Consider the following 72,089-nt stretch of genomic DNA (forward strand, 5'->3'; position numbering starts at 1 on the left):
CGCAAATGACAAGGTCTGATGAGAGGTCTACTTTTGGGAAGTATAATTTGGCATTTAAGTTTTTCACTTTTGAGATGAGGCTTGGTTTGAAATTTTTCGGATAAAGGAATTTAGTTTAGAATTTATTTTGATAACAAGAATCAGTTAACACTCAAAAATGTTCCCAATATCAGACTGGGGAAGAAAAACTTCTTTTGTTTTGTTGAAATTAGGTGCCTACCTGGAGAACAAGGAAAGACAACACGAGTTTCAAGAATAGAAAGCAGTTCAGGTTCAAGCAATCACGCACCCACCTAGAGAACAAGGGAAGACAGTTCAAAAGAAAAGCAGCTTCAAGAAGAGGACAATTCAGGTTCAGCAATTAGGAACCCACCTGGAGAACAAGGTAAGACAGTTCAAAGGAAAAGCAGTTCAGGTTCAGCAATCAGGCGCCCACCTAGAGAACAAGGGAAAACGACACAAGTTCAAAGGAAAGCGGGTCAAGCTCAGCAATCAGGTGCCCACCTGGAGAATAAGGGAGAAAAGCTCAAGTTTCAAAGGAAAACAGTACGAGTTCAGCAATCAGGCGCCCACCTGGAAAACAAGGAAAAATGGTTCAAGTTTCAAGGGAAAACAGTTTCAAGTAGCAAAAGAAGATGATTTGAGTGTTTGCAGTTAGGCGCCCACCTGGAAAACAAGGGAAAACAATTCAAGTTTCAGAGGAAATGAATACAATTCAAATGTTAGTAATTAGGTGCCCACCTGGAGAACAAGGGAAAGCAACAATGTTCAAAGGAAGACGACTCAAGTTCAGCAATCAGGCGCCCACCTAGAGAACAAGGGAGAACAGCTCAAGTTTCAAAGGAAAACAATGCAAGTTCAGCAATCATGCACCTACATGGAAAACAAGGGAAAATGGTTCAAGTTTCAAGGGAAAACAGTTTCAGGTAGCAAGAGAAGATGGTTCGAGTGTCTGCAGTCAGGCGTCCACCTGGAAAACAAGGGAAAACAATTCAAGTTTCAGAGGAAAGGAAGACAGTTCAAGTTCAGCAATCAGGCGCCCACCTGGAGAACAAGGGAAAATAGTTCAAGTTTTAAGGAAAAAACAGTGCAAGTATTTTCAATCAGGCGCCTACTTGGAGAACAAGGGAAAACAGGTCAAGTTTCGAGGAAAAAGCAGTGCAAGTGTTGGAAATCAGGCACCCACCTGTAGAACAAGGGAAAGAAGTTCAAGTTTAAGGAAAAACAGTGCAAATATTGGCAATCAGGCGCCCACCTGGAGAACAAGGGAAACGGTTCAAGTTTCGAAGGAAGACAGTTCAAGTTTTGGCAATCAGGCACCCACCTGGAAAACAAGGGAACTCACTTCAGAATGCAGTTCATGTTAGCAACAAAGGAAGCTCACCTAGAGAGTACAAGTCAACAAAGTGGCAGAAAATGCAAAATCAAGCTTGAAGATGTGTAGATAGGATTCTTGTAATTCATAAATCATAGTTTAGTCTAACATTTTTTATCTTGTCTTGTAGTTCAGCAAGCAGTAGCAGCAGCAACAGTGAAATCACAGCTCCCAACTACTGAAACTTCCCAAACTACACTGACTTGATTCCTTTATAGCCAAGGATATGTAGGCAACCTCGGAAGCAAGGTGCGGTCAAATCTGTCAAAAAATTCTTCCCAAGGAGTATTCAAACGGGCAAAAATCGCCTGTATCCGCTCACTAAAGAGTTTTCGTGCAAAGAGGGGCAGCTGTGAGCACGTTATTTTTGCCCTATAGGAATTACTCCCATAAAATCTAAGAAAATAAAATTTTCCCATTATTTGTAATTTTACAGATTTTTTGTTAATTATTTGCATTTTGTGCACATTTAATTTCTATTAAAATCATGAAAATACAAAAATACCATGCATTGCATTTATGTCGTATTTTTTATATTTTAGGATTAATTAGTTGTTCCATTAAAAGTAAAAATTACAAAAAATGACCCATTTTACATTTTTCTTTTACCTTTTTAATTGCTAGATCATTGATTTTCTTTTTGACTTAGGATTTTGGAATTTTATAAATTTTAGAAAATTGGTTGGTATTGGAATTTAGTTTAATTTAGGGTTTTAAGTAGGTTTTTAATTAAAAAAAAAAAAGAAAAAAGGAAAAGAGAAGACAAAAAAATAGGAAAAGAGAGAAAGGGGGTGTATGTTAATTGGGCCAAAGCCCAAATTTTTCAAAGAAGACCCGTCCAGTTCTTCCCTTACCCAGCCCTCACCCAAGACAAAACCCACGCCCGACCCGCCTTTCAACCCTCCCCACAACCCTTCATATATAAACCCCTTTATAAAGTTTTCCCCAAATAAACCCCAAATTACAACAGACCTAGAAACGGCGCAAGAGCACTATTCATCGTCTTCCTCACCCGATTCAACCCCAACTCGCCTGAAACTTAGGCGAGTTTACTCACATGGGTCCCATCTTCACCACGTCACCAAGATTCTAACCGTTTCTTACAAATTTCCCCTCCCTCATATTCCCTCTCTTCGATTTTTTTCAGATTTTTAATCCTTCAGAGGGAAATGAAGAAAAATGGGGAGCGTTGGATTGGATTCGATTTGATCCACTCCATCCATTTGTCCGTTTTTCATCAAAAGAGGAGTAAAAAATTATATTCGGGAAAAGATTTTTATTCGGAGATTTCTTAGAGAGGAGGGAAGAAGGTTCAAGAATACCTGAAGGCTTATATAAGAGAGTTGATATTTTCAGAGAAAGGGTTTATTTAGAGAAATATTTCGGGAAAATTGGAGAGGATTCTCATTTGACAGAAATTTGGGAAAGGTTTGAGAGAGAGGAAAATTAGATTTCTTCTGATTCTTCCATAATCGTTTTTTAATATTTTTGTTTTCTAGAAATTAAAGAATGTCAGTTCCCTACCTTGATTTTTGCTTTTAAAAAAACCATGGAGTTCATTTGAGTTTTTTTCTGGGGGGTTTCGAGTTTTCTGTTGCTGGTCGAAGATTTGTTCGAGCTTCAGGCACTGCTTGTTTCTCTGTTGATGCTCGTAGGTCTTGCTCGAATTCCAGTTTGGCTATCATCTTCTCGTTGTAACTCCAATCCAACACGTTAATTTGGTGAAGTTTTGTTGTTCAATTAAAAGGTTACACTTCAACTTTACTCTGTTTCTTTTTTCGACTTTTTTCCAGATTTATGTCACAAACGTTTGTACAATCTGTTTGATTGACTTTGTTTCTGCTCTATGATTATGCGACTACCTGCTATTTTTTTAGTTGAATGGATAAGTTTATTTCATTCATGTATGGACATTTGATCATTGAATGGCTGAAGTTCTGTGTTCAATAAAAAATGCTATGGTTTCTGATTTTTCCTTGATGGATCATACTATTGTTTCTGAGTTAGAAGAATAAAATGGATGGTTCAAGCTTCATTTCTTTTGTTCGTATTGCAATTTGTTCATGTTGCAATTTGTTCATGATTCCGATTTCAATTACTGTTGTCTCGTTTGTTCTATGTTGCACGTTCAAATAGTTTTCTAAACAAGATTAGATAAGCTCGACTTAGGTTGATTCTTCTCTTTTCTTATTGTTATGGTGATGATCTATGTACTGTGAAAGCTTGAGGCTAAATGGCCAAAACCAGTTGAATTGGTTTGAATCTTAATTTGCATCTGATTGTTTTCGTGTTCAAAATGTTTAGTTGACTATGATGTTCATCTCTGGCTAAATAAAGCAGAACTTTTGATTCATCTCTGGTTTTCGGTAATGTTTTTTCAAAGTTATAAAGGTCCTTTAAGAATGATTGAGGTCACCAGGAAACTTATGGTACTTCAGTATATCACAGTTGCCGTTATAAACTTTTTTCAAAAAGTGAGAATTTATCCTTTTGACCAAACTTCCAATTTATTTATTCTGAGAAAGTTTGCCATATAGATTAATTTGAAGTTGAGTCATTTGGGTTATTGGAAATTTGATTAAAATCAGATTTTTGCTTTTAAGGATATTTGCTTGGTTTTGATAGTATATGAGCTAAAAGTTGGTTTGGTTTGCTAAATCCTAACAAAACGTTAATAATTCGATAAGTTCCCTTTTGGGCGAATATGACTGCATTTGCCGGAAATTCAGGAAAGCTTCCTATGTGTAAAATGCTAAGTCTAAATTCTTTGCTCATACCCATTTGTATGCAAACCAGATGTTTGATCTAGGCCCTGGATGAAGTGTATATGTTGAATATCATAGTCCATGATTCTAGTAGCTTCAATGCACCCAATATCACTTATGAATTGTCATTCCTTTGCTAAATGTAGTATTCTTGAAGCTAATTTTTGCTGCCCAGTTTTTCATTGCCAGTTTCCCGCTATTCCTTCAAGTAACATAGTATATCGAGATCATAATTGTCGCTTCCAATATCAAGAGGACTAATGAAGTTTTTTGTAGCAAGATGCTTGAAACTAGTGCTAGTTCTGATGCTTCCATGCGTTGATGAAGAGTTATTAATTAGATTTCAATTACGGGTTCCAAAATTAAGACCGAAGTATGCGTCCGTGCAACTTTGGATAAAACGATCTTAATAATAATAAAATGCTATTAATCTTGTACACGTTCGCGTGACACGAGTAGTTTTAAAGGATGAATATTCGTAGATTGCTTTAGGCGCGCCTTAAATCTACCAGCTTGATTGTGTATATGTTCGCATAACATAATTACGATTCTAAAAACCAATTCGTAGTACGCATTCGCGCAACTTCGATCAAACTTTCTTAATAATAAAATTATTTTAATAGGCCGCTAAATTAAATTTAGTTCATATAATCCGAGGTGTGCCATCCACAATTTAATCATTCATGGTCCTCATATTAATTTCATAACCTAGATATAAAAATAACAAATGCTCGTAGTTGCTTTAGGCCCGTTTAATATACAATCGTGATTGCGTACACGCACGCGTGACATAATTACGATTCAAAAAACAAAATTGGGGTATGCTGTCATACCTCCTTTTTACACACCCGAAGGTATATATAGGGAGTTTATCCAATTTAAGTGACATTATTCGAAATGTGATTATTTAATTACCGCAGTCTCCACTTGGATTATTTTATTGGTATCCCAAGTCACCGGTTTTATTCTAAATCTCAAATCGAGGAAAATTCGACCTTCCTTTTGAAGTCTGCGAACCAAAAATTCTGAATAAGGAATTCTGTTAACCCGGTGGAAGGTGTTAGGCATCCCCGGATTTCGTGATTCTAGCACGGTCGCTTAAACAATTATAATTGGCCTATTATCTGATTTTAATACATGTTTTAGCCTATGGTATATTTTAACTTATTTAACCGCTTTTAATTATTTTAGGAAACTTCAACATTATTTAAAACACGCCTTGAACCATGCCACATGAAATGCACCCACGATCCACGACACATTCTATCTAACGTTGTTGAGAATTGGAGTTGGATCACATGAAATGCACACCCGAGTTAAAGAACGGGGCAGCAAGCACGGTTAAGGCATATAGCTATTAACCACTTTTCATTAAAAAATGAAATAATCGAAAAAATAAAATCTCTTTATCCCAACGATGAATGGGATTTTACAGCCTAAAGCAACTACGCAATTTCAAGTTTGCGCGGGCCATGGAAAATTCAACTAAATGGCACACCTCGATTTCTAAAGGATTAAAATTAATTAAGTGAGGGCCATGAGTTTTGAGATTTTATTTGGTATGAGACACCTCAAATTATTTCAAAGGGTTTATTATTCGAAGTTGTTATAATCGGGTTACATGAAATGCACCCCCAAATTTGGTAATTAAGCATTATGACTATGTCACGGGAACCGTAACCATAATCACGATGATTTATTTACTAATCGTGCCTAAAGCAAGCCACGATGTTCATGAATTATTCATTTCTAAGTTTGAGATCAAATGTGAAGGTTCAAGAATTATGGAACATTTTATTGTGAGTGAAGGAATGCCAAGGCGTGAATCAAGTTTTCTTTTGAAATTTCCATGAAGGATTATATGACAAATTTAAAAGCATATCTAACAAACTTGACATAATGGATGGCTTACTTTGAGGAAAAGCACAAAGTTTAGCAAACAGTTGCATCTCAAATTGATATTTAGAAGAAAAAAAACGAAATCTCAGTATAATGACAATTAAGGTTTTCTTCCAAACCAATTAAATATACTCAGTTCCATATATCTCATGCCTTCCGTTGCCCAATTAATTAGATCAAATTAAACTTGACATTTTAAATGAGAATGAAAGCAACCCAAGCAAATATTTCCAAATATCATCTCAGCTATATCCAAACAACATTTCAGATTTATCAATACAACGATCAGAAATCTTAACCCATGTATGAACAAAATAGCATCTTGTCTTAGTAAACCATCACACAGATAATCAAAGAGGAGGAAAGAAACGGACCTCCAAATAGAGTGTTGCATATTAATGAGAATTTCCCAATTTTACAGTTTTATGTTTGGATGCAAAAACTGTTACAGCAAACGGGACAGCTGAAGCATGAACCACGAACGCTAGACGGAAGCTCGAAACGATACCGATAAACTCGACACTCAAGATAGAAGCTAAAATTCACTCGATTTTGGACTGAACATGTGTGTGGCTGCCGATTTTAGAGGGATACGGAGTGTTGGCTATGGAGATCTGGTGCGGGGTTGTTTGGTTCTGTTTGTCACCGCTGGAGCTCATTAATCCGACGAGCTTGCTGGAGCTCGTTTCTCTGGCGAGTTTTAGGCAGAAGAAGAAGGAGCAGCTGTGTCTAGCGTTTTCAGGCAGCTCAAGGAAGATGAAGAAGCTTCACCCTTTCATGGAAGCGGCTGAAGTTCCTAGGTCTCTAGGATTGCTGCTACACGATGAGAGTTGAAGAAGTGAAGAAGGGAGATCCAATTTTCAATATTATATATAAAAATAAAATAAGTTACTATTTTTGTATATTTTTTATTTAAATTTATGAAAGATGCGTAAACTAATTGTTTTTGTAATTTTAATTTTTTTTGTGACAAAATAAAGTAAAAGAGTCAAAATTAGTTGAAATAACTATATTAGACCTAAACTAAGTATTTACATGCTAAAATATAAAAAATCTTGGGGAGGGTCAAAAATCACATATCTACAGCTGCCCCTCTTTGACTGGAAACGTGAAGAGTTTTCAGACAAAGAACGACTAGACAGGTTTTTTGACTCGACCTTTATTTGGAGAGACCAAAAACTAGAAGAAAGGAGAATGTGACCGAGTCTTGGTATTTGAGCTGCCTACATAACCTTGGTTATAAAGGAATCAGGTCACGTGTAGTTCAGAGGTGAGTGAGATGACGGAGTATACCGAGGTGGAGAGCCGAGTGAGGTTCCATCGAGGTTCCGGTCCGTGGTCCCGTTATTACATCAAAATCAAAAATTGAAAAGACTAACTAAACCTATCAGCTACGAGTTACAAGATTTTTATCTATAAATCTTCTGAAGCTTGATCTTGAGTCTTGGCTGGTTCTTCCTACAGACTCTGATCTGAATCTTGATGCTCGTTAGCTACGAATGCTGGTTCATTTTCTTCAGCTCTTCGGATCAAGGCGGGATATGCAAATCTTGTGACTTCAATCTTATCTTGGGCAATTCGCATCTTTTCTCCGCTTCTACACTTAGAGTTCAACTTCTTTTCTTGTTTCTTCTTTCCTTTTATTTGGGTCGAGACTTCTTCTTTTGGTCATCTTAAACCTTGTGCCTCACGGTAAAAACCTGTTCAGGCACCAAAGCAAACAAACGAATGAAACTTTTCTGCCCCGATTTTCACTAGGAAAATTTTATGAGTTATTGTAACAAAATTCTAAACTACTTTTTATTGAAAGAAATAAAAGGTCGGGACTGTGTATCCCTGGGAAAAAGATATTAGAGAGTGGAGCTCTTTATTTATAATGAAATCAACTAGGGAGTGGAGACCTTATGTCTAAAATAAAATCAACTAGGAAGTGGAGACCTTATGTTGGAAAAGCATACTAGGGAGTGGGGACCCTATATCTAAATTAAAATCAACTAGGGAGTGGAGACCCTATATTGAAAAAAAAAATAGACTAGAGAGTGGAGACCCTAGGCCTAAAATAAAATCAACTAGGGAGTGGAGACCCTATGTTTGAAAAGCAGACTAGGGAGTGGGGACCCTATATCTAAATTAAAATCAACTAGGGAGTGGAGACCCTATATTGAAAAAAAAAATAGACTAGAGAGTGGAGACCCTAGGCCTAAAATAAAATCAACTAGGGAGTGGAGACCCTATGTTGGAAAAGCGATTAGGGAGTGGAGACCCTATGTCTAAAATAAAATCATATGCCTAAAATAAAATCAATAGGGAGTGGAGATCCTATGTTGAAAAAGCGACTAGGGAGTGGAGACCCTATGTCTAAAATAAAATCAACTAGGGAGTGCAGACCCTACGTTGGCAAGATTACCAGGTTATGCTGGCATCAACTAGGGAGTGGGACCCTATGTTAGAGTGTGAGACTACTGACTTGTGCACCTATGCTAAAATGAACCAAGAAGGATTTCTTTTTTAGAAAAATCAACATTTTTTTTCTTTTGAGAAAATCATTCTTTTAAACAAATTACCCCAACGCCTCTTTTTTTTAATCGAGACATCCTTTTTTTTTCAAATTACCCTAGGAGAAAATTCGTCAGACTAGGTTTTCTATCTTAGGAGAAAGATTCATCAGACTAAGATTTTGATCCTAGGAGAAAGTTCATCAGACTAGGTCCTTTTTTTCTTTTGTTTATCTTTTTTTTGTATCTTAGGAGTAAGATTCATCAGACTAAGATTTTTATCTTATGAGAAAGTTCATCAAACTAGGTTTTCTATCTTAGGAGAAAAATTCATCAGACTAAGATTTTTATCCTAGGAGAAAATTCATCAAACTAGGTCCTTTTTGTTATCTTAGGAGAAAGGTTCATTAGACTAAGATTTGATCCTAGGAGAAAATTCATCAGACTAGGTCTTCTATCTTAGGAGAAAAATTCATCAGACTAAGATTTTGATCCTAGGAGAAAAGTTCATCAGACTAGGTTTTCTATCTTAGGGGAAAGATTCATCAGACTAAGATTTCGATCTCTTTTTTTTTGTTATCTTAGGAGACACATTCATCAGACTAAGACTTCTATCCTTGGAGAAAATTCATCAGACTATGTTTCTTATCTTAGGAGAAAGATTCACCAGACTAAGATTTTGATCCTAGGAGAAAGTTCACCAGACTAGGTCACTTTTTGGTATCTTAGGAGAAAGATTCATCAGACTAAGATTTCGATCCTAGGAGAAAGTTCATCAGACTAGGTCTTGTATCTTAGGAGAAAAATTCATTAGACTAAGATTGCGATCCTAGGAGAAGATTTGTCAGACTAGGTTCCCTTTTTTTTGTTATCTTAGGAGAAAGATTCATCAGACTAAGATTTTTGTCCTAGGAGAAAATTTATCATACTAGGTTTTCTATCTTAGGAGAAAAATTCATCAGACAAAGATTGCGATCCTAGGAGAATATTCGTCAGACTAGGTTCCTTTTTTTTTGTTATCTTAGGAGAAAGATTCATCAGACTAAGATTTTTATTTTAGGAGAAAATTCATCAGACTGAGTTTTCTATCTTAGGAGAAAAATTCATCAGACTAAGATTGCGATCCTAGGAGAATATTCGTCAGACTAGGCTCCCTTTTTTTGTTATCTTAGGAGAAAGATTCATCAGACTAATATTTTTATCCGAGGAGAAAATTCATCGGACTAGGTTTTTTATCTTAGGAGAAAAATTCATCAGACTAAAACATTTATCCTAGGAGAAAGATTCATCAGAATAAGATTTCTATCCTAGGAGAAAGTTCATCAGACTAGGTCTTCTATCTTAGGAGAAAAAGTCTCAATATGATAGCCATTTTGGCGAATATCTTTGAAACTTAATAAGTTTCTTTGAGATTTACTACAATATAGTGCTTCATCAATAGCCAAATTTGTTCCTCCTGGTAGTAATAAATTGGCTCTTCCAGAACCTTCAATTAATCTTGTACTACCGGATATTGTATTAACATTCGCTTCTTTCATTACCAAATAAGAGAAATATCTCTTATCTTTTAAAATAGTGTGTGTTGTAGCACTATCCAGAAGACATATATCATCTTTATTAATCTTGAGTCCAACTGAAGACTGGGGAATTTTCATATTCTTCATAAAAAAGACAAATAATACATCATAAGAAATATGAAAGACAAGCAAAAAAAATATTAAGAAATACATTAGGAATGTAGAAACTAGCAACACATGATGCATTAGGAAAATACACTCAACAAAAATAAACTAGTTGCCAACATAAATATAACAACTTTTATAGCTTCATTCCCCAGTAAGATGATTAGTTGTTCAGTCAATATCCTCAAAGAAGTCTCCAGCTTCTAAATGAGTAATATTTGTTAGGCCTCCAAAATCATCATCTTTTAATGCAAGATGTGCCTTAGAATCATATTTGTTTTAGGGACCTGCTTCATCATCATTATTTTGAAAGGTCAAGTGTGTCTCCACATTATTTTCTTTTTTTCTGAGGGAGGCTTGATAAAGTTTGACAAAATGATCTGGTGTACGACAAATGCGTGCCCAATGACCATTCATACCACATCGGTGACACATACTAGTTTTACCTTTTGAATGATTAATTTGAGAACCCTTATTGTTCTCCAATTTATTTCCATCATAATTACGATAATTGTTTCGTCCCCTTCCACGTCCACGTTTACGATCATGTCCACGACCACGGTAATTATTTTGTTTTCTTTCAAATTTATCATATGCTGCTACAGTATTCACTTCCGGAAATGGAGTTGACCCAGTGGGACGGGCTTCATGATTTTTCATTAATAGAGTATTATTCTGCTCTGCCACAAGTAGCCATGTGATTAACTCAGAATATTTCTTAAACCTTTTTCACGGTATTGTTATTGTAGCACCACATTTGAAGCGTGAAAAGTAGAAAATATTTTTTCCAATGAGTCCTCATCTGTGATAGTGTCTCCACATAATTTTAATAGAGAACTTACTTTAAAGATAGCATAATTATACTCACTTACGGTTTTAAAGTCTTGCAGCCTTAAATGTATCCACTCATACCGAGCTTTCGGTAATACAGTAAGTTTTAGGTGGTCATACCGATCATTCAAATTAGTCCATAATTCAAGTGGATCTTTTACGGTTAAATATTCAGTTTTTAACCCTTCATGTAGATGATGACGAAGGAAAATCATGGCCCTCGCTTTATCCTGATTTGATGCTTCATTTCCTTGTATAATAGTATTTCCAAGACCTTTAGCGTCAAGGTGAATTTCAGCATCAAGGACCCATGATAAATAGTTCCTTCCGGTGATGTCAAGAGCCACAAATTCAAGTTTTGATAAATTTGACATAGTGAAAACTATCATAAAAGATGAATAAGTTATAGAAATAATTATAATAATAAACAATTAATGAAAACAAAACGATTAAGATAAAAGAAATGAAAATAGAGTTATATCATTGTGACGATCCGGCCAGTCGTCTCATGAGTTACCACTCCATTTTTCCCTATTTCAGCTTTTTACGCTTCGTTATTCGTGTTTTATGTGATCGGGTTGATTAGTTCGAGTTTGGAGAGGATTTGGTAAGAAATGAGACACTTAGTCTCTTTTAAGAAGGCTTAAGTTGGAAAAGTCAACCGAATGTTGACTTATGTGTTAGAAGGCTCGGAAGTGAGTTCTGACGGTTCAGTTAGCTTCGGGAGGTGATTTGTGACTTAGGAGCGCAATCGAAATGGGTTTTGGATTTGTAGAGATGATTTAGGCTTAAATTGGCGAAGTTGATATTTTGGCGGTTCCGGTTGATAGGCGAGATTTTGATATAGAGGTCGGAATGGAATTCCGAGAGTGACAGTAGCTTCGTTGTGTCATTTGGGATGTATGTGCAAAATTTTAGGTCATTCGGATGAGATTTGATAGATTTTTTGATCGAAAACATAATTTAAGAGTTCTTGGAGTTATTAGGCTTGAATCCTATGTTAAATTGGTGATTGATGTTGTTGTGAGCATTCCAAAGTTTGAATGATGTCATGGGATGTGTTGGTACAATTGGTTTGAAGTTCCGGGTAGGTTCCGGGATGTTTTAGGCCGAAAATCATAGCTGTAGCAGGTCCAGAAGGGTTGCAGGCCTCGGAACTCACCCGCGCGGTCCGCACAAAAAGAAGTGCGGTCACGGTATGTGCTGTGCGGATCGCACAAAATGAAGTGCGGCCGCGGTAGGTGTTGTGCGGACCGCACAAAATGGTGTGCGGCCGCGGTGAAAAACATTCCGCTAGTCCTACTTCTGAAGCTCATATCTTTTGATCTACAAAGAATTTTGAGATGATTTGAAAATGAAAGTTGTAGCCTTTCGTGTCTAGTTTCCAGAAAGGTAAAGATATTGCTATTTAGACATAGGTAGCGAAAGTTATGGCCAAAATGCTAAAGTCTGTCACTGTAGAAGAAAGCCTGTGCGGCTGCGGTCGTTTTTGTGCGGACCAAACTGGTTTTATGCGGACCGCGGTCGATTTTGTGCGGCCCGTGGAGGTGGAAATCTGTGGGGTACTCTATAAATACGAGATTTTGGGTTTTATTTGATATTTTGACCTAGAGAGCTCGGATTTTGGCGATTTTCCGAAGGTTTTTCAAGAAATTCATCGGGGTAAGTAATTCTAACTCATATTTGGCTAGAGTACATGAATCTATCATTGAATTCATCATTTAATTTGTGATTTGGGATGGAATTTGGGGAAAAAATTGTGAAATCTTTCAAAAATGTAAAATGATGATTTGAAGGACCAAATGGTATCGGAATTGGATAATTTTCATATGGATAGACTCGTGAGAGTATAAGGATTATAGTTTTGTGAATTTTGTCAAATTCTAAGATGTGGGCCCAGGGGTCGGGTTTGACCAATTTTTGGAATTTTGTGGTAATTCGATTGTTTTTGTTTGGGCTTTGTTCGCTTAGCATATTGTGACGTATTCTTTTTGATTTTGGATAGATTCGATGTGTGTGGTGGCCAATTCGAGGGGCAAGGGCATCGTGAGCTAGAGAATTAGCCAGTTCGAGGTGAGTAATGATTGTTTATGATGCCCTGAGGGTTTGAAACCCCGGATTGCACATCGTAGTGCTATATTGAGGTGAGACACACGCTTGATGACGAGCGTGGGGTCGTGTACTATTGGGTATTGTGACTTGGTACATCCCGATTGATGATTTTATCGCGTATTTGACTGAAACCTATTTGTCATCATCATGATTTGGGCTGATTGCCATATTTGGGCTGATTGCCAACTATTTGAACCCTTTAGGGATTTTTATTATTGTTCTCCTCAATATTTTGACTTATTATTTGAACTCAGGCCTGTTGATATCTACTGTTTACAAACTCAGCCACTTTTACTCAGATTTGAAAACTTAAATGATATTTCTAAATGATGTTTTGGGCTGAGAACTACTATTTTACTAATGCCCGCGGGGCTTGTGATGATTTTCTGACTGAGTGCGGCCGAGGGCCAGATGTGAGGATACACTGAGTGATATGAGGCTGAGGGCCTGAGATACTTTATATGCCACGAGGTGGCTTGAGTGATGTGAGGCCGAGTGCCGACAGATGATGCCACGAGGTGGCTTGATATAGCGCTTGGGCCGTAAGGGGCCACTCGGGAGTCTGCACACCCACGGTGAGCGCGGGTACCCATCATGATCTGAGAGTGAGCCCTAGGGGCTGATATTGTACTGAGAGTTAGCTCGAGGGGCTGATATTGTACTGAGAGTGAGCCCGAGGGGCTGATATTGTACTAAGAGTAAGCCCGAGGGGCTGATACTGTTCTAGGTGATTGATACTGTGCCTGAGGGGCGGATTTCTATTTGTTAATTACCTTCCAAATTACTTGTTTTTACTGGTTGAAAGGAAGTTTACTTGATATTTCACTGATTTACTGTTTTAAGTGATTTTACTACTTCGGCATCGAATGCTTTGTGTTTTCACGTGCTTTCTTGCTTTCAGCTATTATTTATATTTGTTACTCACTGAGTTGGAGTACTCACTTTACTCCCTGCACCCCTGTGTGCAGATTCAGGCATAGCAGATCCCGCTCCTGAGTGCTGATCCTCCCAGTCCAAGCGGTGTTTCGGAGACTACGAGGTAACTGTTGGCGTCCGCATCCCCGTGCCTCCCTCTATCTTATTAATTCTATATCTTTCAAACTATTGTACCAGACATCGTACCTAGTAGACTCGTATCAGGATCATTAGTTGCTTATGACTTGTGACACCCCGATTTGGGCCGTGTCGGGATGGTTTCTTCTATTGTTATCTATATTTCCATGAATTATTGCTAATAAATCATGCTTTAAACTGTTATATGTTAATTAACTACTTAAAGATGTGTACTGTGTTGGACTGGTTGGCCTTGTTTACACGAGAGACGCCATCACGACCGGGTTCGGGGATTAGGGTCATGACAAGTTGGTATCAGAGCCTAGGTTACATAGGTCTCACGAGTCATGAGCAGGTTTAGTAGAGTCTCGCGGATCGGTACGGAGATGTCTGTATTTATCCTCGAGAGGTTGCAAAACCTTTAGGAAAAACTTCATATTTTTAAAATTCTTGTCGTGCGAACTTGTTGGTCTAAGTACTAAACTTCTGTTATTCCATTCTCTCATAGATGGTGAGGAAGTGATCTACCGGATGAGGTGGACGACCACCAGTGCCACTAGCTGAGACCACCAGAGGCTGTGGACGCGGTCGTGGTCGCGGCAGAGGCAGAGCAACGAGGGCAACACCTATAGATCCACCAGCTACCCTAACTCCGGATTAGACTCCAGCTATGGATGCTCCAGTAGCACCAGTTCAAGCACCAGCTATGCCCATCGTAATTCCGGGTCTTCAAGAGGCCTTGGCATAGATCTTATTGGTTTGCACTGGCCTGGCTCAGGCAATTTCAGCCACCACAGCAGCAACTACTTCACATGACGGGGGAGGCAATCAGACCCTCGCTACTCGCACACCTGAGCAGGTAGTGCAGGGACTTCAGACGCTGGGGACACCTCTAGCCCAGCCAGTTGCACCAGCTCAGGAGTTTGTTCTGCCAGTTATGCCGTATGATGAGCAGCGTCATCTTGAGAGGTTTGGTAGACTCCAGCTTCCGATATTTAGCGGAGCAGAGGGCGAGGATGCCCAAGGTTTCTTGGATAAGAGCCAGCAGATGCTTCGTATAGTAGGGATTCTTGAGTCTAGTGGTATGGCATTTACTACCTTTCAGTTTTCTGGGGCTGCCTATACTTGGTCGGAGGCATATGAGAGGCATAGGCCGGTTGGAGAAGCGCCCGTTACTTGGCAGGAGTTCCCACTCTCTTCTTGGAGAAGTATGTACCGCAGTCCTGCAGAGAGGAGCTGCGTAGATGGTTTGAGTGGCTAAAGTAGGGGGATATGACTGTGTCACAGTATAAGTCAAGGTTTTCTGAGTTGGCTCGTCATGCCGTTTGGATAGTTTCGACAGATCGTGAGAAGATAAGAAGATTTGTTGATGGCCTTAACTATCATCTCCATATTCTTATGACCAGAGAGTGTGTTGGGTACTACGTTCGAGGAGGTGGTTGATATCGCTCGCGAGATTGAGACAGTTCACCGTCAGGAACGAGAGGAGAGGGAGGTCAAGAGGCCTCGAGGATCGGGCAGTTACAGTGGTGCTCTTTCAAGGGGCCAGTTTCAGCACGGCAAAGGCCGTTCATTCAAGTCTGCTCAGCCAGCTCGCCCAGGTTATCATGGGCCATCTTTGAGTCATGGTTATCACGGTACTCAGTAGGGACAGTCATCACCCAGCGCCCTCCCAGCTCAAAATTCATCTCGTGCCCCGTCAGCTCAGGGTTCTTCTATGCCGAGTGCATCAGCTAGTCACTCCGGTGCGAGGGGTTCCCTTCAGTCCCCTTCTCCAGCACCAGTTGTTTTGAGTGTGGAGAGTTTGGGCATGTGTGGAGGCAGTGTCCTCGTCGTGTTGCTAGTTCGTCCCAGTAGAGGGGTCAGCCATCAACTTTTGCTCCAGTTATTTCACCACCCGCCCAGTCAGTTAGGGGTGGAGGTCAGGCAGCCAGGGGTCGCCCCAGAGGGGGATGTCAATCAGGCGGTGGCCAGGCTCGTTTCTATGCACTCCCAGGCAGACCTGATGCTATTGCTTCAGTTGCTGTTATCATAGGTATTGTTTCAGTCTGCCACAAAGATGCCTCTATATTATATGATCCCAGTTCCACCTTTTCTTATGTGTCATCATATTTTGCTCGTTATTTGGGTATGCCCCGTGAGTTTCTTTCTTTACCTGTTCATGTATCTACCCCGGTGGACGATACTGTTGTTGTAGACCATGTGTACCGGTCATGTGTGGTGACTATTGGGGGTCTGGAGACCCGAGTGGATCTATTACTATTGAACATGGTGGATTTCGATGTGATTTTGGGCATGGATTGGTTATCTCTGTGTCGTGCTATTCTAGACAGTCATTCTAAGACCGTCACTTTGGCTATGCCGTGTGTACCGCGGATCGAGTGGCGTGGTGTGACTGATTATGTGCCTAGTAGAGTGATCTCTTTCTTGAAGGCCCAACGTATGGTTGGGAAAGGTTGCCTTTCATATCTAGCGTTTGTGAGGGATGTTGGAGCTGAGACTCCTAGTACTGATTTTGTCCCAGTTGTGAGGGATTTTCCCGATGTTATTCCTACAGACCTGCCAGGCATGCCATCGGATAGGGATATTGATTTTGGTATTGACCTGGTGTTGGGCACTCAGCCGATTCTATTCCGTCGTATCGTATGGCACCAGCGGAGTTGAAAGAATTGAAGGAGCAGCTTCAGGAACTCCTAGATAAGGGGTTCATTCGGCCTAGTGTGCCACCTTGGGGTGGCCCGGTTTTGTTTGTGAAGAAGAATGATGGCACAATGAGAATGTGCATCGATTATAGGCAATTGAAAAAGGTAACAATTAAGAACAAATATCCCTTGCCTCACATTGATGATTTATTTGACCAGCTTCAGGGAGCGAGATTTTTCTCCAAGATTGATCTCCGTTCGAGCTATCACTAGTTGAAGATCAGGGATTCAAATATTCTTAAGACTGCTTTCAGGACCAGATATGGTCATTATGAGTTTCTTGTTATGTCCTTCGGGCTGACCAATGCCCTAGAAGTATTCATGCATTTGATGAATAGTGTATTTCGGCCTTATCTGGATTCGTTCATTATTTTATTCATTGATGATATTCTGGTGTACTCGTGTAGTCAGGAGGAGCCCACGGAGCATTTGCGAGTTGTATTGCAGAGATTGAGGGAGGAGAAGCTTTATGCAAAATTCTCCAAGTGTGAGTTTTGGCTCAGTTCAGTGGCTTTCTTGGGGCACGTGGTGTCCAGCAAGGTTATTCAGGTTGATCCAAAGAAGATTGAGGCGGTTCAGAGTTGGCCTAGACCATCCTCAGCCACAGAGATTCATAGCTTTCTTGGGTTGGCAGGCTATTATCGCCGATTTGTTTAGGGATTCTTATCTATCGCATAGCCCTTGACCAAATTGACTCAAAGGGTGTTTCATTTGTATGGTCGGACTAGTGTGAGGAGAGCTTTCAGAAGCTCAAGATAGCTTTGACCACAACTCCAGTATTGGTCTTACCATCAGCTTCAGGTTCATATACCGTGTATTATGATGCTTCGAGAGTTGGGATTGGTTGTGTATTAATGCAAGAGGGTAGAGTTATTGTATATGCTTCTTGTTAGTTGAAGCCCCATGATAAGAACTACCCTGTTCATGATTTGGAGTTAGCTGCCATAGTTCATGCATTGAAAATTTGGAGGCATTACTTGTATGGCATATCTTGTGAGGTGTTCACTGATCATCGCAATCTTCAGCATTTGTTCAAACAAAAAGATCTTAATTTGAGGCAGCGGAGATGGTTGGAGTTGCTTAAGGATTATGATATCACTATATTGTACCATCCGGGAAAGGCCAATGTGATGGCCGATGCTTTGAGCCGAAAGGCAGTGAGTATGGGGAGTTTGGCATATATTCCAGTTGGGGAGAGACCCCTTGTAATTGATGTTCAGGCCTTGGCCAATCGGTTCGTAAGGTTGGATATTTCGGAGCCCAAACGAGTGTTGGCGTGCGTGGTTTCTCGGTCTTCCTTATTTGATCGCATCAAAGAGCGCCAGTATGATGACCCGCATTTGCTTGTCCTTCAGGACAGAGTTCAGCATGATGATGCCAGAGATGTGACTGTTGATACCCAATTTTTTCCTATGTATTTTTATATACAAAATAATTTCAAAATAGCATATACATACATATATAAGCATGCCCAAGAGTTTTGGTATTTTTTCCTAATTTTTAAGATTTTAAAATCAATTTATTATCTATTTTTAGCAGTACAAAATCCAATAATTATTCCCAAGATTATCATTTTGCTGAATAACTTATTTTATTCTCATATTTACACCAAAATATAATTAAGGTGATTTTTGTATATTTTTTACAAACCTATTAGGTATTTTTAAGCTAAATTGCATGTAATTGCAATTATAGCCTATTTCACGATTAGTAGCATTTTATAATTATAAAATTATTTCCAGTATTTTTAAATTAATATTTATATAGTATTTGTTGGTTCAGCGTTTTTAATTTACTTTTAAAATTATTATTACTATTTTTTATAAAATAAAAAGGGAAAATAGGCTATTTAACACTTAGCCCATTTCTATTTGAATTACAGCCCTTTCACCTTTCAATTTTGGCCATCAAATTGACCCAATTCTGCCCCCAAATTAAACCAGCCCAATCCCCAAATTACCCTACCCCTGGCCCGATTAAAAAAAAACCACCCGGCTCCCCTTTGATCCAAGTCGTTGATCATTTTGATCAACGACCATAATTCACCCTTTCCTTTTTTAATTCCCAAACACCCCTTGACCTAATTCATTTCACTTGAGATGCTGCCTTTGAACCCCTTCGTCTCTCAAATCCTCTCGAGCCTCTCCGAAACTCTAATCGTCTCCCACCTTATCTCACCATGTTTCCACCGGAATCCATGGCGTCTCCGGTCATGGATGGTTTGTACTCATCCTTTCTCACCATCAGACCTAAACTATTCAAGGTTTTGAAGCCCAACTTCAATGGCTCTCTTCAGATCCTTCTCAGATTTGTAGATCTATGGCTTCTCCGGCCATTACCCCGGCATGTTCAAGCAATATGAGACTTTTCGACTCAGGATCTGACTTTTCTCAAGACCTTTCTCATTTCTAGGGTTTTCTCTGCAACTCTAAGCCGTCTGAGGTTCTGTACTCGCCTATTTTTTCTTAGATCTGTGATATGTCTGGGCTTTACTTGACATTTTAAAAGGTTTTTCCCCAAATTTCTTTTTCAAAATCGCTCAATTTCAATTTTAGGGTTTCTGAAAAGGTTTCTTCAAATATCTTTCCAATTCTTTCTGTTCTTTCTTCATGTGTGTTTACCTATGTTATACTCGTATGCTTTCTTTTCTACTATTCTTGAGTTTTCTCTCTTGTTTCCTTTCTATTATGCAAGATTCTTCTACTTTTGTTGTTATTCCTGTACTCACATGTTAATTCGTGTTGTTAATCCTTATTATTTGCTATACATGTTTATGGTTGAGTTCTTTGATTTTGTTCACTTTATTTAGCTCTGTTTGTGTTCTTGCTAAGCATATTTCACTTGCTTTTGTTTAAGCTCGTATCGTCTCTTTCTTCTGAACTTGTTTAAACTCCGAGCTTTCTCAAACATGTTCTCATGACCTTGCATCAGTTCTTTCTATCATGTATGTTTGTTTCTCATAAAGTCTTTGGAAGTGACTTCTGAGCCTCTTTCAATGACCTGCTCTCTCACCTCTATGTCTGACTTAATTAGAAACTCTAGGATTTGGGGGTTTCTTTGGATAGTGATATTAGGGTTCCACTTTGGGACCCTAGGCTTTCAGACTAACTATGAGTCTATACTGAACTCGATTCCCTTTTGTTTGTGACTCTAAAGCTTTCAATGTTAGACTCTTTTTCTGAGTAACCTGACGATCCCTTTCATTTGATTGGTATACTTTATATATGTGAAATTTCTCTTTCAAAAGGTTTTTACTAACTGATTGATTGATTCTGAAATCCTTTTAATAAGACTGACGAATTCTCACTGATTTTTCTTCGATAGAACCTCCTTTACCTTTCTTGACTTGGTTCATTCGAATTGAACCCGTAATTTTGGTTTCATGGCTGTTTGATTGATTCCCTTGCCATATTTGGCACAAACCATGTACCATTGATGGATTTCCTTAAATAACTTCTATGTATTTACCCCTTTTGTGCTACTTTGAAAGGTTTTATTTAAAATTTATTTCCTTGACTGGCTTTTACTCGTTGGAATCAGAATCCCTTAACCAAAGGGAGATTGATTTCAATGATATTTCCTTGCCTTTCTTACTTGTTTCTCTGCACTATAAAAGGGACTACCCTTCTGCACTTTTAACACCACTTCGAGTTCAATACCTCGAACTTTTAGATCAATACTTTCAACTTACTTAGACACTTTATTGCTTTGACTTCAATACTCTTACAACATTCTACTCTTTTCTAGGATCTCTTGGAACTTTTGCTTGCAACTTGGCTTTTTCAAGACTACTTTTACTTGTTTGTTTTCCCTGAAACTGGTATGTTCTAATTTAGCTTCCCCGCCTCACCCCTATGTGTTTATTTACAGTTTTCTGCAATCCTGTTTACTTTGTTGTTCATGATTAATGTTAACTATGTGTGTTCTTTCCTTGCATCTATTTTCTGTTATGAATACCTACCCCTATTCCCTTATATGTGTTTGAGTTAAGGTTCATGGCCTGGCAGTATCCAAATTACTGCCCAGGTCCAAACCTGATCCTTAATGGATCATAACTCCCAATTTTGGCTGATAGGCTGGTCAGGGGTGTGCCAGCACTCTTAAATTGCTGGGCATGACCACCAGCTTGCCATGGCATTCCCTAATCCCCCACTATGCACATACACTTACTCTTAGATTCTATGTTTTGTCCCCCTCTTATGAGCCATGCTTTGGGGCCCTGAGTTCCCTCTAAACTTGGACATTTGAGGGCTGACTCTTCCACACTGCACTATAATTTAATTCTGCAATGTGTTTGGGGTGTAAGCACTGCCCTGAGTCCCTTTGAGACTCTTGAGAACTTTGACACATCCCAAATAAGAGAAGTGCTTTTGGAAAACGGATACTGGAAGTTGGTTTAGCTCATATTGCTAGACCTTGAGTCTGAATTAGGTTGTTTGGTTGCAGCTGGAAGTTCTGATGTATTTTTTGATTTATTCGGGTCTGTAATAATTTGTAATAACTATGGGGTTCTAGTGAAAAAGGGGAGGGGCATTTATGTATGCATATGGGTATACAGCATGCTCATAGGGATTACTATTTACAAATTCTGCATTTATGCATATCATATAGTACTCCTGCCTATAAGTCGTCTCATTATTACATTAGAAACCATGCCTATAAGTTTCTGCATATAGAAATCATGTATAAGTTTCTACACTTATGCGTTTATAAATCATGCCTATAATTTATGCATTACACGTAGAAATCTTGCCTATAAGTTGTTTCATTACTGCATTAGAAACCATGCCTATAAGTTTTTGCATATGGAAATCATGACTATAGTTTTGTTTCTGCATTTCTGCATATCCATCTGTCTTTAGGCAAACAATCATAAGTTTAATAATAATCAACTTCATTCTAGATACCATGACTATAGGGCTCCTATACTTACATAATCGTTTTAAAATCAATAACGCTTAGAAATCATGCATATAGGAGTAGCCGTCTGAATCTGATTCGTCTATTTTATCTATAAGTCTAAAATCAGTGGTAATGTTTGTTTAATATCTACAGAATTTAATTGGTTCTAAAATCAGTAACCCTTCTTTAAAATCAGTATACTTCCACCTAGGTAAGCAGTAGGTAATTGTTTAACTGTGTCAGTTTTAATAAACTACAACCAGACAAGGCCTAATTCGGACTCCTCATCTGAGAAATATGTGATGAAGCAGCATGTCCTAACGCTTTAAATTTAATTCAGACTATAACCAGTATTTGAAGTCATGCTAAATAATTTGCTTCTTTAAGTGAGGAGGCCTGTTTGAGCCCTTAAACTACTATTTGTTTCCCCCTACTTGCTTACATGTTTTGTTTGTCGCATTAGAATTTTGTTCTTTTAAAACTCTAAAAAGCCTCAACCTTCCTACCTTTAGGACTAGTAGTCCCAAATGCCTCTGGGACTGATAGGATCGGGACGGGTAATAGCATGCAATAAGTAACGACACTATTCCGCATTTAGTACCTTAACGGGGTGGGAAATGGTAGATATGGACATGATGACCGGTGCGCTAATACCACATGCGACCCCTCTTCTAAGGAGTGATTACCGGGTATTGCATTGATGTGATCCATATTGTTTGTAAACCTAGGACCCCTTCCCCTTTACTTGTTATCTTTTTTTTTAACTATCCAGACTATTTGCTTAAGATTTCTGTTTTCTTTATCTTTCTTCAAACTTTCAATTCACTTGCAACATTATGTGTAAATCCCCTTCTATTTGAGACATTTATTTGCTTACTTGTTAGTTAAAGTCACAATTGTAACATGGCCGGGAACCACACTAGTGGATCTTGGGGGTGCCTAACACCTTCCCCTCGAGATAATTTCTAGCCCTTACCCGAACTCTGGTTTTCCAACTTGAACTCTTCTTTAGTGTCCTAATGCACTTTAATCATTAGGTGGCGACTCTTCAACCCAAAAAACCCAATTCCCAAGAGGGAACGAGTTGTCCTCCCAAATATCATGAACCCGATTTCGCCTTTAGAAAAAGGGGACGCGACAGCATGGCGACTCTGCTGGGGACTTCTTTAGGCTTTTACCATCTCATGTTACTTGTGACATCACTACTTCTTTATTACCTTTATTTAATGTTTTTACCTCTTTTCTGCTATGAAACTGACTTGGCTCTTTGTTTCTTTTCTTTAATGCTTTCTTTTACCGCTTTCCTTCAATGTCGTTGTAATTATGAGCAATTATTGTAATCATTACTTTATGAACGTGCAAATATGTGACAACTTGTTTCATTGTTGTAATTGCATATTCAACATCATATTCCACTCGTGCCAAACAAAATACTATATATCACCCTTTAAATTTGGAAAGGCGTATTTGCGGTAAAATCAGTCGATCAGCGGTGCAGTCGACGGTTCCGTGCCTTTCCCTCTTGAGTTTTCCTCTCACTGGTAACAGTCTAATACCCATAAAAACCTTACTTTGTTCAATTGTGCATGCATCACTGTCAAACCTGGTCGAGTCAGTTATGCTGTCTGCATAATGACTCTTACGATAGCCTTGTCCAAAGTCCAGTGGGTTTCCTTGAGACCCAAATGAACGCTACCTTGTCTGTGCATTTATTTGGAGAACTAAATGTTGCTCATGCTAATTGTTGATATTTAATAGCCGAATATGTCAGAAGTATGGCCTCACCCTTTTGTTTTACAGAAATGAGTGACAAAGTTCCCGACTTTGGTATGGTCAACATACCCTCACTCTTGCTAACCTGGTGGAGGAACCTCCCATCAAGTAACCAAATCAACGAATGGAAAGAGAGAGTCACCAGGGCTAGTGAGAATATCTGGAATACAGTTCGCTGGAGTTGGAAGGGAAAGTAAGGAAAAGAGTCACCGACTGTCAAAACACTGAGGAAGGCAAATGAGAACGCCTGGCGAAGGCATTTTTACTAGAAAATCTGCGCGAGCTGGAGGATTTGATCAACGAAAACATTCAACCTGAAGAAGGTCCTTCTGGGACCAAGTAGCTAGGAGTCTTTTCTTTTGCTTTAAGAATGTAATAAGGCCAATGACCATTAGTGACATTTTATTTTCTGCTATTTTTAGTGTCGTTTTGGGATTCGTCTTATTTTTATCAATAAAATGAGGCATTTAACATTATAAGTTCTCCAAATCAACTTGTCGATAGGCCTACCTCGGGTACAACGAGGCTCCCAAATTAGGACACGAATTATATTCTCGCATTATGTGTTTAAATATCGCAACTTATTTTTCTTACAACCTGCACTAACTTGCTACCTTTGTTTTTATTTTTTTGGGTTTTATTCCCCTCACCAAAGGTTAGTTCGTTCACTCTGGCATCGTCATCATACTCCACAAGATCTAAGGTCCCTCCGCCTCCTCCTCCTCTGAATCCTATCAGAAACAAGAACAAGGGAAAAATGGAAGATTTGAGCAACATCAGAAAGGAGAACTCAACTGAAAGGGTAGAGGTTCCTCAGGGTATTTAGGTTTCAAAGGAAAGTGCCTCCCAGCTCGAGAAAAAGTTGTTGAAATTTCAGGAAGAACTGGACCAAGTTCGGAACTTGGCAAGCTTGTCGTTTTCCCTCACCACCCCAGATGTTAACTTTCCCAACACTCAAAACCACACACCTCTACAAAACATCCCGAAACCACAAAACCAACCCGCTCCCCATCACCACTGCAACACATGCCACACTTCAAACAACACCCCACTGCTAGTCCCTGAACCACTAAAATCCACAAATGATCATCTCCACAATACCCCTATCTATGTTGAAACCATACCACACTATACTCAACCTATTTCAAGCACACCTGAGTCTGATGACAAAGACTCTCTTATCAGGAATCTGGCCGCAGAACTCAAGAAGCTGACTAGCCGAGTTCAGGGTGTTGAAGGAAGCAAGGGGATCGAGGGATTGAATTACGAAGACCTTTGCATTCAGCCAGATGTCGAACTGCCCGAGGGGTACAAACCTCCCAAGTTCGAGATGTTTGATGGCATAGGGGATCCCAGAGTCCATTTGAAGACCTACTGTGACAAGCTGGTCGGAGTAGGGAAGGATGAAAAGATTCGCATGAACCTCTTTATGAGAAGCCTGAAAGGGGATGCTCTATCTTGGTACATTATCCAAGACCCAAAGAAGTGGTCGAATTGGGTAAGTATGGTGTCCGATTTCATGGACAGATTCAAATTCAACACGGAGAATGCGCCAGATGTGTTCTACATCCAGAGCTTAAAGAAGAAACCTATAGAGACATTCCACGAGTATGCTACTCGTTGGAGATCAGAAGCTGCTAAGGTCAGGCCAGCTTTAGAATAAGAACAAATGAATAGGTTTTTCGTCCGGGCTCAAGACCCACAATATTATGAGAGGTTGATGTTGATTGAAGGCCAAAAATTTTCCGACATCTTTAAGCTAGGGGAAAGGATCGAGGAAGGTATTAAAAGTGGTTTGGTCACAAACTTTGAAGCATTACAGGCCACCAACAAGGCTTTACAGTTTGGTGGCATGTCCAAGAAAAGGGATGTGAGTGTCGTGATGGTTGCATAGAGAACAAAGTCCCCAATCAAATACCAAACCTACCCATTACCTCCACTCACATATCAGCCTACCCCAAATTACCAAGCACCATTGCCCTCTTACTAAGCTCCACCGCCTACTTACCAATCATCTCCATTTCCCACATATTAGCCCACTTCGCCTAGATACTCTTAACTCGCACTTGTCTACCAAGACTACAACACCCAACAAGCCCACTATCAATCACCTCCCCTTAGCCAAAATTTACCTAGACCCCGATCAAACTTCGACCGTAGACCCCCCAAACAGTATACTGCCATTGCTGAACCTATCGACCAGCTGTATGAAAGGCTCAAAGTTGTTGGTTACGTCACCCCTATCCCTGCCATAAACCCCGAAAACCCCTCCCAATGGGTCAACCCAAACAAAACCTGTGCATACCATTCTGGCATGAAGAGGCATACCATTGATGAGTGCCGCTCTCTGAAGGATAAAATCCAAGCTTTAATTGACAACAAGATCATTGTGGCACAGGAGCCTACTTTGAATGTCCATAACAACCCTCTAAGATACCACAAGGGTGGAGGTGTTCATATGATTGAGATAGAAGACGATTGGGACCCCAAAGGGTCGATTGGATTGATCGTTGAAGGTGACGAGCCAAAGAAACCAACAGTCACCCTTAACCTGATTGTGGTCCAGATGCAACCTTTTGGAGACGCTGAAGTGAACATGTCTATACCACTTGAGTTCGAAGCACCTTCTTCTGCAAAGACGCTAGGGCCTATTGAGGTCGAGTTTGGGTCCCAAAGGCACCTGTACCATTTGAGGTTGTTGTATTACATCCCAAAGCAAGGGTGCCAATTCCGGTGGCCATGACAGTCGTAACACCATTCCACCTAAAGGCCATACCATGGGATTACACCGCCGAGGTGAGAAGGAAAGGGAAAACCAAATCTGGAGAAGCAATTGTAGCACAGGGTATGACAAGAACCGGCAGGGTTTATACTCCAGAACATCTAGCTGAGTCCAGTAAGCAGGCCTCTAGATTACCAACCATCACTGAAACTGGGCTTGATGATCTTTGGAGGAAGATACAAGCCAAAGAGTATTCGGTCATTGATCAGTTGAACAAAATGCCAGCCCATATATTTATCTTGGCTCTGCTACAAAGCTCTGACGCACATAAGAATGCCTTATCGAAGGTGTTGAGAGAGTCATATGTGCCCAGCAACATAACTGGAGGAGAAATGGCAAACATGGTAGCGCAAGTATTGGAGAGTCACAAAATCACTTTCCACAGAGATGAGCTGCCACCTGAAGGGCTAAGTCACAACAAGGCATTGCACATCACTGTGCAGTGCGAAGATTATTTCATCACCAGAATCCTGATTGATAGAGGGTCCAGCCTCATTATTTGTCCATTGGTGACTCTCAGAACATTGGGAAAGAGCCTGCATGAGATCAAGGATGGAGTCATCAATGTCAAAGCTTTTGATGGATCCCAAAGGTCCACTATTGGGGAAATCAGTTTGTGTCTACAAATGGGACCAACTTGGTTCGACGTTGATTTTCAAGTGATAGACGTCCTAGCATCTTACAACTTGCTATTGGGACGGCCCTGGATCCATGCCGCTGGGGCTGTAACATCAACCCTACATCAAGTAGTGAATTCGAGTGGAATCACCAAGAGGTAATTATTCACGGTGACGGTGGCAATCCCATATACAGTCGCCAGACCATCCCAGCAATCGGAGCAAGAAGGAAGATAGGCGGAGAAACCTACCATCATATTGAGCGAGTCAATGCCGTGGACAAGGATAAATGGTGGGATAACAAAATTGAAAGTATACTGAATTGGTGTGGAACGAACCTGGCAAGGGACTTGGCAAGAATCTCCAAGGAATCGCTAAGCCTATCAAGTTGAAGAATCACGGTACCACTTTCGGTTTGGGATATGACTACACTTGGAAGGAGTTCAACCAGGTCACCACCATGGCGTAGTCCCTACTACCCACTGGAGCATCCGATACCTCGCTTAGAGCAGACCTTCCAGCCAGCCGATGTCATATATGGGTCGGAAGAAGAGGAAGCACTGGCGGCGATGAGGAATTTGTTTTTGGAAGATGACAATATGGATTGTTGTGTCATTTTCGAGGAGGAGGGGGAGGAAGGCCCTTCTATACAAGCTGTGAGCCGAGGAGCACACCTCAACAATTGGTCCATCAGAACCACCAGGGCCCGGAAAGCTTCGGTGTAGCAAGGCTGAACAAAGCACCATGCATTATCTTTATTTTTCGCTAGTTGACTTTCTTTTCGCATTTTTAATATTGAAATAAGAGCTCCAATGTTCAAAACAATTATGAAATTTATCAAAGCATTTCAGTTTCTTATAAATCTTGCTCTTATTACTTTTTATCGTTTACTTTATTTCAACAGCATTACTATTACTTATCTTGATGAACCGACGATTGTGACATGCAACGAGACAATGCAACAAACGGATATAGACTCAGAAGAAGATGATATACCAGAAGAGGCCGTTAAAGAGGTTGAGGATTTTGAGAATAGACCTAAGTCTAACTTGGACGAAACTGAGGTTGTCAACCTGGGAGATGCAGAAAATGTCAAAGAAACGCGCATCAGTGTTCATCTGTCACCATCAGAAAAGAAAGAGTACACGAAATTTATAAGGTAATATGAGGACATATTCGCCTGGTCTTATGATGACATGACTGGTCTCAGTACATCTATTGTAGCTCATAAACTACCAACCGATCCAACATGTCCACCAATAAAACAGAAGCTCGGGAAGTTCAAACCCGACATAAGTTTGAAAATCAAGGAAGAAGTCACCAAGAAAGTCAAAGCCAAGGTTCTCAGGGTAGTAGAGTATCCAACATGGTTAGCCAATATTGTACCAGTGCCGAAGAAGAACAGGAAGGTTAGAGTCTATGTCGACTACCAGGATCTCAACCGGGCCAATTCGAAAGATGACTTCCCTTTGCCGAACATACACATTCTAATTGACAACTGCGCCAAGCATGAACTGCAGTCATTCGTTGATTGTTTTGCTGGGTATCATCAGACATGTATGGATGAGGAAGATGCGGAGAAAACGGCTTTCATTACGCTGTGGGGGATGTATTGTTACAAGATGATTCCGTTTGGGTTAAAGAATGTTGGGGCCACCTACATAAGGGCCATGACTACTATTTTCCATGACATGATACACAAAGCGATCGAGGTGTATGTAGACGACGTCATCATCAAATCCAAGAGAGCCAATGACCACATGGAAGATCTGAGGAAGTTCTTCAACAGACTAAGAAGGTACAACTTGAAGCTGAATCCCGCCAAGTGTGCATTTGGGGTTCCTGCCGGAAAACTACTTGGGTTCATTGTGAGTCGCCGAGGAATAGAATTGGATCCTTCAATGGTCAAAGCCATCCAAGAATTGCCACCATCGAAGAACAAGAAAGAGGTTATGAGTTTCTTGGGAAGACTTAACTACATCAGCCGGTTCATAGCTCAATCCAATATCATTTGTGAGCCAATCTTTAAGATGTTGAAGAAGGACATTGCTACCAATTGGACTGATGATTGTCAGAAAGCCTTTGACAGAATGAAGGAATACCTGTCAACGCCACCAGTTTTGGTCCCGCCCGAGCCGGGTAGACCTCTATTACTCTACCTTGCAGTATTGGATGGAGCTTTGGGTTGTGTTCTGGGGCAGCATGATGAAACGGGAAGAAAGGAGCAGGCCATCTATTATCTCAGCAAGAAGTTCACCCCGTACGAGGCCCGGTATTCTCTATTGGAATGCACCTGTTGTGCTCTGACTTGGGTAGCTCAGAAGTTGAGGCACTATTTTTGTGCCTATACTACTTGTCTCATATCAAGAATGGATCCTTTGAAGTACATCTTTCAGAAGCCCACTGGCAAGCTAGCCAAATGGCAAATCCTGCTAAGTGAATTCGACATTGTTTACGTGACTCAAAATGCAATAAAAGGACAAGCACTGGCAGATCATCTTGCTGAAAATCCCGTGGATGGAGAATACGAGCCTCTAAAGACGTATTTTCCTAATGAAGAGGTATCTTTCATAGGGGAAGATATTGCAGAATCCTATAATGGTTGGAGAATGTTTTTCGACGGAGCAGCAAACTTCAAAGGAGTTGGCATAGGAGCGGTCCTAGTATCAGAAACCGGCCAGCATTATCCGGTGTCTGCCAAGCTTAGGTTCCCGTGTACCAACAACATAGCCGAGTACGAAGCCTGCATCTTAGGGCTTAAGCTGTCCATTGACATGAACATTAAGGAATTACTAGTGATCAGAGATTCAGACCTGCTTATACATTAGTTCTAAGAAGAATGGGCAACCAAGAACTCCAAGAAACTCCCTTATCTGCATCATGTAAAGGAGTTGAGGAAAAGGTTCACAAAAACAAAGTTCCAACATGTTCCTAGAGTTCAGAATGAGTTTGCCGATGCATTGGCTACCCTATCGTCCATGATACAACACCCAGACAAGAATTTCACTGATCCTATTCCGGTAAAGATCTATGATCAGCCAGATTACTGTGCTCATATAGAAGAAGAAGCAGACAGAAAACCTTGGTTTCATGATATCAAGGAATATTTGACGAAGGGAGAATATCCAGAACTCGCAAATCCTACTTAGAAGCACACACTTAGAAGATTATCTAACAACGTCTTTCATAGCGGAGGAATCCTGTATAGGAGGACTCCTGATTTGGGATTACTAAGGTGTGTCGACACAAAGGAAGCATCTAGATTATTGGAGGAAATTCATGCAGGGACCTGTGGTCCACATATGAACGGCTTTGTCTTAGCCAAGAAAATACTCCGAGCTGGTTATTTTTGGATGACTATGGAAACGGACTGCATCCAGTATGTCCGAAAATGCCATTGCTGTCAGATATATGCAGACGTGATAAAGGTGCCTCCAAACGAGCTTACTGCAACAAGCTCGCCATGGCCGTTTGCCGCTTGGCGAATGGATGTTATCGGACCTATCGAGCTTGCCGCATCAATGGGCACAGGTTCATTCTAGTGGCAATTGATTATTTCACCAAATGGGTTGAAGCAGCATCGTACAAAGAAGTGACTAAGAAAGTGGTAGCAGATTTTGTCCGCGATCGTATTGTTTGTCGGTTCAAAACTCCAGAGTCAATCATCACTGATAATGGTTCCAATCTCAACAGCAACCTGATGAAAGCCATGTGTGAAACCTTCAAGATTAAACACAAGAATTCTATAGCTTACATACCTCAGATGAATGGAGCTGTAGAGGCCGCTAATAAGAATATCAAGAAGATACTAAGGAAGATGATAGAGAAACATAAGCAGTGGCATGAGAAGTTATCATTTGCTTTATTGGGATACCGCACCACAGTGGCACATCAACCGGGGAAACTCCCTATATGTTGGTTTATGGTACAGAAGTAGTCATTCCCGCCGAGGTAGAAATTCCCTCCTTGAGAATCATACAGGAAGCAGAACTTGACGATGCAGAATGGGTAAGGAGTCGCTAAAAGAAGTTAGCTCTTATAGATGGGAAAAGAATGAATGTAGTTTTACATGGTCAACTTTATCAGAACAAAATGTCCAGAGCCTTCAACAAAAGAGTCAAGCCGAGAAAGTTTACACCGGGGCAGGTGGTGTTAAAGAAGATTTTCCTGCATCAAGATGAAGGCAAATGGAAGTTCTCTCCCAACTGGTAGGGTCCATACATGGTTCACTGGGTTCTAACTGGAGGAGCCCTCATACTTGCAGAAATGGACGGTGAAGTTTGGCCGAAGCCGATCAATTCAGATACAGTGAAGCGATACTATGTGTAACTCTTACGATTTCTTGTATAATGTATTTGAACTACACCTGACCTGATTCTCATTTAAGAGGTGATACGTAGGTATCCCTATGGGTTCGGTCACAATTCAATAAAATTTTCATTTCCCCTCGCTATTGGAAACTGGGGCAGAATTTTGAGGAGGACTCTCAAAATTCCGAAGTTGATTTCAGCCATTTATCGCACGTAGCCGTCAGAAGCACTAGCCTAGTAAACTGGGGAAAAATGTTAAGGAGGACCCTCAAAATTCCGGAGCGAGAGAGGTTGCAATGTCTTGAAGTGCGTCGCATTTGTCGGTTCATCTAAAGAAAACTATTTTAAATTATGTATTTATGTTACATTTTTTCTAAATCATGCATGTCTGGTATTAAAATTGCTTTGTTTAGCAATGCTACCTCGATGATACACGACACCAAGCAGGACAAGCGAAGCTCATGGGGAAATGAACTAACCTTCCCCCTTTACAAAACTTACGATTTTTCTTTGGATGCAGGCACTCAAGTCGTAAAATCATCAGATGTATCTATACACTCATACTTCCCAGGAATACAACTCTCGGAATCATCACCTATTTACAGTTGCTATCCATACACGACATCCACAACAGTCACAATATAGCAATCAACTATCAGCTATCATCTATCAGCTTCGAGATTTCATTACTATTCGCCTTTTATTTTCTGCATTGCATAAGGCTACCTTTCTGCCTTCGGAGGTTAAGCTCTACCTCCATCTGCATTTCTCTACATTGCATAAGGCTACCTTTCTGCATTCCGAGGTTAAGTCTGCCTCCATCTGCATTTCTTTGCATTGCATAAGGCTACCTTTCTGCCTTTCGAGACTAAGCTCTGTCTCCATCTGCATTTTCTGCATTGCATAAGGCTACCTTTCTGCCTTCCAAGACTAAGCTTTGTCTCCATCTGCATCTTCTGCATTGCATAAGGCTACCTTTCTGCCTTCCGAGGTTAAGCTCTACCTCCATCTGCATCTTCTGCATTGCATAAGGCTACCTTTATGCCTTCCGAGACTAAGCTCTGTCTCCATCTGCATTTTCTGCATTGTATAAGGCTACCTTTCTGCCTTCTGAGGTTAAGCTCTACCTCCATCTGCATCTCCTACATTGCATAAGGCTACCTTTATGCCTTCCGAGGTTAAGCTCTACCTCCATCTGCATGGCTGAAATACCGCCACCTTATTTCTCTTGCATGGATGAAATATCGCCACTCTATTTTTCTTGCATGACTGAAATATCACCATCTTATTTCTCTTGCATGGCTGAAATATTGCCACCCTTTATTTACATCTTGCATCGGCTGAAAGATCGCCACCTTCTGCATTTTCATGGGCGAAAAGATCGCCAAATTGTCCAAAGGTGTCATTGTTCGGAGGCACCATTTTCATAGCCCGAGAACGCCATTCCATGGCCTTAGGACCTCGCTTTATCTTTTACATATCATTATTCTAAGGCATCATGGTTCGGAGGCATCATCCTCATAGCCCGAGAACATCATTTCATAGCCTGCGAATCTGTTATCATACGCTTCATGGCCCAGGACATCATGGTCCGAGGACGTCATCCTAACCGTCCAAAGACAGCATTCACGGTCCAATGGGAACTTGCATCACGTTTAAATTTATGCACAATATATATATATATATATATATATATATATATATATATATATATATATATATATATATATATATATGCTGGTATTGTTCATTCGTAGGTACACCGGCTAGCAACGGCCGTCTCAGCAGGAGCGATCCCGCAGCCTATCAGACTCTGACCATCCTTTCTCAACCTGAACATCGCGTCCGCTTTTCAAAAATCTCCATCGGCATACTCCGCCGATGGATCCCGAACTACATATGGCCTGATTCCTGTAATATCAGGGATATGTAGGAAGCTCAGAAACTAGATCTTGGTCAAAACTCTTCAAAATCGTTTTATTCGGTCAAAATTAGCCATCATATCTTTACCCGACAACTCTTCCATCCTTCTCGGATAAAGAGGGACAGCTGTTGATACCCAATTTTTCCCTATATATTTTTATGTACAAAATACTTTCAAAATATCATATACATACATATATAAGTATGCCCAAGAGTTTTGGTATTTTTTCCTAATTATTAAGATTTTAAAATCAATTTATTATATATTTTTTAGTAGTACAAAATCCAATAATTATTCCCAAGATTATTATTTTGGTGAATAACTTATTTTATTCTCATATTTACACCAAAATATAATCAAGGTAATTTTTGTATATTTTTTACAAACCTATTTGGTATTTTTAAGCTAAATTGCATGTAATTGCAATTATAGCCTATTTCACGATTAGTTGCATTTTATAATTATAAAATTATTTCTAGTATTTTTAAATTAATATTTATATAGTATTTGTTGGCTCAGTATTTTTAATTTACTTTTAAAATTATTATTACTATTTTTTATAAAATAAAAAGGGAAAATAGGCTATTTAACACTTAGCCCATTTCTATTTCAATTACAGCCCTTTCACCTTTCAATTTTGGCCCTCAATTTGACTAATTCCGCCCCCAAATTAAACCATCCCAATCCCCAAATTACCTGACCCCTGACTCGATTAAAATAAAACCCACCCGGCTCCCCTTTAATCCAGGCCGTTGATCATTTTGATCAACGACCGTAATTCACCCTTTCCTTTTTAAATTCCCAAACTACCCTTGACCTAATTCATTTCACCTGAGATGCCGCCTTTGAACCCTTTCGTCTCTCAAATCCTCTTGAGCCTCTCTGAAACCCTAATCGTCTCCCACCTTATCTCACCATGTTTCCACCGGAATCCATGGCGTTTCCGGCCATGGATGGTCTGTACTCATCCTTTCTCACTATCAGACCTAAACTAGTCAAGGTTTTGAAGCCCGACTTCAATGGCTCTCTTCAGATCCTTCTCAGATCTGTAGATCTATGGCTTCTCCGGCCATTACCCCGACATGTTCAAGTAATATGAGTCTTTTCGACTCAGGATCTGACTTTCCTCAAGACCTTTCTCATTTCTAGGGTTTTCTCTACAACTCTAAGCCATCTGAGGTTCTGTACTCGCCTATTTTTTCTTAGATCTGTGGTATGTCTTGGCTTTACTTGACATTTTAAAAGGTTTTTCCCAAAATTTCTTTTTCAAAATCGCTTAATTACAATTTTAGGGTTTCTGAAAAAGTTTCTTCAAATATCTTTCTGATTCTTTCTATTCTTTCTTCATGTGTGTTTACCTATGTTATACTCGTATGCTTTCTTTTCTACTATGCTTGAGTTTGCTCTCTTGTTTCCTTTCTATTATGCAAGATTCTTCTACTTTTGTTGTTATTCCTGTACTCATATGTTAATTTGTGTTGTTAATCCTTATACTTTGTTATATGAGTTTATAGTTGAGTTCTTTGATTTTGTTCACTTTATTTAGCTCTATTTGTATTCTTGCTAAGCATATTTCACCTGCTTTTGTTTAAGCTCGTATCATCTCTTTCTTCTGAACTTTAGCATTCTAAGCATATTTCACCTGCTTTTGTTTAAGCTCGTATCATCTCTTTCTTCTGAACTTGTTTAAACTCCAAGTTTTCTCAAACATGTTCTCATGACCTTGAATTAGTTCTTTATATCATGTATGTTTGTTTCTCATAAAATCTTTGGAAGAGACTTCTGAGCCTCTTTCAATGACCTCCTCTCTCACCTCTATGTCTGACTCAATTCGAAACCTTAGGATTTGGGGGTTTCTTTGGCAAGTGATATTAGGGTTCCACTTTGGGACCCTAGGCTTTCAAACTCACTATGAGTCTGTAGCTGAACTCGATTCCCTTTTGTTTGTGACTCTAAAGTTTTCAATGTTAGACTCTTTTTCTGAGTAACCTGACGATTCCTTTCGTTTGATTGGTATGCTTTATATATGTAAAATTTCTCTTTCAAAAGGTTTTTACCAATTGATTGATTGATTCTGAAATCCTTTTAATAAGGATGATGAATTGTCACTGATTTTTATTCGATTTAACCTCCTTTACCTTTCTTGACTTGGTTCATTCGAATTGAACCCGTAATTTTGGTTTCATGGTTGTTTGATTGATTCCCTTGCTATATTTGGCACAAACCGTGTACCATTGATGGTTTTCCTTAAATAACTTCTATGTATTTACCCTTTTTGTGCTACTTTGGAAGGTGTTTATTAAAATTTATTTCCTTAACTGGTTTTTACTCGTTGGAATCAGAATCCCTTAACGAAAGGGAGATTGATTTCAATGATATTTCCTTGCCTTTCTTACTTGTTTCTCTGCATTATAAAAGGGACTACACTTCTGCACTTTTAACACCACTTCGAGTTCAATACCTCGAACTTTTATATCAATACTTTCAACTTACTTACACACTTTATTGCTTTGACTTCAATACTCTTACAACATTCTGCTCTTTTCTGGGATCTCTTGGAACTTTTGCTTACAACTTGGCTTTTTCAAGACTACTTTTACTTGTTTGTTTTCCCTGAAATTGGTATGTTCTAATTTAGCTTCCCCGCCTCACCCCTATGTGTTTATTTACAGTTTTCTGCAATCTTATTTACTTTGTTGTTCATGATTAATGTTAACTATGTGTGTTCTTTCCTTGCATCTATTTTTGTTATAAATCCCTACCCCTATTCCCTTTTATGTGTTTGAGTTAAGGTTCATGGCCTAGCAGTATCCAAATTACTGCCCAGGTCCAAACCTGATCCTCAATGGATCCTAACTCCTAATTTTGGCTGACAGGCTGATCAGGGGTGTGCCAGCACTCTTGAATTGCTGGGCATGATCACCAGCCTTCCATGGCCTTCCCTAATCACCCTCTATGCACATACACTTACTCTTAGATTCTAAGTTATGTCACCCTCTTTTGAGCCATGCTTTGGGGCCCTGAGTTCCCTCTGAACTTGGACATTTGAGGGCTGACTCTTCTACACTGCACTATAATTTAATTTTGTAATGTGTTTGGGGTGTAAGCACTGCCCAGAGTCCCTTTGAGACTCTCGGGAACTTTGACACATCCCAAATAAGAGAAGGGCATTTGGAAAACGGATCCTGGAAGTTGGTTTATCTTATATTGCTAGACCTTGAGTCTGAATTAGGCTGTTTGGTTGCAGCTGGAAGTTCTGATGTATTTTTTTGATTCGTTCGGGTCTGTAATAATTTGTAATAACTATGGGGTTCTAGTGAAAAAGGGGAGGGTCATTTATGTATGCATATGGGTAGACAACATGCTCATAAGGATTACTATTTACAAATTCTACATTTATGCATATCATATAGTACTCCTGCCTATAAGTCGTCTCATTATTACATTAGAAACCATGCCTATAAGTTTCTGCATATAGAAATTATGTATAAGTTTTTGCACTTATGCGTTTAGAAATCCTGCCTATAAGTTATGCATTACACGTAGAAATCTTGCCTATAAGTTGTTTCATTACTGCATTAGAAACCATGCCTATAAGTTTCTTCATATAGAAATGATGACTATAGTTTTGTTTCTGCATTTCTGCACATTCATCTGTCTTTAGGAAAACAATCATAGGTTTAATAATAATCAACTTCATTCTAGATACCATGCCTATAGGACTCCTACACTTACATAATCGTTTTAAAATCAATAACGCTTAGAAATCATGCCTATATGAGCAGTCGTCTGAATCTGATTCGTCTATTTATCTATAAGTCTAAAATCAGTAGTAATGTTTGTTTAATATCTGCATAATTTAATTGGTTCTAAATCAGTCACCCTTCTTTAAAATCAGTATACTTCCACCTAGGCAAGCAGTAGGTAATTGTTTAACTGTGTAAGTTTTAATAAATTGCAACCAGACAAGGCCTAATTCGGACTCCTCATCTGAGAAATATGTGATGAAGCAGCATGTCCTAACGCTTTAAATTTAATTCAGACTATAACCAGTATTTGAAGTCATGCTAAATAATTTGCTCCTTTAAGTGAGGAGGCTTGTTTGAGCCCTTAAACTGCTATTTGTTTCCCCCTACTTGCTTATGTGTTTTGTTTGTCGCATTAGAATTTTGTCCTTTTAAAACTCTAAAAAGCCCCAACCTCCCTCCCTTTAGGACTAGTAGTCCCAAATGCCTCCGGGACTGATAGGATCTGGACAGGTAATAACATGCAATAAGTAACGACACTATTCCGCATTTAGTACCTTAACGGGGTGGGAAAGGGTAGATATGGACATGATGACCGGGGCGCTAATACCACGTGTGGCCCCTCGTCTGAGGAGTGATTGTCGGGTATTGCATTGATGTGATCCATATTGTTTGTAAACCTAGGACCCCTTCCCCTTTACTTGTTATCCTTTTTTTTAACTGTCCAGACTATTTGCTTAAGATTTCTGTTTTCTTTATCTTTCTTCAAACTTTCAATTCACTTGCAACATTATGTGTAAATCCCCTTCTATTTGAGACCTTTATTTTATTACTTGTTAGTTAAAGTCACAATTATAATATGGCCGGGAACCACACTAGTGGATCTTGGGGGGTGCCTAACACCTTCCCCTCGAGATAATTTCTAGCCCTTACCCGAACTCTGGTTTTCCAACTCGAACTCTTCTTTAGTGTCCTAATGTTCTTTAATCATTAGGTGGCGACTCTTCAACCCAAAAAACCCAATTCCCAAGAGGGAACGAGTTGTCCTCCCAAATGTCATGAACCCGATTTCGCCTTTAGAAAAAAAGGGCGCGACAGTGACCATCGTTGATGATGGGGTGTTGAGGATGCAGGGCCGGATTTGTGTGCCCAATGTGGATGGGCTAAGAGAGTTGATTCTGGAGGAGGCCCATAGCTCGCGGTATTCTATTCATCCGGGTGTCGCGAAGATGTACCAGGATTTGAGGCAGCACTATTGGTGGATAAGAATAAAGAAAGATATTGTGGGATTTGTAGCTCGGTGTCTCAATTGTTAGCAGGTGAAATATGAGAATCAAAGACCGAGTGGCTTACTTCAGCAGATGGTTATTCTTGAGTGGAAATGGGAGAGGATCACTATGGACTTTGTTGTTGGACTTCCATGGACTTTGAAGAAGTTTGATGCTATTTGGGTGATTATAGATAGGCTGACCAAGTCCGCGCACTTCATTCCTATCTGTACTACTTATTCTTCAGAGCGGTTGGCAGAGATATATATTCGGGAGATTGTTCAATTGCATGGTGTCCCAGTTTCCATCATTTCAGATTGGGGCACTCAGTTTACTTCCCAGTTTTGGAAGTCTGTTCAACGAGAGTTGGGTACTCAGGTGGAGTTGAGCACAGCTTTGTTCAACGAGAGTTGGGTACTCAGGTGGAGTTGAGCACAGCTTTTCATCCTCAAACGGATGGGCAGTCCGAGCGTACTATTCAAATATTGGAGGACATGTTGCGTGCTTGTGTTATTGATTTCGGAGGTTCATGGGATAAGTTTCTACCGCTTGCAGAGTTTGCTTACAACAATAGTTACCAGTCGAGTATTCAGATTGCTCCATATGAGGCTTTGTATGGGAGGTGGTATAGATCTCCAATTGGTTGGTTCGAGCCCGGCGAGGCTAGGCTATTGGGGACAGATTTGGTTCAAGATGCCTTAGAGAAGGTGAAGGTGATTTAGGAGAGGCTTCGTACAGCGCAATCGTGACAGAAGAGTTATGCGGACCGGAAGGTTCGAGATGTGTCCTACATGGTTGATGAAAAGGTCTTGCTGAAGGTTTCGCCCATGAAGGGTGTTATGAGATTTGAGAAGAATGGAAAGTTGAGTCCGCGGTTCATTGGGCCTTTTGAGGTTCTTCGAAGTATTGGGGAGGTGGCTTATGAGCTTGCTTTGCCACCCAGCCTGTCGAGTGTGCATCCGGTATTTCATGTTTCTATGCTCCGGAAGTATATTAGGGATCCGTCACATGTTTTGGACTTCGACACGGTTCAGTTGGATGATGATTTGACCTATGATGTGGAGCCAGTAGAAATTTTGGGTCATCAAGTTCGAAAGTTGAGGTCAAAGGATATAGCTTCAGTAAAAGTGTAGTAGAGAGGTCAGCCCGTAGAGGAGGCTACCTGGGAGACCGAGCGGGAGATGCGGAGCAGATATCCTCACCTGTTTGAGGCTTCAGGTATGTTTCTCGACTCGTTCAAGGACGAACGTTTCTTTAAGTTTGGGAGGATGTGATGACCCGGCCAGTCATCTCATGAATTACCGCTCTATTTTCCCTTACTTCAGCTTCTTTACGCTTCGTTATCCGTGTTTTATGTGATCGGGTTGATCAGTTCGAGTTCGGAGAGGATTTGGTAATAAATGAGACACTTAGTCTCTTTTAAGAAGACTTAAGTTGGAAAAGTCAACCGGATATTGACTTATGTGTTAGAAGGCTCAGAAGTGAGTTCCGATGGTTCAGTTAGCTTCGGGAGGTTATTTGTGACTTAGGAGCGCGATCGGAATGGGTTTTGGAGTTTTAGAGAAGATTTAGGCTTAAATTGGCGAAGTTGATATTTTAGCGGTTCCGGTTGATAGGTGAGATTTTGATAAAGGGGTCGGAATGGAATTCCGAGAGTGACAATAGCTTCGTTGTGTCATTTGGGATGTGTGTGCAAAATTTTAGGTCATTCGGACAAGATTTGATAGACTTTTTGATAGAAAGCATAATTTAAGAATTCTTGGAGTTCTTAGGCTTGAATCCTATGTTAAATTGGTGATTGATGTTGTTGTGAGCGTTCCGAAGTTTTGAACAAGTTTGAACGATGTCATGGGATGTGTTGGTACAATTGGTTTGAAGTTCCGGGAGTTCCGGGTAGGTTCTGGGATGTTTTAGGCCGAAAATCATAGCTGTAGCAGGTTCAGAAGGGTTGAAGGCCTCGGAACTCACCCGCGCGGTCCGCACAAAAAGAAGTGCGGTCGCGGTATGTGATGTGCGGACCGCACAAAATGAAGTGCGGCCTCGGTAGGTGTTGTGCGGACCGCACAAAATGGTGTGCGGCCGCGGTAAAGAACATTCCGCTAGTCCTACTTCGGAAGCTCATATCTTTTGATATACAAGGAATTTTGAGATGATTCAAAAACAAAAGTTGTAGATCTTCGTGTCTAGTTTCCAGAAACATAAATATATCGCAATTTATACATCGGTAGTGAAAGTTATGGCCAAAATACTAAAGTCTATCACTGTAGAGGAAAGCCTGTGCGGCCGTGGTCGTTTTTGTGCGGACCGCACTGGTTTTGTGCGGACCGCGGTCGATTTTGTGTAGCCCGCGGAGGTTGAAATCTGTGGGTTACTCTATAAATATGAGGTTTTGGTTTTTATTTGATATTTTGACCTAGAGATCTCGGATTTTGGCGATTTTTCGAAGGTTTTTCAAGAAATTCATCGGGGTAAGTGATTCTAACTCAATTTGGCTAGAGTACATGAATCTATCATTGAATTCATCATTTAATTCGTGATTTGGGATGAAATTTGGGAAGAAAATTGTAAAATCTTTCAAAAATGTAAAATGATGATTTGAAGGACCAAATGGTATTGGAATTGGATAATTTTCGTATGGATAGACTCGTGAGAGTATAAGGATTCTAGTTTTGTGAATTTTGTCAAATTCCGAGATGTGGCCCCAAGGGTCGGGTTTGACCAATTTCTAGAATTTTGTGGTAATTCGATTGTTTTCACTTGGGCTTTGTTCCCTTAGCATATTGTGACGTATTCATTCTGATTTTGGATAAAATCGACACGCATGCAGGCCAATTCGAGGGGCAAAGGCGTCGCGAGCTAGAGAATTAGCCGGTTCAAGGTAAGCAATGATTGTAAATGATGCCCTGAGGGTTTGAAACCCCGGATTGCACATCGTAGTGCTATATTGAGGTGAGACACACGCTTGATGACGAGCGTGGGGTCGTGTACTATTGGGGATTGTGACTTGGTCCATCCCGATTGATGATTTTACCGCGTATTTGACTGAAACTTATTTGTCATCATCATGATTTAGGCTGATTGCCATATTTGGGCTTCGTGCCAACTATTTGAACCCTTCGGGGATTTTTATCACAGTTCTCCTCACTATTTTGACTTATTATTTGAACTCAGTCCAGTTGATATCTATTGTTTACAAACTCAGCCACTTTTACTCAGATTTGAAAACTTAAATGATATTTCTAAATGATGTTTTGGGCTGAGAACTACTATTTTACTAATGCCCAAGGGGCTTGTGATGATTTTCTGACTGAGTGCGGCCGAGGGCCAGATGTGAGGATACACTGAGCGATATGAGGCCGAGGGCCTGAGATACTTTATATGCCACGAGGTGGCTTGAGTGATGTGAGGCTGAGTGCTGAGAGATGATGCCACGAGGTGACTTGATATAGCGCTTGGGCCATAAGGGGCCCCTCCGGAGTCTGCACACCCACAGTGAGCGCAGGTACCCATCATGATCTGAGAGTGAGCCCGAAGAGCTGATATTGTACTGAGAGTGAGCCCGAAGGGCTGATATTGTACTGAGAGTGAGCCCAAAGGGCTGATATTGTGTTGAGAGTGAGCCCGAGCGGCTGATATTGTGCTGAGAGTGAGCCCGAGGGGCTGATACTGTTCTAAGTGATTGATAATGTGCCCGAGGGGCGGATTTCTATTTGTTAATTACCTGCCAAATTACTTGTTTTTACTGGTTGAAAAAGGAAGTTTACTTGATATTTCACTGATTTACTGCTTTAAGTGATTTTACTGCTTCGGACGTGCTTTCTTGCTTTCAGCCGTTATTTATATTTGTTACTCACTGAGTTGGAGTACTCACTTTACTCCCTGAACCCCTGTGTGCAGATTCAGGCATAGCAGATCCCGCTCCTGAGTGCTGATTCTCCCAGTCCAAGCAGTGTTTCGGAGACTACGAGGTAGTTGTTGGCGTCCACAGCCCCGTGCCTCCCTTTATCTTATTAATTCTATGTCTTTCAAACTATTTTACCAGAAATCGTACCTAGTAGACTCGTATCAGGATCATTAGTTGCTCATGACTTGTGACACCCCGGTTTGGGCCGTGTCGGGATGGTTTCTTCTATTGTTACCTATATTTCCGCTAATTATTGCTATTAAATTATGCTTTAAACTGTTTTATGTTAATTAATTGCTTAAAAGTGTACTGTGTTGGACTGGCTGGCCTTGTCTTCACGAGAGGCGCCATCACGACCGGGTTCGGGGATTAGGGTCGTGACAATCATGTTAACAATCTACTATTTTATTTTATTCTTGCCATAAAGTAGAAATTACATACTTGTTTCATTCACTTTATATTATTGATATATATGTGTTAATAGAATTGAACGTGACTAACATTATTTATATGTTCCAATAAATATAAAGTAATTAAACTATAAAATTATTTCTTGTCAATTCATTTCTCACAGTTCTTCAAAATGCCTTAAAGATATGTTTTGACCCAGGGAGTCCATGAATATTATAAGTATGTCATTAGTGCATAACTAGTTTGATGACTTTGAGGTCCTCTAAGAGTTGATCACGGAAGGAAATAGTTATTTTATCACTGCAATGTACTTAAACTATTTAATATAATCAAGAGCACAAGTAATCTGCAAGCAATGAGCATATGATATGTACTTCCATAAATAAAATGATTATAATGATACATACCTTAATAAAATATGGCTCAACTTAGCGAGAGTTAAGAATAAAATTAGAGCTTCGTGCTGATAACATGTTATAAAATAAAAGCAATGCAGTAAAATGTAAATAAGAAGAGATAGAAAGAAGGAAGAAGTCTTTTCTTCTTTCACTTTGGTGTATCTTTCCATTGCAATTACATAGCCTTTTAAAGGCAAAAAAAGTAAAGATGATGGACATAAAATAGGAGATTTAATCTTTAAGTTATTCACAACATGGGCATCCAATGTAGCATCCAATGTACAAACTATGTTGTTCACAACATGGGCATCCAATGTAGCATCCAATGTACAAACTATTTATAACACATCAGACTAGGTCCTTTTTTTTCTTTTTTTTTCTTTTTTTTGTATCTTAAGAGAAATATTCATCAGACTAAGATTTTTATCCTAGGAGAAAGTTCATTAGACTAGGTTTTCTATCTTAGGAGAAAACTTTATCAGACTAAGATTTTTATCCTAGGAGAAAATTCATCAGACTAGGTCCTTTTTGTTATCTTAGGAGAAAGGTTTATTAGACTAAGATTTGATCCTAGGAGAAAATTCATCAGACTAGGTCTTCTTTCTTAGGAGAAAAATTCATCAGACTAACATTTTGATCCTAGGAGAAAAGTTCATCAAACTATGTTTTCTATCTTAGGGGAAAAATTCATCAGACTAAGATTTCGATCTCTTTTTTTGTTATCTTAGGAGAAAAATTCATCAAACTAAGACTTCTATCCTAGGAGAAAATTCATCAGACTAGGTTTCTTATCTTAGGAGAAAGATTCATCAGACTAAGATTTTGATTCTAGGAGAAAGTTCATTAGACTAGGTCACTTTTTGGTATCTTAGGAGAAAGATTCATCAGACTAAGATTGCGATCCTAGGAGAAAGTTCATCAGACTAGGTCTTCTATCTTAGGAGAAAAATTCATCAGACTAAGATTGCGATCCTAGGAGAAGATTTGTCAGACTAGGTTCCCTTTTTTGTTATCTTAGGAGAAAGATTCATCAGACTAAGATTTTTATCCTAGGAGAAAATCCATCAGACTAGGTTTTCTATCTTAGGAGAAAAATTCATCAGACTAAGATTGCGATCCTAGGAGAATATTCGTCAGACTAGGTTCCTTTTTTTTGTTATCTTAGGAGAAAGATTCATCAGACTAAGATTTTTATCCTAGGAGAAAATTCATTAGACTAGGTTTTCTATCTTAGGAGAAAAATTCATCAGACTAAGATTGCGATCCTAGGAGAATATTCGTCAGACTAGGTTCCCTTTTTTTGTTATCTTAGGAGAAAGATTCATCAGACTAAGATTTTTATCCTAGGAGAAAATTCATCAGACTAGGTTTTCTATATTAGGAGAAAAAATCATCAGACTAAGACATTTATCTTAGGAGAAAGATTTATCAGACTAGAGTTTTATTTATTATCTTAGGAGAACGATTCATCAGACTAAGATTTCTATCCTAGGAGAAAGTTCATCAGACTAGGTCTTCTATCTTAGGAGAAAAATTCATCAGACTAAGATTGCGATCCTAGGAGAAGATTCGCCAAACTAGGTCTTCTATCTTAGGAGAAAGATTCATCAGACTAAGATTTTTATTGGGAGAAAAATCTATCGGACTAGGAATTTTTATCCTAGGAGGAAAAAATGTGAAGATCAATGGAAAGATTTTATGCACAATAGCAAGACAAATAAAAGATTTGAGAAACTCCCCTTTGTCGGCTCTTTTCTTCTTTTCTTTTTCTTCTCTTGTTTTTGTTTTTGTTTTTCTTTTTTTTTTGAACCACTTTTCTTGCACTGCTTTGTTCCTATTTCACAGAAAGAAAAATTTGTCAGCTTTAAAAATGGTGGTCGGTTTGTGGCCTTGAGTCTTGGGCAGCTTGGCTTCTGCTCAATCATCTTGAGTCGGTCTCAAAAAAGCTTTTGTTCTGCACCAACTCTGATTGTTTCACACCCATTACCATTTGTATTTGCAGCTCAATCAGCCTTATCCCAATTGGAGATCTTTGCTTAGGTGACCTTTTCCAATATCTTGAATGACTTCCTGCTTTTTGAGCAACTTGTCTGTCAGAGAGAATCACCAGTTATCTTTCTTGCGCCAAGTATGCTGGCAAGAGTCTTTTTGGAGAAACCTTTACATGAATCCTCAAGGCATGTTGACAGTAACAACTGAATGTGCTGGCCAAATTTACTTTGTGCAACTGAAAAGCTGGTAGCAGATTTTGAAATCTTTTCTTGCTTGTTTTGATAAGGACTAACTCGGAGAGAAGGACAGAATGATGCAAAAAAACAAGTATTAACAAGAAATGTCCCTGTCGGGAAGGATAGAAAGAAGGGTTTTTTTTTCAATAACTTGTCTTAATGATCATGACATGCATTTTGGACTTACCAACCTGATCTATCAAAACTGCTCCAATCTTCCCTTTTACCATTCTTATGACCTTTGAAGTTGGGTTTGTTCGTGCCAATCCTTTGCATCAGCTTCACGACTCACATTCAACTAGTGGTGCCTCGAGAGGTTTTCACCAACAAGTCTCTCTCATTTATTTATCTCTTCTTATCATCGCCTTACAGTGCCCGTGAAGGTTTTCACTAGTAAGACTCTCTCATTTTCTTTTATTTTTTTTGTTTTCTTGCCCGAGCAACTAGATAGTGTTCTATGTCGCGTGACAGCCGTTGCTCAGTATATGCGTCCCTTGGCATTCTTGAAGGCTGATCAGGAGGTCTTTACTTAGAAGGTTTTTGGACAGGGTTGGAAAGAAGGGTCGGCATGAAGGCTCAAAGTAGACTCAAAATTAGAGGTTGTAGACTTACAACTCTTGGAATCGACTTTTTAAAAAGTAAAATAAAATCTCTACCCCAGTTTCAGCTATTGGGGATTTTTTGGGATTTTTCTTTTCTTTGTTTTGATTTTCTTTTTGAATTCTTATTTGGTTGGACCGAACCGTGAGGCTGCCTACATATCCTTTTTTTTAAAAGGAATTAGGTCTAACACAGTTCAAACATTTGACCTAAACTATTTTTCATCTTTCTTTTTGTTTCTCTTTTTTCTTTTTTTTTTCTTTTTCTTTTTTTGTTTGCCCCAGCTTCTATATTTGAGGGCATGGACCTTTGACAATTCTTTTCTTTTTCACTTAGAACTTTCTAAAAGCTACCCCAGTTTGTACTCTTGGGGCATAGACTTTTATTGTTATTTCATTTTTTTCATCATTCATTTTTTTCTTTTTGACTTTTGACTCTAAACTTGATTCCAAAAGAGGGTGGTCAAAGAAAATAACACAGACTCAAAGGGGTGACAAAGGATATAAAGTGTTTGGGTAGCAGAAAAAGGGCCTCCAACCTCAAGAACGCCAAACAAAGTATATTTTCGCGATCACAGCATTGACGAACATGTCTGTCTTCTTTGTGTGTCGTGGTCACAAGACACTTTCCATCCCTTAATGTCAAACTTTCCCACAAACTTCAATTGATTAAACATCCTCAAGCCCGATCTTCACAATGATTTGGAGGTGAATTCTACTCGACCTTAGTTCCAAAGTACTTCAACTCTTTATTCATCCTCAAAAGTGTTTTTTCTCTTTTTTTTGTTATCCATTCCAAATTAAATCAGTTTCTAAGATCTGGCCAAAATTTCCGCATGCATGTCATGTCATTAGAACTAGCGAGAAAAGAACTAGAAATAGAATGACACAAAAGGACAAACTGTATTTTTTTTGAATAAGGATGGAAAGGTTTGATAACTAAACAAGCAACCTAAAATCCGAGTACAACCCTAAAATAACCCGGCTAATGAAAATAGCAACAGAACAGACAGACAAGACTCACACAAACAGAATGGATGGATAGAAGGGTTTGACTCAATAAAACAAATAAAATCTGGATTACAACCCTAAAATAACCCAGATAATAGAAAAAACATCAAAACAAACTACCAAGATTCCTTCCTATTGAGGAGGGAATGACTTTTCAATTGCTAGGCTTGACATTCAGCCGCAAATTTGCTCATCAGAATCACCATAGCCTTCTCCAATTTCAAAATCATTAACTTTAGTTAGCAAGTTCCCGAGAGGATTCTCATACTCCATGTCACCAGGCATCATCCCCACAAAGTTTACATCATTATGTGCAGGAAAAGGATTCTGCATGATATTCTGGGAGTCACTATCTTGGATCACAATCCGTTTTTCCTGGATCATCCTTTCTATTTCTCTTTTCAAATCCCGACAACTTTCAACATTGTGCCCCTGGGCATTAGAATGGTATTCACACCTTTTAGAAGGGTTAAAGCTTCTTGCACATGGGTCCACATGATTTGAAGAAATGTGTGCAATCATGTCATGATGCTTTAACTTCTCAAATAAGCTTGCATAGGACTATCCTATTGGCATAAAATTATCTTTCAACCTTTGTTTCCCTTTATACCCCTGGCTTGGATGTAGGTAATAGGGCACTTGAAAATTTAGTGGAGGCTGGAGGATATTTTGCGGTGCTCGTGCTCGCCTTCTGGGGTGTTTTGGTGGCTGGCCAACATACTGAGGTAGAGCGATAGAGTATTGTAGGTTTTGAGGGGGATAGTAATGCTCAAGGGAGTCATGGGAAACCTGATGAGGCTGCGCATACCTTCGAGGTGTTCTCCTAGGACTTCTTCTCGACCCTGTTGTCATCATGATTTCTTCATACTTCTCATTTGTGTCACTAAAATTATCAGATTCAACCTGGACAGCCTGAGTTGCAGCTTTAAGAACTGCTTGACTTATAGTTTTGCCTGTCTTAAGACCATTCTCTACCATTTCTCCCATTTTGATTGCTTCCGAGAAGGATTTGCCAACTGCGGACATCATTTTGAAAGTAATCTGGCTCTTGCGCTTGAAGGAAGACAATGATTAGCTCGTGGTTATCCATGGGTGGCTTAACTCTAGCTGCTTCCTCTCTCCATTTAATGGCATATTTTCTGAAACTTTCAGTGGGTTTCTTCTTCAGGTTTGAAAGGGAATTGCAGTCTGGGGCGATGTCGATGTTGTATTGGAATTGTTTGACAAAGGCATGTGCCATGTCATCCCAGACATACCAGCAAGATGTGTCTTGATCCAAAAACCATTCGGATGCTACTTCCGTAAGGCTTTCCCCAAAATAAGCTATTAGCAATTCTTCATTTCTTCTCGCACCTCTTAGTTGATTGCAATACCTTTTCAGGTGGACTATGGGGTTTCCATGTCCATCATACTTTTCAAATTTGGGAATCTTGAAACCCGGTGGCAGGTGGACATCAGGGAACATACATAGATCCTTGAAGGCAATACTCTTCTGACTCGCCAACCCTTGCATGTTTTTCAAGCGTCGTTCTAAGTTTTTCACTCTTTGGGTCATTTCTTCCTGTGCCATCTTTCGGGCGGGCTTCTCAATCTTTACAGGAAAATCAAATAGGTATGAGTGGTACTCAAGAGAGTGGTACTGCTTTTGCCGGGTAGCAAATTGTGACTCATGACAAGGCTGTCTTTGGCCATTGGCCCATGCTTGGCACATTTTGGTCATTTGCTGTTTCAGTATTCTATTTTCCTTAACCAAAGTAAACTCTTGTTGAACCCTATGACCCTGAGTCTCTTGAACACTTGTAACAGCTTCGATGTCAGTTATCATTTTTCCTTGGATCTTATGTTGGCCGCTTACCACAAACCGACCACCTCAAACTTTCTTCACAATTCAAAACAAAAGACATGTTAGAATGGACTCAGTCGGTCCTTATTATTATCATCATTTTTTTTCTTTTTTCTTTTTTCTTTTTTTTTTCTTTTTTTCATCATTTTTTTAATGGTTGATCAAACCTGATGTGGGTTGCCTATATATCATGTGGGAACATGAATCAGATCTTGCGTAGTTCGGGAAGATCAGGAATAAGTAAATAAACTAACTCTTCTTTTTTTGAATTTTGAATTTTTTTTATTTTATTTTTCAAAAGAAAGACATACAAAGAAGAAAGAGAATATTTTTGGATTTTGATTTTTCTTCAGCATTTTTGCAAAGAAAGATTTTCTTTTTCCCTTTTTTTTTGAATTTCGACTTTTTCTGGAATTTCAAAAGAAAAACTTCTAAAGAAGAAAGAAAATATTTTTTTGGATTTTTTGGAATTTTATTTTGAATTTATGAAAGAAATGTTTCTAAAGAAAAAGAAAATATTTTTTGAATCTTGAATTTTCTTTTCAATTTTTGAAAGAAGAATGAACATATTTATGGATTTTTGGAAGAAATTAAAAGAAAATATTTTTGTAATTTTTTTTTTAAAAAAATTGGGGTCTAAAACAAAGGCTTTCTAAAGAAGCAAGTAATGGAAAATATTTTTGGATTTTTTTTTTAAAATTGTGGGCCGGAACCGATGAGGTTTTCCTACGTATCTAACATCCGGTGAGAATCAGACCCGCGTAGTTCGCCAGTTCTAATGCAACAGGAAAAATATGACTTATTTTGAAATGACTTTTCTTTTTCTATTTTACAAAATTTCGGCAGAGTTTCAGGATATTTCAAATACCTACATCTCACTCTCTTTTCTTTTTTCTTCTTTTTTTTTATTTTGATTTTTTCTCTTTTTTTTTTCATTTTCTTTCCCTATTCTAGAAGCCAGTCAACATGCAAGCCGAAACAGACAGATATAAAAGTAGCACGTAAGATGCATTAGGATGGTCTTTTAATTTGGGTACACCTGTCCTAGACGGATCCAACTCCCGTGTTGAGTCCCCAAAGTCAAATGCACGTGATACAAACAAGTGTTCCTACTAGGGATCCGGCATGAGGCTATGTTATTCTAGGTTTAAAACCTAGGTGTATTGTTCTAGACATGGCTTACTCGAGCGGACAGCTCGAGCCGAGGGGGCAGCGTACCGGGAATACATAAGCTTCACCGGCTTTGCAACTTGTCCGAACCTCGTTCTAAAATTGGGATATGACTCTGACAGAAAAGAAGTCACACGAAGTGCACACTTCCCAGATGATTTAGAAGACTCAGAGAGAAGAAGGGTTTCGTAACAATTTATATACAGTTCAAGCAGAATCAAAGCGATAAAAAACGGCATTTAGCACATTAGGCTCAAACATGTAAAAATCATATAACAAATAAAATCGAATAATAATAGCTATTCTAAGCTCGAATTCTGAACCCTGAACCAGAAGTTTTGGGTTCTTGTTCCCCAACAGAGTTGCCAGAGCTGTCATACCTCCTTTTTACACACCCGAAGGTATATATAGGGAGTTTTTCCAATTTAAGTGACATTATTCGAAATAGGATTATTTAATTATCAGAGTCGCCACTTGAAATATTTTATTGGTGTCCCAAGTCACCGGTTTTATTCTAAATCCCAAAAATCGAGGAAAATTTGACCTTCCTTTTGAAGTCTGCGAACCAGAAATTCTGAATAAGGAATTCTGTTAACCCGGGGAAGGTGTTAGGCATCTCCGGATTCTGTGGTTCTAGCACGGTCGCTTAAACCATTATAATTAGCCTATTATCTGATTTTAATACATGTTTTAGCCTATGGTATATTTTAACTTATTTAACCGCTTTTAATTATTTTAGGAAGCTTCAACGTTATTTAAAATACACTTTGAACCACGCCACATGAAATGCACCCGCGATCCATGGTACATTCTATCTAACGTTGTTGAGAATTGGAGTTGGGTCACATGAAATGCACACCCGAGTTTAAGGAAATTAATTTAAATAGTGCGCCTAAAGCAACTACACACTTTCAAGTTTGCGAGGGCCATGGAAAATTCAACTAAATGGCACACCTCAATTTCTAAAGGATTAAAATTAATTAAGTGAGGGCCATGGGTTTTGAGATTTTATTTGGCATGGCACACCTCAAATTATTTCAAAAGGGTTTATTATTCGAAGTTTCTATAATCGGGTTACATGAAATACACCACCGAATTTGGGAATTAGGCATCATGACTATGTCACGGGAACAATATCCATAATCACGATGGTTTATTTATTAATCGTGCCTAAAGCAACCCACGATGTTCATGAATTATTTATTTTTAAGTTTGAGATCAAATGTGAAGGTTCAAGAATTATGGAACATTTTATTGTGAGTGAAGGAATGCCAAGGCGTGAATCAAGTTTTCTTTTGAAATTTCCATGAAGGATTATATGACAAATTTAAAAGCATATCTAACAAACTTTGACATCATGGATGGATTACTTTGAGGAAAAGCACAAAGTTTAGCAAACAGTAGCATCTCAAATTCATATTTAGAAAAAAAAAGAAATCTCAGTAGAATGACAATTGAGGTTTTCTTCCAAACCAATTAAATATACTCAGTTCCATATATCTCATGCCTTCCGTTGCCCAATTAATTAGATCAAATTAAACTTGACATTTTAAATGAGAATGAAAGCAACCCAAGCAAATATTCCCAAATATCATCTCAGCTATATCCAAATAACATTTCAGATTTATCAATACAACGATCAGAAATCTTAACCCATTTATGAACAAAATAGCATCTTCTCTTAATAAACCATCACACAGATAATCAAAGAGGAGGAAAGAAACGGACCTCCAAATAGAGTGTTGCATACTAACGAGAATTCCCCAACTTTACAGTTTTATGTTTGGATGCAAAAACTGTTACAACAAACGGGACAGCTGAAGCATGAACCACGGACGCTAGACGGAAGCTCGAAACGATGCTGAGAAACTCGACACTCAAGCTCGAAGCTAACATTCACTCGATTTGGACTGAACGTGTGTGTGGCTACCGATTTTAGAGGGGTGCGGAGTGTTGGCTATGGACATCTGGTGCGGGGTTGTTTGGATCTATTTGTTGCAGCAGGAGCTCGTTAATCCGACGAGCTTGCTGGAGCTCGTTTCTCTGGCGAGTTTTAGGCAGAAGAAAAAGGAGCAGCGACATCTAGCATTTTCAGGCAGCTTAAGGAAGATGAAGAAGCTTCACCCTTTCATGGAAGCGGCTGAAGTTCCTAGGTCTATAGGGTTGCTGCTACACGATGAGAGTTGAAGAAGTCAAGAAGGGAGATCCGATTTTTGGTCTTCTGCAGCTGAAAAGCACAATCCAACGTTGAAGGTGGGGTCTGTTTTTACGTTTGGTTGCTGCCTTTTCGTGAAGAAGAAAGTTGCTGGGAATGATTTTTTGATTTTTGTCTCTTCTCATATGAAAGAAAACGGCGGATCCTCAGTTTTATGTAGAGCATTTTTAGGCGTCAATTTGTATTGCCATTTTCAGAAACGGCGGATGAGTGTTTAGTAGAGTGTTAGGTTGTAGGCGTTTTAGGTTGGCTTTTATAGAGGGTAGGGATCTAGGTTTTTGTAGGGTTTTTTAGGTTAAGGGGTATGAGCCTAGGAATTATGGGCTTGAGAATTATGGGCTAGGGAATTGGGCCAAAGACTAAAAAAATGGACTACAAGATTCATAAAGACGGGCTAAACCAACCAAAAATTAATTCCTCCTTCTAAATTTATATACAATTATAATATAAAAATATAAAACTAATTTTAATTAATTGAACTAAACTATATTAAAACATAAAACTATTTTTGTATTTTCAAGATTATATATAAAAATAAAATAAGGTAATATTTTTGTATATTTTTTATTTAAATTTATGAAAGATGAGTAAACTAATTTTTTTTTTTGTAATTTTCATTTTTTTGTGACGAAAAAAAGTAAAAGAGTCAAATTAGTTGAAATAACAATATTAGACTCAAACTAAGTATTTACTTGCTAAAATATAAAAAGTCTTGGGGAGGGTCAAAAATCACATGTCTACATATGCGTTCGCGCAACTTTGACTAAACTTTCTTAATATTAATAAAGAATTATTAATTGTGGACATGTTCGTGTGACATGATTTTTGACGCGCCAAACAAATGGGTACACGTGCGCGTGACCTGTTTCAAGATAATTTCTTAATTAAAAGAAGCAAATGCACATAGGTTCTAAAATGAGTAATTAGACAATTTAATAAGCCAAGTATGATCAAAGCGACCGTACTAGAACCACGGAACTCGGGAATGCCTAACACCTTCTCCCGGGTTAAAAGAATTCCTTACCCGGATTTCTGTGTTCGCAGACCATAAATAAGAGTCAAAAGTTCCTCGATTTGGGATTTTAAACCGGTGACTTGGGACACCATAAATTATCCCAAGTGGCGACTCTGAATTTTAAATAAATAATCCTGTTTCGATTGTCACTTAAATCGGAAAAAACTCCCTTATACCCCTTTCGGGGGTAGTAAAAAGGAGGTGTGCTATAGGGAAACCTAAGCTTTGCAGATACAGGGTAGTGTTGTCCTGTTTCTGATACCAAAACGGCCCAATGCCCGCTCCTTTGAAGTTTGCAACTCCATCAAAGAACATCCTCCAACCGTCGTAAGCTTCAATAATGTCCTCTCCTACGAATGATACTTCTTCATCAGGAAAATACGTTTTCAAGGGTTCGTATTCCCCTCCCACAGGATTTTCAACAAGATGTTCTGTCAATGTTTGTCCTTTGACCGCCTTCTGGGTTACATAGACGATATCGAACTCACTTAACAGTATCTGCCACTTGGCTAACTTCCAGGTCGGCATGGGTTTCTAAAAGATGTACTTCAGAGGGTCCATCCTGGACTTGAGGTACGTGGTATAGGCACAGAAGTAATGCCTCAATTTTTGAGCCGTCCAGGTCAAAGCACAGCAAGTGCATTCCAACAGAGAGTATCGTGCTTCGTAAGGTGTGAACTTCTTACTCAAGTAGTATATGGCTTGCTCCTTTCTCCATGTCTCATCATGTTGTCCCAAAACACATCCGAAAGCTCTATCTAATACAGATAGATAGAGTAGCAAAGGTCTCCTAGGTTCTGGCGGGACTAGGGTTGGCGGTGTGGACATGTATTCTTTGATTTTGTCAAAAGCCTTCTGACAATCTTCGGTCCAACTCATTTCAGCATCTTTCCTCAACATCATGAAATGGGTTCACATATGACTATGGATTGTGTTATGAAGCGACTAAAGACGTCATAGGAAGCTCATTACCTCCTTCTTTCTCTTTGGTGGAGGTAACTCTTGAATAGCCTTAACTTTGGACCGGTCCAACTCAATCCCTTGGCGGCTAACAACGAATCCCAACAGCTTCCCTGCGGGAACCCCGAATGCACATTTTGCAGGGTTCAGTTTTAAATTGCACCTCCTTAACTTGTCAAATAACTTACTCAAGTCTGCTATGTGATTTGCGGCCCTCTTGGATTTGATGATGACGTCATCAACATACACCTTTATTTTTTGTGTATCATATCATGGAAGATGGTTGTCATGGCTCTCATGTAAGTAGCCACAGCGTTCTTTAGACCATATGGCATCATCTTGTAGCAGTACACTCCCCATGGTGTAATGAAATTTGTTTTCTCTGCATCTTCTTCATCCATCCAGATGTGGTGATAACCCGCGAAGAAATCTTCAAAGGATTGGAGTTCATGCTTGGCGCAATTGTCGATCAGGATGTGTATATTTGGCAGTGGAAAGTCATCTTTGGGACTTGCTCTATTTATGTCTCGATAGCCAACACATACTCTGACTTTCCCATCTTTCTTCGAAACTGGTACAATGTTGGCTAGTCAGGTTGCGTACTCAACTACCCTGAGGACTTTGTCTTTGATCTGCTTAGTGACTTCCTCCTTGATTTTCAGGCTCATGCCTGGTTTGAACTTTCTGAGTTTATGTTTTACTAGCGAACACATTGGATTGGTAGGCAACTTATGAGCCATTATAGATGTGCTTAGACCGATCATGTCATCATATGACCTTGCAAAGATATCCTCATGTTCCTTTAAGAAACAAATGTACTCCTCCTTCTTTGTCGGTGATAAGTAAATGCTTATGTGAGTCACTTTGACGGTTTCAGCATCTCCCAAATTTACTGCTTCGGTTTCATCCAAGTTGGACTTAGGTTTATTCTCAAAGTTCTCAATCTCTCTGACAATTTCCTCAGGTATTTCATCTTCTTCTTCTAGGTCATTATCCTTATGTTGTGTTGTCTCATTACATGTCACAGTCATCGGTTCATCAGGAAAAGTAATAATAACATTGTAGAAAGAAAAGTGTGAAAGATAATAATGAAAAATAATAGCCATGCATTGATTAAAAATTGAAAATACCCAAAACAAGTACGACTTGATGAATCGAGCAATTATTTTGAAAAAAAAATGCATCTTTAAAACAAAATTACTGAAAACATTTGAAATGCCTAGCGTGGCTATAGAAATAAATTTAGGCTAAATGCCAAGCTACCAAGGGACTCGGCAGGCCTGGGATGGTGTGGCAGTCCAATTCCTGAGAACGGCTCCTTTCTCCACAGTCTGAATGGTGAGGCCTTCTCCCTCCTCCTCAATTATCGCATTGCAATCCATATACTCATCTTATAGGAACAAATTCCTTAGCCCAGCTAAAGCTTCTTCTTCTGTAGTTCCCCATATTGTATCAGCCTGGTGAAAAGTCTAACTCAGATGTGGCACTGGTTGCTTGAAAGGGTAATAAAGTCCATACTATGGAGGCGACCAATCATCATACACTTTCCATGTATAATGGTATCCGAGCCCGAAGGTTGTACCATGACGTTTTGGCTGTATTGGTTTAGTAATGCCCTGGAGATTCTTCCCAAGCCCTTTGTCGGGTTCATACCCAGACCATGCCAGTATGCTTTCTATTTTGTTACTCCATCATTTGTCTTTCTCAACTGCATTGACATATTCGATGTGGTGATAAATTTCCCCTCCAAGCCTTTTTCTGTTCTTGATAACCGAGATGGTTTGACTGGTGTAAATAGAATTACTTCCATCTCCATGAATGATCACCTCCTGATGGTTCTATTCAAACTTCACGGCCTGGTGTAGTGTGGAAGCCACAGCCTCAACGGCATGTATTCAAGGTCGACCGAACAAAAGATTGTATGTAGCTGATATGTCAAGCACTTGGAATTAAACATTGAACCAAGTTGGCCCCATATGTAGACAAATATTAATTTTCCCAATCGTGGCCCTTTGAGACCCATCAAAGGCTTTCACGTTCATGCTTCCTGCCCGTATCTCATGGAAATCTTTTCCCAATCTTTTCAGAGTAGTCAACGGATAAATGTTGAGGCTTGAACCTCCATCTATTAGGACCCTAGAAATGAATTTGTCTTCAAATTGTACCGTGATATGCAGCTCCCTGTTGTGACTTAACCCTTCAGGCAGTAATTCATCCTTGTGGAAAGTGATCTTATGACTTTCAAGCACTTGCCCTAACATGTTGGCCATTTCTCCACATGTGATATTGTTAGGCACATAAGCTGTATTTAACACCTTCATCAAAACATTCTTGTGCACCTCTGAATTTTGCAATAGTGATAAGATTGATATCTGAGCGGGGGTTTTGTTCAAATGATCGACAACGGAGTATTCCCTCATCTGTACTTTCCTCTAAAGATCATCCGGTCCAGTTTCAATGATAGGTTGCTTAGTAGCAGCCTCCTTGCTTGATCCTCCCAAGTGTTCAGGTGTATAGATCCTTCCTATTCTAGTCATTCCTTGTGCAACATCAGATTCTTCCAGTTTTGCTTTTCCCTTTTGCCTAGCTTCAACAACGTAATCCCAAGGTATGGATTTGGAATTGAAAGGAGGTGTGGTTGATACTGTCACTATGAAAGGTGTGGCCACTTCTACCTCAAATGGAGAAGGTGTGGCATTAGGTGGGGCTACCTCTACCTCAAATGGAACCGATGTGGTTACCTCAACCTCGACTAATGATTGCATCTGCACCAAAATAGGAGTGAGTGTGATTGCAGGTTTAAAGTCATTGCCTTCCCGAATAAGCCTGATTGACCCCTCTAGATCCCATTCTTCATTTGTCTCTATCATATGTATCTCATCACCCCTATGATCTAGGATAGGATTATTGCGGACGTTGGGTGTAGCTTCATTTGCATGTGTCATCTTACTATCAATCAATGTCTGGATCTTATCTTCCAATGTTCGGCACTCGTCAATGGTGTGCCCCTTCATACCGGAATGATATGTATAGGTTTTGTTTGGGTTGACCTATTGAGATGAGTTCTCCACTGCCACGGCAGGAATAAGAGTGACATAACTAGCGCCTTCAACCTTTCGTACAGTTGGTCGATGGGTTCAGCAATAGCGGTGTATTGTCTGGGTGGTTTGCGATCAAAGTTGGGTTGGGGTTTCTGGTAATTTGGACGAGTTGGAGGTGAATGATAATAGGCTGGCTGGGTGTTATAAGTATGATAGGCGATGGCGGGTTGAGAATATCTGGGAGATGAGAGATGGTATGTGGGTGGAGGTGTTTGGTATGTGGGCGGAGGTCTTTGGTATGTAGGTGGAGGTGTTTGGTATGTGAGCGAAGATTTTAGGCCTTGAGCCACCATTACTGCCCCCATTTCTCTTTTCTTTGATATGTCACCTAATTGTAATGCTTTGTCTGTGGCCTGTAGTGCCTCGAAATGTGTCACCATCCCGCTTTTGATACCTTCCTCAATCCTTTCTCCAAGTTTGATGATATTGGAGAACTTGTGATTCTCAATGACCATTAACCTTTCATAATATTGTGGGTCCTGTGCCCTGACAAAGAACTTGTTCATTTGTTGTTCTTCTAGTGCTGGTCTGACCTTGGCTGCTTTTGACCTCCACCTAGTAGCATACTCGCGGAAGGTCTCAGTTGGCCTCTTCTTTAAATTCCGTATGTAGAAGGCATCCGGTGCATTCTCCGTATTGAACCTGAACCGATCCACAAATTCAGATACCATGCTCACCCAATTGGCCCACTTCTTAGGGCTCTAGCTTATGTACCAGGACAGGGCATCTCCAGTAAGACTTCTTATGAAGAGCTTCATTCAGATCCTTTTATCTTTTTCGACCCCCACGAGCTTGTCACAGTAAGTTCTCAAATGAACCTTGGGATCACCTGTTCCATCAAACATTTCAAACTTGGGAGGTTTATAACCCTCCGGTAGTTCCACGTCCAGTTGTATGCACAGATCCTCATAATTCAAACCTTCTACCCATTTGCCTCCGACACCCTGAACTCGACATGTTAATTTCTAGAGTTCCTTGGCTATTTTCTTGATGAATAGGTCCTTCTCGGTGGATTCTAGTATATAAGAGATTGGTTGAGTAAAGTGAGGTACGGTTTCCACATATATAGGGTTGTTTTGGTGAGTGCCAGGGACTTGGGTGTAGTGGTGGTCATTGGTTGAGTTTTGAGGATCGGGAATGGGTTGTGGTGTGTTCTAAGGAGTGTGATAGGTAGTGGCTTGTGGTTATTAGATTGGTTGATAATGGTGTTGTGGTGGAGTTGGTATTGGTTAAGGATTGGGATTTTGAGGTGGAGTTGCATATTGATGTGGTGCGGGAGGAGGCTGGTTTGGTGTATTTTGGGGAGGTGCTGGGTTTTTAGTATTTTGTTTGCTGATGTCAGGGACGTTTAGGGTGAGGTAGAGGTTCGCTAAGTTGCGGACCTTCTCAAGTTCTCCCTGTAACTCCAGTATCTTTTGTTCCAACCGCAAAACCAAGTCATTTGGTGCCGGAGTACTTCGACTATCTGAAGTTTCCACATTCTCAGCATTTTCCTTTCGAATACCACTTAAGTCATCCATCTTATCTTTCCCTTTGCTTCTCGTATACTTGGAGGAGGAGGAGGTGGAGGGCCTCTAGATTTGGTGTGATATGCTGATGATGCCAGTATGTGCGAACCAACCCTAGGAGATGGGAATAATAATAATAAAATAAATAACAAAAGGTAAACAAGTTAATAAGGATTCTGAAATGTTTGTGGTATTTAAACACATATTGTGGGAATGTTAATTCGCATCCTAATTTGGGAGCCTTGTTGTGCCCGAGGTAGGCCTAGCAACAAATAGATTTGGAGAAATTCAGTACCAATAACTGCCTCATTTCATTAACGTAAAGATAGAAGACCCAAAACAACACTAAATAAGATAAGTCCCTAATAACACTTGGCCTTCTTACATTTGAAAAGCAAGTAAACCTAATCTACTTGGTCCCAGAAAGACCCTCTCCAGGCTGGATGCTCTTGTTGATCAGTTCCCCAAGTTCGCGCAGGTTCAGCAGTAAGAATGCCCTTACCAAATGTCCTCCTTCGTTTCCCTCAGCGTTCTGACAATCGGTGACTCTCTTCCTCATTCTTCCTTCTAATTCCATCAGACTGTACTCCAAATATTCCAGCGTTTCTTGGATTTAACGGCCCTCTCTTTCCACTCATTGATCATTTCCATATCAGCCTTATGTTGCTCCATATGCTCGGTTGCAGACGTGCGAATTCTTTTGCGCAATTTGTTATATTTCATATGTGTTTTGGCAAATTCATCTATGACCATGTTTCTTGGACCAACCCTTGGCTCGAATATTCCTGCTATGTCATTCTTTAACCATGACGGGTAAAAGTACACATGACCAGCACGATATCGATCTGGCTCGATGGTATCCTTTTCCATAATAATTTTCAAATGCCACATGTGCTGAGCTTTACATTTGTATAGGACGTCGACATCTTGAAAATCTGCCCTGTAGTGACTCATTTTGGCAACTCGCGGTATGACCTGCCTCTTGCCTGCCTGTCTCATAACCCTGAGGGGAGCATAAGGGTATATGCCCCTTAACCCACTCAATACCATGTATGGAACATCCCTGGATCTGATGATGAACTCCTCGGTAGGGAACCACTCGAACATCCATTGAACCTGGTCCTCGGTCAAATTGTTGAAAAACTGCACCCACCCTACAGCATTCTCTAGTTGAGCAAACCTTTCTGGAATATAGTTCATTCTCTTGGGATGATGGAATTCTATGTGATCATTCCACGGCCTTCGCGAAAATTCCTGACGGTATTGACCCTTTTGGAGATGTTCTAGCAGCCAAACTTGCAGCAGCAAATTGCAACCCTCGAAGTACCTGAACCCCTTTTGACAGTGTTCCAAAGCCCGGTACATATCCGCAATGGTCATAGGGACAATGGTATACATCTTCCCCTCGATCCCGTCCATCAAAGTTTTTGCCACTATGGCCAGCCTGGTGTGGATTCTGTCCCCTTGGATCGGGAACACTATCGTACCCAAGAAACATACGATAAACACAAAGACCCTGCGGTGGACGCAACCCAGGAAGGTGATGGAGAATTAATCATCGAAAACACGGTACGACCTGCTATGACCATATCGTTCATAGAGGAAGTCGAAAGGTATGTAGGAGTTTTTCAAGCACTCCAAGCCATCATTTTTCTTTAACCCCATCATCTTAAGAAATCCCCCAGCGGTGCGATTTTCAGGTGCCAATAGACTAGGGCTATCCCAAGGCAACCTAGCGAATCCCCCTTTTTATTCCAAGATGGGAGTCATTTCTATGTTTCAAAAGTGGAACACACCCTTTCTTTGTCCCAGAATATGGTGGCGGCTTCGATTAACATTTGGCTGAAGGTCCAGCAAAGAAAACAAATTTCCTAAGACCCTTTTCACATGATTTTGGTCACTTGAAGGAAGATCCCTCCACAAATCTAGCAAAAGTGAATGTATGCTACCGACCATGCCGAACCTAGGGACTTCGTGCCTCATTTTCTGCAAAACAAAATATAGTTAGCCCCTTCCCCCTCCAGGTTCATCTACTTATACAACAATGATTAGCATATTGGCACTTATTTCTCCAAATTAATGCAGACAATCGTGATTGCGTCCATTGGGATTATGGAAAACCCGATGGACTTTTGGGTGAGGCTTGTCCTAAAGGGTTATTATGTGGACAACATATTAAACCGGCTAGGTTTGACCATGATGCATGTACAATTAATTAGAGTAAGGCTGCTATAGAGGTCTAGACTGGGACCCTCAAGCGGATAACTTGAGGGGGAAAGGCACGGAACCGTCGACTGCACCGTTGATCGACTAGTTTTACCGCAAATACGCCTTTCCGAATTTAAAGGGTGATATATAAGAAGAACGCAAACATTTATCAGCGTTGCTATAGGATTGATTACACACGAGTGAAATATGATGTTGAGCATGATTTATGCAGCAATAATAGCATGTTGTCACGTATTTGCACGTTTAAAAAAATGATAAATGCGATATTTAAATAAGTGAAAGACAGTTAAAAAAGAAAACAAGGAGACAAGTCAGTTTCAGAAAATAAAAGAAATCATAAATGCTTGAAAATAAGCAATTAAATCCAAGTAAGGGGGAGGGGTGCACAGGATAAAGCATGTTTAAGACTAATTCACAAAAACAAGTTCGTTATGGTAAGAGCCTAAAATTTCCCCAGCAAAGTCGCCATGCTGTCGCGCCCCCTTTTTCCTCGTAGAGTCCGGGTTTCGACATTCATTAGAAACAACTCATTTCATTTTGGGAATCGGGTACGGAATTTTAAGAGTCGCCACCTAACGAATTTAAGGTGCGTTAGGGAACCTAAAGCAAGTAACTCATAAAATCGGTTTGCATTACCAAAGACTTCGGTAAGGGCTTCAAATAACCTTGAGGGAAAGGCATTAGGCATCCCTCATGATCCACAACGGTGAGTCCCGGCCGAACTCAAATTATATGAATTAGTCTTATAAACAGATAAAGCAAATTAGACAAATTGGTATTATATTTAAATCAAGGGGTAAAAGGGGTCATAGGTTTTTTAGCCTACAGGATCACATCTGTACAATACCCGGTAAACCTTCCTCAACTAGAGGGGTTACACATGGCATTAGCGCGCAGGTCATCATATCCTTTTACTACCCAGTCACCCTCTCCTTAGAGGTTATATAAGCGATTTTAATAAAATGAAATCTATGTGTGCATTACCCGTCCCTTCCTTATGGCCCTGGAGGTGTTTAGGACCTCTAATTTAGGCAGTTCTAGACTTTCCTGAGGTACTTGTCACACCTCCTTTTTCACCTACACCCCGCAAGGGTACAAAGGAGTTTTTCCAATTAAAGGACAATCGGAACGGGATTTAATTATTAATTATTGAGAGTCGCCACTTGGGAGATTAATGGTGTCCCAAGTCACCGGTTGAATCCCGAACCGAGGAAATTTATGACTCGGTTAACAGTCTGCGAACCAGAAATCCGAGTAAGGAATTTTGTTAACCCGGGAGAAGGTGATAGGCATTCCCGAGCTCCGTGGTTCTAGCATGGTCGATTAACTGTTGTATTTGATTTTATCTAGTTTTAATACATGCTAGCTCATGTGTCTTTTATTAATTTTACATCGCTTTTATTATAATTATTTTTAAAGAATTGCGACGTCATGAAAACGCGTTTCGAACCACGTCGCAATCAATGCACCCATAGTTATCAACACATTTTGATTTCGTCGAGATTTGGATTTGAGTCGCATCAATGCGCACCCGATTTTTAAGAAGGTTATTTAATTAAATCATGCCTAAAGATACTAACGTAGTGTTACTTTGGGGAAAAGCCATGAAGTTCGCTAAACGGCCATCCCAATTTCTAATTATTTCGATAATTATTTACGAAGGGCCCCACATTTATTTATTTTTGTGCGGTAAGGCCCGTCTCAATTTGTAAACCTCTTTTCTATCATTATTTATTTTATAAGAATTACGATGTCGCGAAAACGCATTTCGAACCACGTCGCAATCAATGCACCCGCGGTTATCGACACATTTCGGCTTCATCGAGATTTGGATTTGGGTCGCATCAATGCGCACTCGAGTTTAGGAAAGTAATTTTTAAGTAGGTCGTGCTTAAAGATTCTAACGTATTGTTATTTTGGGGAAGGCGGTGAAATTCACTAACAACCTTTCCAGGTCTACACAATAAAATAATTGTGCTATTAACTACTTGAGGATCCTAAGTGATTAGGCCTAAAATTTGTTGAATTTGAAGTTGAATATCTGGGCAGGAATGCCGAGTAAATGGGCCCTGAGCCCACAAAGCCCAACTCCTGCCATTGCACATATTGCGGCCACAGGCCCTTAGAGCACTTTGGCGTTAGGCACAAAGCAGGCCCAAAATTTGGCTTGCACTCGTACAGCCCAGGGATCGAATCCTTGGGCCCCTTTTGGTTCAACTAATTTCTTGGACTACCTGCTAGAATGCCAGGCCCAAAACTGGCCCAACATGAGGCTGTTAAATATGTGATTCATACTAGCCCAAACTTAAAATCAACCATGCGTGTAAACTCCAAATCAACTGCAACTTTTGCAGATTTGACTTCAACATACTGTGAAACTTAAACAAATTGAAAATGACAATTGTATAAACATGAAATGCTCAATTTAAACAACCCCCACCCTGGACTATATACATGAATCTGAATACCCAAATGTCCACTTACTAATTAAAATAATCAAAATCATGCTGGACAATTCATCAGTCTCAATTATACAAATCAGTTATTGGCTCGAATCAACACCAACTAAATCAATTAGTAACAGTCAGACAATTTAAACAAACTAAACTATGAAAAGGTAATCAACAGACAATGTTTCCTAAAGCAATGAATTCAGTAGCATTCTCATTGTTCTCCACTTCAAACTTGGATTTACATAGATGAGAATCAAGGAAATGTACCTGGGAATTGTAATGAAAATAGAGAAAAGGAGAGGAATCAGCTATTTTCAACAGCAACAAACAACAAACCCAACAATGTTACACCACAGAAACACATGCAGATTGCTTTGAAACCAGAAATATAAGCAAATTCCCACAGATCAGCTTAACAGACTTCTAACATTTCCCTGACCCTCACAGCTGAAACCCAAAACTAGTAACGAAACTATGAAGCTGTTTCAGATCTCCATATTTTGATGTTTTTATTTTCTGAATAACCTCAGAATTGAAATGCTAACTGAATTTAAAAAAAAATGAATGAAAGTTCAAATTAAAACTTAGGGCTCAAGGCAGAAGATTGAGAGCCGACCCCCTTTCCCAAGGCATCTTATGCCCTTTTATAGGCAACCCCAAAGAGAATGGACTAGATTCTGATTTTCCAATTAGTCCCTCTCTATTTTCAATTTGGTCCCTCTATTTTCAACTTGCTAAACAAGTAACTGCACTATAATTATTAAAATTTACACTTGAACCCCATTCTAGAAGGCCCTAAGGCATTCCTCTACCCATACAATACCTATACTGCCCTTCCCTATACCTTGATATTATTATTCCTATCAGAACTACCCTTTTCCATACCTAGATTACCCCTGAAAGCCCTTCAGAATCACTGAACCTACCCTTATCCTTAACAACTATACCCAATACCCTAGCCCAGTCTGAAACTAACTAAAATTAATTAACTAGCAATCAGAAACTAACTAATCAGACTGACTAAACCAATTCTGTTCAATTAACCAACTCGAACAAGCTAAACGAAATTAAACTGAGCTTAAGCTACCACGATTAATTATTAAATGAACTTAAAACTAATTCTTAAACCATGAACTTATAATCATTCAACCAAATAACAAGCTCAGAATCAACAGTAATTAACAAAACCTAAACTAACACAATTAAACCATAAAATTAACAGAACAATAATGAAACAACGACTGTAAATAATATTTCAATCATGCGAGTAAAAGAAGCAGTAAAAAAAAGAAGAGAAAAACTCACAAAGGCATAAGGGATTCCGTCCAGTCATAAACATCTGAATCCTTTCAGATTTTTGACGCGTAACATCCCTAACCATGTGTTCTTACACGAGAACACATGGTTAAGGGTACTACGGTTCGAAATCAAAAGGATTTGGTTTTAGGGTTTGGACAGCAATTCTTAGATCTAAGATTTGGGTCGTTTCATGGTGATTTGAAAGAAAAAAACCACGGATTAGTGTTGAGGAAGGGCTGGGGGTTGTGGGGTGTGATTTTGGGCTGATTTGGACAAACCTGTCACTTGGCCGGAAAACTTCAAACCAAGATTCGAAGAGTTCCGGCCTTATTCGAGGCAAACCAATGGGTGCAATGGAAAGAGGAGGGTGGGGGCGGCCTGTGGTGTTAATCTCAGGGTGAATGGCATAGTTTGCGTTCACCGCTGGCAAGGGGTTTAGGGGCGGTGCGGATTAGGGTTTGAGGAGAAGGGGTGGGGTGAAGAAGACGATGCAAATGGGGGTAGGGGGGACGGTTTGGACACTTAAATACCGGAAACCTAGTTAGTTCCGGACCGTTGGATTGATGAGATCCAACGGTCCTAATCCAAGGACCCCGAAACGATTCGTTTCGTTTAGCAGGGGGGGCAGACCGGGTAAGGACCTGGGCTGGACTTGAATGCATGAGGCATTTGGGCCTAAGATATTTTAGTCCAATTGGCCCAAATTTCGGGTCTCAAACAAGACCACTTCCATACTATTATTATATTTTTCATTTTTTTTTTCTTGCTTTCACAATTTTTATAATAATTTTTATAATTTTTATAAAGATGTAAAACTTAACACGAAGTCCTGATTGTTTTAAAACAAAGACTAATTAATTCCTAAAATTGTTCAAAACTATTTTGTGACAAATTCACAATAAAATCATTAAAATGCAAAAGTGAACTATTTTTTTTGATTCTTCATGTTTTGTTCTAAACCCATTAATCCCTAGTTGGTACTAACAATATAAAACTAAAACCTAAATGCAAAAAATGCGTATTTTTGTATTTTATAAAAATTAACACGCCCAAATAAAATGCAACAATTATCAGAAGATGACACCAAAACGCACAAATAAAGAAAAATTATTTTGTCTGGGATTTTGGGAATTATTCATATGTAGGGCAAAAATCACGTGCTCACAGCTGCCCCTCTTTGCTCAAAAATATGAAAGGTTTTCGGGCAAAGATAAGTGAGCAAATACGAGCGATTTTTGCCCGTTCAAATATTCCGTTGTGAAGCATTTTGAAAAGTTTGACCACATCCTGCTTCAGAGATTGCCTACATATCCTGGGCTGAACAGGAATCAGGTCAGTGTAGTTCGGGAGTGTCTGGTAGCTGGTACTACCAGGAACTGTGATTGCACTGCGCTTGTTGCTGTTACTGCTGCTGTTGCTGCTTGCTGACCTCCCTTATTACATCGTGTCAAAGATAAAAGAAGCTAAACTAACTATGCTCTATGAATTATAAAAATCCTATCTAAATTCTTCAAACTTACTCTTGTACTTCCTTGTTGCCCTGTTGTCTTGTTCTTTCTTGTTGTCTCATTGTCTGGTGCTTTCTCGATAAAAATCCATATTGCCATTCCCTTAGGCGGACCCCCAACTTCAGAAACTTGAACTGTATGTATTCCTCTGTTATACGGGCGGGCTCCTGACATGCTGGACTTAAAATCAAAACTACTCCTCTATTATCCAGGAAGATCCTGACAATTTACACTTGTTCTAATCGTGCCAACTTTGCAATCAAATTCGATTCCCCTCATGCATTTCAAGATTATCTTGTATTTAGTCAAACCGCACTTTGCAATTAGACCTGGCTACTACTTGTTTTCCTTCTTGGAGAATTCCTTTTCAACGACTAACTTTCTGCCCCTGTTATAACCAAAGAAAATTTCGTCAGTTTAAAATGGTGGTTAGTTGATGGCATTCTTGCTGAAAAACCCTTCCCCTGCATTGCTTTGTGTTGACTGGTTTCCACATACTGTCCCTGGACCGCTTGACTTTCTGACCAACTTTTAAATTTCCCGACATCCAGCGACTAAGTGTTTTACACCCCTGCTGTTGTTCTACTTTTCTGACCTTTTGTTTGAGCTTTTGCATTTCCCACGACATTCCCCAATCATTTCCCCGATGAAACTTCCGTTAATTCCCTGTATTCCACTTTACATCATGTTGTTTTTGGCATGCTCTGACCACGCTGTGCTTTACAATTCCGAAAACTGGTAGTGAGCTTTAAAGTTCTTTCTGCTTGCTTTGACCAAAACTAGCACTGGAGTATCTCAGCTAGATAAACCCTCAACAGAAAATGAAATGCGACGATTTTTGAGTTAAGGATAAGAAGAATCCAAAACCAGATGACTGTTTTAAAAAGAGAAGGAAAAGAAACTTATCTGAGCGAAACAGCTGGTACCCATGGTCATGACATGCATTTTGGATTAATCGGCCCAATTTTTCCAAATAACCAGCTTTCAATTGCCCATCCTTGTTGCCCAGAACTTCCATCATTTGTTTGAATTACCCAGCCCTTACCCTTGTTTTCCTGCGGTACCTCGAAACATTCTTCCACCCACAAACCTTTTGCCTTTTAACCTTCTTTCAACTACCCTTTCGCCTCAAGGTGCCCACGCGGGTTTTCACCAATAAGACTCTCTCATTTACTTTTCTCTCGGCTCCCGTCGCCTTATGGTGCCCGTGAAGGTTTTCACCAATAAGACTCTCTCATTTTACTTTCATTTTTCTTGCTTGAACCAGAGTGTCGCCACTGATACGAATTACCGTCACCTGCTCAACCTGGAATTTCTTAGAAATTGATCAAAAGGTCTTTCTTTTGACCGTAATGTAGGCTTTTGGATTGGGTAAGAAAGAAAGGTATAAAAGGCTCAAAACAATTCGAATGGGTTAAAATTACAACTTTCGGAATCCAACTTTCATAACAATCACAACTTCTGTCCCAGTTTCTTTCTTGGGAATTTTTGGATTTCTATTTGGTATGACTGAACCTCAGAGTAAGGCTGCCTACGTACCCTTTCGGGATCAAGTCAGACGTAGTTCATTTAGACCTTTGTTGTTGTGCTTTTCTTTCCTTTCTTTTCTTTCGCTTTTCTTTCTTTTCCTTTTCTTCTTTTCTTTTCTCTTTTTCTTTTCTTCTTTTCTTTTCCTTTTCTTTTTGTTTTTATCTTCTTTCTTTTCCTTTTGTTTTTCTCTTCTTTCCTTTATGTTTGGCACCTGTATTCCATGATAGTGTCGTTGATTCCGAAAGAGGGGTATGAAAAATAAGTAAGGCTCGAAGGGGATAACAAGGGATAAGAGTGTTTGGATAGCTGGACAAAATGCCTTCATCATTTCAATCTTTAAGATACGCCAGATACAAACAGATACATTCAGAAAATAAAGAAATCATACATAGTATCTCTTGACCGCATCAGAATTGATGGTCATTTCTACACATTTCCCTTCCACATCTGTCAAATACAATGCTCCGTTAGACAACACTCTGGTTATTACAAATGGTCCCTGCCAGTTTGGGGCAAACTTTCCTTTCGCCTCAGGACTAATTGCCCGACTTCGAATTTCCTTGGACGCACTTTCTTGTTGTATGCTCTTGCCATTCTCCGTTGGTACAGTTGGCCATGACACACTGATGCCAATCTCTTCTCGTCAATCAAACTTAGCTGCTCAAGACGGCTTTTCACCCATTCATCATCATCGATCTCAGCCTCGGCAATGATTCACAGGGATGGGATTTCCACTTCTGCAGGTATTACTGCCTCGGTACCATATACCAGTGAGTAAGGAGTCGCCCCTACTGAGGTGCGAATGGTGGTGCGGTATCCTAACAATGCAAAAGGCAATTTCTCGTGCCACTATCTAGATCCCTCAACCATCTTCCGGAGTATTTTCTTTATATTCTTATTGGCTGCTTCAACCGCACCGTTTGCCTTGGGACGGTACGGAGTAGAATGCCTATGAGTAATCTTAAACTGCTCGCATGTCTCCTTCATCAAATGACTATTAAGATTAGCCCCATTGTCCGTGATGATTACCTTTGGAATCCCGAACCGACAGATGATATTTGAATGCACGAAGTCGACTACCGCCTTCTTAGTCACAGATTTGAACGTCTTAGCTTCCACCCACTTGGTGAAATAATCTATAGCTACCAAAATAAACCTGTGCCCATTTGATGCTGCCGGATCAATTGGCCCAATAACATCCATGCCCCACACAACAAAAGGCCATGGTGCGGACATCGTGTGTAATTCTGATGGTGGAGAGTGAATCAAATCTCCATGGACTTGGCATTGATGACACTTACGCACAAAACTGATGCAATCTCATTCCATCGTGAGCCAATAATAACCTGCTCGGAGAATCTTCTTTGCTAGAACATACCCACTCATATGCGGTCCACAAACTCTGGAATGCACCTCCGTCATAATAGTTGTGGCCTGCCGTGCATCTATACATCTTAACAAACCGAGATCTGGAGTTCTTTTGTACAGCACTCCTCCACTAAGGAAAAACCCACTTGCCAATCGCCAAATTGTTCTTTTCTGATCACCGGTTGCCTGCGTTGGATATACTCCCGCTCTAATGTACTCTTTGATATCATGAAACCACGGCTCTCCATCGATTTTCTCCTCTATCACATTACAGTAAGCGTGCTGATCACAGACCTGAATCTACAATGGATCAACATAAGCCTTATCTGGATGGTGCAACATTGAAGCCAAAGTCGCCAAAGCGTCGGCAACCTCATTATGAATCCTTGGAATGTGCCTGAATTCTATGGCCTGAAAACGCTGGCAAAGCTCATGAAGACACTGCCGATACGGTATAAGCTTCAAGTCCCGTGTTTGCTAGAACATACCCACTCATATGCGGTCCACAAACTCTGGAATGCACCTCCGTCATAATAGTTGTGGCCTGCCGTGCATCTATACATCTTAACAAACCGAGATCTGGAGTTCTTTTGTACAGCACTCCTCCACTAAGGAAAAACCCACTTGCCAATCGCCAAATTGTTCTTTTCTGATCACCGGTTGCCTGCGTTGGATATACTCCCGCTCTAATGTACTCTTTGATATCATGAAACCACGGCTCTCCATCGATTTTCTCCTCTATCACATTACAGTAAGCGTGCTGATCACAGACCTGAATCTACAATGGATCAACATAAGCCTTATCTGGATGGTGCAACATTGAAGCCAAAGTCGCCAAAGCGTCGGCAACCTCATTATGAATCCTTGGAATGTGCCTGAATTCTATGGCCTGAAAACGCTGGCAAAGCTCATGAAGACACTGCCGATACGGTATAAGCTTCAAGTCCCGTGTTTCCCATTCCCCTTGAATCTGGTGTACCAGTATGTCCGAGTCACCCATGACCAAGACTTCCCGTACACCCATATCCACAATTAATCTCAATCCCAATATACACGCCTCATATTCTGCTATGTTGTTTATACAGTAGAAACGAAGCCGAGTTGTAACTGGGTAATGCTGACCTGTTTCCGAAATAAGTATCGCTCTTATTCCCACGCCTTTCATATTTGCAGCCCCATCAAAGAAAAGTTTCCATCCTGGCTTCTCAACCTGTTCCAATTCATCAATTTGCATCACCTCTTCATCAGGGAAATCGGTTTTCAAAGGCTCATAATCTTCATCGACGGGGTTCTCAGCCAAATGATCGGCTAATTCCTGTGCTTTCATGGCAGTACGTGTCACATAGATAATGTCAAACTCTGTGAGCAAGATCTTCCACTTTGCAAGCCTTCCTGTGGGCATGGGTTTCTGAAAAATATACTTCAATGGGTCCAAGCGAGATATAAGGTAAGTAGTGTAAGATGACAAATAATGTTTCAACTTCTGTGCCACCCAAGTTAGGGCGCAACATGTCCTTTCCAGATGAGTATACTTAACCTCGTAAGATGTGAACTTCTTGCTGAGATAGTAGATAGCCTGCTCCTTTCTGCCCGTAACATCGTGCTACCCCAGTACACAGCCGAATGAACTGTCCACAACTGTCAGATATAAAATCAAAGGCCTCCCTGGTTCTGGTGGAACCAACACGGGTGGGTTTGACAAATACCCCTTTATCTTATCAAAAGCCTCCTGACATTCATTAGTCCAATTGACCGCGGCATCTTTCTTCAACAATTTGAAAATTGGTTCACACGTTGCCGTGAGCTGAGTAATGAACCTGCTGATATAGTTCAATCTTCCCAACAAACTCATCACCTCGGTTTTGTTTCTTGGAGGTGGCAATTCCTGAATAGCTTTTATCTTTGACGGGTCTAATTCAATACCCCGCCGGCTGACTATAAACCCCAACAACTTTTCGGATGGCACCCCGAAAGCACACTTTGTGGGATTGAGCTTAAGATTGTGCCTGCGGAGCCTATGAAAGAACTTCCTCAAATCTCTGACATGGTCGGATTGCTGTCTAGATTTCACGATTACATCATCCACGTATACCTCGATTTCCTTATGTATCATATCATGGAAGATGGTTGTTATGGCCCTCATATAAGTCGCCCCAGCATTTTTCAAACCGAACTGCATGATCCGATAACAATATGTTCCCCACGGCGTGATGAATGCCATTTTTTCTACATCCTCCTTGTCCATTAGAATCTGATGATAACCCGCATAACAATCCACAAAAGAGCCAATGTCATGTTTGGCGCAGTTGTCGATCAGTATGTGGATGTTGGGCAGTGGGAAGTTATCTTTTGGACTTGCCTTGTTAAGGTCTCGATAATCGACGCACACCCTGGTCTTGCCATCTTTCTTTGGCACAGGCACGACATTAGCTAACCAAGTGGGGTACCGTGTAACCTGAATGACTTTTGCCTCAAACTGCTTGGTAATCTCTTCTTTGATCTTCACACTTATGTCCGTTTTGAACTTTCTCAACTTCTGCTTGATAGGAGGGAGCGCTGGATCAGTGGGTAATTTATGAACCACCAAATCAGTGCTTAGGCCTGGCATGTCATCATATGACCATGCAAAAACATCTTCGTACTCATGCAATACTTTAACTATCTCCTCCTTGAGTTGTGGCTCCAAATGAAAACTTATTTTAGTTTCCCGCACATGGTCTTGGTCCCCTAAATTAACTGCTTCTGTGTCATTTAGGTTAGGTTTGGGTTTTTCTTCGAAATGACTTAATTCTTTACTAATTTCCTCATAAGCTTCATCATTGTTACGATCCACCCCATCATCGCACTCGATCTCTTGTATTATTACTTCTGAACTAGATTGGCTTTTAAAACTAGGCCAAAGATTCCTCATGCATGTCATATCATTGATATCAGCATAAAAAGAACTGTACAAAGAAAGAAAAGAAAAGAAAATGGAAAGAGAATTAGGGACGAAGAAAATTACATTTCATTAAATGTAAAGACAGCAAGGTTTTAACTCATCCAAACGGACGGAACATAGCAACTGGATTACAAACCCTGGAATAATCCAGGTGACAAAAAA

General features: G+C 39.8%; 1 long non-coding RNA gene across 1 annotated transcript; it reads right to left on the bottom strand.

Moving 5' to 3' along the window:
* Positions 1 to 6,245: 6,245 nt before the first annotated feature.
* On the bottom strand, positions 6,246 to 52,240 carry LOC142166568 (uncharacterized). Its single transcript, XR_012696980.1, has 2 exons — positions 51,529 to 52,240; positions 6,246 to 7,739 (listed from the first exon to the last, which is right to left on the bottom strand). It is a non-coding gene; the product is annotated as an uncharacterized LOC142166568 (long non-coding RNA).
* Positions 52,241 to 72,089: the final 19,849 nt, after the last annotated feature.

Source organism: Nicotiana tabacum, chromosome 11 (genome assembly GCF_000715075.1).
Source record: "Nicotiana tabacum cultivar K326 chromosome 11, ASM71507v2, whole genome shotgun sequence".
Taxonomy (NCBI): Eukaryota; Viridiplantae; Streptophyta; class Magnoliopsida; order Solanales; family Solanaceae; genus Nicotiana; species Nicotiana tabacum.